Here is a 72,089-nt window from a genome sequence, read left to right as displayed (position 1 = left end):
ACATAGACCACATGATCTAGTGTGGAATCCGGTGTCATAAAACCCTACACCGAAAGAAGGCGGACTACTTGCCAAGGTAGTACAAAAACATAAAACATAGCAACTTCGTGGATCCACTAGCTAGTATTCCTATGGGGACAACATAGTTCAAGAACTAGGAGATATAGTTGGGACCCTCTTTATGCTCCATGCATTGTATTATCCAATCTCAAGGTACTTTAGTGCTCCTACCTTCCCTATGTGGGAAGGGACACTCCTCAATGTAGTTCACTCGGTGCTAAGCTAGAGTCCCTTTTTAAAATGTCTTTAAGGATTTAATTATCAATAATAGCTTAGTTCAGGTCATAGGTTCTACCCCTTATATAATCATCATCATCAATAGCTCAATAAGAATTGTATGAGTATAAGTCATTTCATTACAATTCATATGAGGTTTAGCACATTAGCATTTCATATCATAATAAGGCACATTGATAATTATCACCATCCTTATACCATGTACAGCTTAATCAACCTCACAACATAGTCAAGACATTTCAATTCAACATCATACCACCCTATCAATCCTAATACAAGACTTACTCCAATATAACATCATTGCTTAATCACAATTAACCACAATTTGGAAGTAAAGAATAGAGATCATAAGACTTACCAAGTCTCCTTAATAGTTCATCATTTAGGCCTTACCATAAATCCTTAATTCAATCCAATTTAGATGTTCAACATCATAATTCAATAATCGACATGATAATAATGCTAGAAGAGTCACTACACCGTAATTCAATACTAAATCAAAGCTTAAAACAAGATACTTAGGTCAACTCCCATAACCTAGATCACTTCTCAAGAACTAGTATCAAATACTAAAATTCATATTAATTTGTTCATGATTAGTGTAACAACATCATCTAATAGTTATTTAACCAATAATCAAGTCAATTAAATCAATTACAACCCAATTAACATCAAGATTAGGGTTTAAGGGTTAAGGATCATGCTCTTCAATTTAGACCAAAACATCACAAATCATCATAATCAAGTTAAAGGACATGCTAATATATTTATTTTATCCTAAGGAAACTGTCACGACCGGAGTCTAGCCCCCAGACGAGACCGGCATCGTTGACCTCTCAGAGGTTGCAGACAAGGCTACTTACGTCATTCGTACTTCGTCTAGGTTAATTTTAGCAGAAAATTTGAAACTTTTTGTTTCTTAACATACATACTAATCATTCTGTTAGATTCATAATCGTTCACCATCAACCATCTAACATTAAGATCATCAAATGAAAGAAATAGTGTAATATAAAATTAAATGTATACTTGCCAAAATGGCACCAATACAATGTCTGAACAAAAACGGAAAGAAACGCTAGTGGAACATACTGCACTAGCTCAATCCTATAACTAAGCTAGAATATAATGGGCAAGCATCCTCGATAGCATGAGGGTCTACCAAGTCCGGATGAATGCTCCACGTCCGGATAGTTTCAGCGTCAACCTGTAGCTCTAGCGTCCACCTGTGCCTGCACCTAAAATTGTAGAGTTGTATAGGGTTAGTACACACTTGCACTAAATATGAGTATATGAAAGAACACACCAAGGACATGCATAAGTAAGAATATCTCTTTCCTAACAACTTGATTATGGAAAGTCAAGTCAGTGGACTTGCCAAATTGGGATTTGGAAAGTTAGTGAGATTTCCAAATTTTGATTAGGAAAGTGAGTGAACTTTCTAAATTTTGATTAGGAAAGTCATGACATGAGAGTAACATGCATCATCATACTTATCATATTGCACACAACACATAACATCTTGCACATAGCACATAACATATTACATATAGCACATAACATTTTCCATATCATTCGTTCATATGCCATGAGACCTTGGAATCATGGACTTTACATCAAGACTTCCCAAAAATGAGGGTTCAACATATGGGACCTCAACTAGGGAGCCTTCTTTAGAAAACACAGAGTCTGCTTCATTCATTCATACGTACTTCATTTTATTTCGTTCATAGGCTAGTGTAAACACCAGCTATACATAGGAGGTAGTTTAAGACTTTCATCGGGTTCGCTGTGCAATGATCAAGAATGACCTAGTGTCATTACTTAAGTCTAGCTCACCTCTTGATTATCCTATCCTAACACATTTGGTATCATTCATATCATTGTGTACATCATTTGAGGCTGGCCTCATTCATTCATGGGGAACTTTAACTTTAACCGACATAGATCATGTGAGCATCATGAAATCCAGTGTCTCCCCCACACCTAAAAGAGGAGGAATCACCGGCCAAAGTGACCCAAAACATGCTAGCGCACATGGGAATTGAACCCCGCTAGATCCCTATATTGGCAGTATAGGTGCGAAGACTAGGAGATATAAGGAGACCCATACCCGGCATGCCGAACAGTCTCATCTGATGAGAGTTACGTGAACCTCTCCCTTTCCGAAAGAAGTCATCACTGCTCATAGCTAGTCTATCAGTGCTCAGTCTAAAGTTCCGTTACATTCAACTCGTACGTCATGGAAGATGGCTTCTAGTATGAGGACATCATAGCTCAATAGATGATTTATCATCTCATTATTAGTATTAAGTGTGTTAATCTCAATACTTTCATTAGAGTGTTCATAGAGACTAGTCTCTTCATTAACTTTACACTCTCATAGGTGAGTACGTTTTGGTAACATTTACTTAGGCTCATTTGAGATTGCTCTCATCTTTTATATTAGCCTTATATCATGTTGTCACCACATTCTTTAACATTAGCACATTTGCTCTTCATAATTACTGACCCCATTTTAGGTGAATGTTCATTTTATTATATGACAATGCACTTGGCCATTAAGTGTTTCACACTCTTACTTAACCCTTCTAGGGTTTCATCATTTCATTGTTCATTTCATCATTTCTTTGTTCATTTCATCATTTCATTGTTCATTTCATTATATGCCAATGCACTTGGCCATTTAGGGTGTTTCACACTCTTACTTAACCTTTCTAGGGTTTCATCATTTCATTGTTCATTTCATCCTTTCTTTGTTCATTTCATCATTTCATTGTTCATTTCATCATTTCACTGTTCATTTCATCATATGTCAATGCACTTGGATATTTAGTGTGTTTCACACTCTTACTTAACCCTTCTAGGGTTTCATCATTTCGTTGCGTACATCTTAGGTTCACTTATTTTTAGACGTATGCTAGACATATGGGTCTATACATAAAAGCCATGAGGCTTCGTTCATAGTTCGTTTAAGTGATTCATATCTTCTTATGATTATGTGGTACAAGACTTATGCATCTTGATGTATGCCAAGATCTTGATTTCAATCTAAGTAGGCAGCATTATTCTTGAACATTTAATTCATGTATGACTTATATATCAATATGGAATTTGGGCAAGGAAACCCGGTTTCAAATCCCTTGGACAACACTTACATTGTTTTCTCATTTACTTTATTTGATCCATACGGCTTGGGGACCCAAGTTCGAGCCCGAATGACTTCATTTTATTTTTCCCTTAATTTCTCCCTTCATTTTTCGCTTAATAGAACTAAGAGGATGTGGGATCGAACCCCAACATCATCATTTATTTTTATTTTCATTAATTTTAATTTTTCTCCTTTGGACAAGGGGTTGTGGGTTCGAACCCCCACAGCCCCTCTTTAATTTCTTTTAATTTTCTCCTTGAATCTGCCTTGGAGGTCGTGGGTTCGATTCCCACGCCTCACATCTCTTTTCTTTCATTTTCTTAACTCTCCTTCACTGCCTAGAGGTCGTGGGTTCGATTCCCCCGCCTCACATCTCTTTTCTTTCATTTTCTTAACTCTCCTTCACTGCCTAGAGGTCGTGGGTTCAATTCCCAAGCCTAACATTTCTTTTATTTCATTTTCTTTACTCTCTTTCACTGCCTAGAGGTCGTGGGTTCGATTCCCACGCCTCACATTTCTTTTTCTTTCATTCATAGCTTTTTTATCGTGAGGTTTTGGGTTCGATCCCAACTGACCTCACATATTTTAAACATTATTTTCAAACTCCCCTAAACTTCAACATTAGCCGAAATTAAACCATCAACATGCTGGAAATTTTAATCACATTTGCAGCCTACTTTCGTCAACATCTATACGTAATTTCATAGGGTAATTCGTAGATCATTTAATACGTTCTTAGGTGCATTTTCATGGTTTTATTTAGCTAGAGATTATCACTCAAATCAGCCACATTTCAATTCATATGAACATCACGAATTACATAATCATTTGTACATGAAGTACAACCACAACATCACATTTTTAAAGCCTTAACTCGAGGAACATAGATACTGTTCACATTGCACACACACTACACATTATTTCGAAAAAACATCAACATAAGTCACATAATTCCGAACATACATATAAACACATAATCATCACGAAAACACGTTTCATCCCTAGTTTTCTACCAGCGAACATAACCAACCTATGATTCAATGGGAGCTAGTGACAGGGACATGCAACGGGGAACAACCCTAGTTTTCCGAATAGATTCGTCTGAACCTTAGGGGTCTCTTAGCAAAGGGACCAAGAGAGAAGAGAACCCATACCTTTTTGACGTTAAACCCTCGACTTTCTGCCAAAAAACTTCACCCAAGATCACGTCCAAATCCCCTCAAAGTCAACACCAACTCGACGGACAAACTTCTCTTTGCCTACGTGATTGATTTCGTTTGTTTTATTATATTTTCGTTGTGAGTTCTTCAAGTGTGAAGAACTTTGGTTTACCTACTGTTTTTTGATGTTATTTGGCAGAGAGAATCGTGAGTGAGAGTGATAGAGACGTGAGAGAGAGAGAGAGATGAGCGTGGGAGAGAAGAGTTTTCTTACGATTAGGAGTCTAGTTTAGGACTTAGTCAATTAAGGTTTTTATTTAATTATTAAAAATATGATTTCCTTTTATTTTAAATCAGATAATAAATAATAAAATTAAATTAATTACATTAATTTACCAACTTAAATCAAAAATCATTTAATTCATTGCTTCCACCTAGGTTCGAACTCGGGTGGAGCAAGACTTCACTTCAAGAGCCAATTTTCGCCCCTATCTCCCCAAAATGCCCCTCCACCTTATTAATTAAATTATTAATTATATATTTAGGGTAATTACGAAACTACCCTTAGCCTGAAAAAGACCATTTTACCCCTAGACACACCAAACCTAAGATTTTCCCTTTTTAAGTCCGGTAAAGACTCCTTCAAGTAAATCTTCGTAATTCGAGAGCCCTACATGGTTGGATCCAACCTTTTCTAGCTCCAGTAACTCCCCAAGTTAGGTTGCTTAGTTGTAGCAAGGGTTTGGAGGTCTGGTTCTACGTGCATCAATCCGTGTGAACCCGATCTAATCATAGGAATTCTAGACACATTAAGCATTACTTAGAATATTCATTTTTAGGGTTATTAAAAAAACCATAAACAACTCAGTTCATAAAATCAAATTTGTAATTGAATGAAACCCACCTAAAAACCCAACTTCTAGAAATATTTTGAAGGAGCCCTTTGAGGAAAGAAGTCTCAAAGGTGAATTAGATCTCATACCTTAACGTTTGATGAAGATTTAATGGTGAAAACTCCCCTTTTCACCCACCCCCCCACCCCCCCAAAAAAAAACCTCCCTCTAGCTTGTCTTCAATGGTGTCTTCCAAATAGAGAGAGAAAGAAGAGAGAAGGAAGAGATTTTATTTTGTGAGTTGTGTTTAGACTAATGAGGGTTTGGGTATTTATATGGGGGCTTAAATAACTTAATTAGACTCCCTTAAACTCCTAATTAACCACCTAACCCCTTAACTAATCAAATGAAACTAACTTAAAATGTGCAGGAAATATTGACCCTCACAGACGGAACCCCGTCGACGGGCCATCTATTAACTCGACGACTTGGCCCCCCTCTTTCCTGCACAATCGTCATTTAATTAGAGATTTGTGCAGGAGAGGGCTCCAACAAAATGTATAAGTGTTGGTCGATCAACACACGCTTTGTCGTTTTTGTTTTGTTGGTGCAAACTGCCCAGGAAGTGTTGCCTCCTACGTGCTAGTGTCCTCCTCAAGGTCCCCTGGTTGGTCCTTGGGGAGTCGTACACTGATGTTTCGACCAAGAATCACCTTAAGCACATGTTATACACCCTTTTACCTCATTTCATGAATTTCCGACTCCTAAAATCTAGTCAAAATAGGCTAAGGCACGCTACTACCCCTTAGAACTAGTTTTCAAACGTCATGGATGTTCTTGGACGTTTTGGTTCCTAAACATCCTAACTGACCTGTATTCATTAGTAGGTCTTAAAATAGTTTTTAGACTCCACGGAACCTATGTTAGGCTTTAAGAATCGTCTTTCCTTTTCAAAATGTTACAGTGATGGATAACATAGATTACAATTATCGGCTTTGATCACCCATTCATAAAAAGAAGCGCAACAGAAATTAAATTGTTCCTAATAGTAGGAACATGCAGAACATTGTTTCAAAGTCAAAACTTTGCAGTATGTCATTTTCACATTAGTTTTCGAGAACCTGCAATCCTTGTTGTTTCTCTGTTTCCCCTGAACAAATCTTCATCAAACTCGACAAGAGTGTAGGTTGAAAATGCTTATTTCAAAGAGAAAATATGTCGAGTGACACCTGTTTCGAGAAACCACTCCTTGGGATTTCCAACTAAGTTGCACTCCGAGATCATTGCATAGAGTTCATCTGCATCTTCCATCTCTTCCACGATATTTGCTTGACTTTTTCCTTTGTCTTTGTCTTTGTCCTTTATTGGAGAACGATAGTCAAAAGATTTGTGACAAACCTTAACATAGTTGTAATAGTTTCCCTTGAATTTCTTATTTATCTGTTCTAACTTCTATCCGTTAGACTTCTTTCTCGTCTTGCCTTTGGTAGGAGCTTCATCAATAATATTTACTCCAATTATTGTTTAACTCTTACGAGACATATTTTTGATAGTCTTATTACCTTCCTCAATCTTGAGAAGAATTGCAAGATCCTCAAGCTTCATTTCCTTACGTTTGTGCTTTAGATGATTCTTGAAGTTGTTCCACGAAGGTGGTAGCTTCTCAATCAGTTCAGCCACTTGAAACGCTTTATTAATTACCATGTTCTCAGCAATTAGACCATGAAAAATAAGTTGAAGTTCCTGCACTTGTGATCTAACAATTTGAAATTTAACATTTTATAGCCTAAAAATTATGCGACCACAAACTTTTTCAAGCATGCATCTTTCTTATATTTCTTCTCAAGTGCATCCTATAACTCTTTCGAAGTTGTCATTACATAGTAGACATTATATAAGTCATCCTCAAAAGCACTTAGGATGTAGACTTTACATAGGAAGTCCTGTTGTTTTGATACTTCAATAATCATGAACTTTTCTCTGTCTGACATATCAGCACTAGGAACTGGAGTTTCTTCGTTGGTAAATTTCGGCAGACCAAAAGTGGCAAGCCAGAGAAATACCCATTGTTGCCATCTTTTGAAATTCACACCAGAGATTTTTTCTAGTTTTTCTGTTGGTGGTATAGCAATTCGGGTTATTGCAGCAACAACGACCATCAAACTATTATCTTTCGTTTCAGAATCTGTAACAAATAGAAATTGATACAGGTGGCCAGTAGGCAATAACTTAAATTGAAAACTAAATAGGAGTATAAAACCACGAATGTTTTTGTCTCCGCCAAAAATACACATTAAACGAAAAATAATAATATCCTTAAGATTGTTAGCATTTTATGACTAAATAATCTTACTAATTCCAATAAACTTTGCAGAAACATGAAGTTACGAAAATCAGATGAACTAGTAAAGAACATAAGAACATAAATTAGTTCAGAAACTTAAATCTGTAACACATACAAAAATCTGTAAAACTAGAATAGGAAGAAGATCAAGCCCACTCAATGCACTGTGTCCCCTTAAGGATATTATTCCACTCTAGTATCCGAGGTTTGATTTCGAATATGTCCTCCCAGGATAGAGTGATCTCAATCACCAGTGTGTTAATACCAAAAACGCTGGTGTTAGCGAGCCACACAATGGTAGTAAAGCACATGACGAAACTTTTGTACAGAAGAAGAAGAAGAAATCAAAATTTTTGGTTCCTAAATAATAACATGTATTTATAAGAAAGAGGATTTGGTTCCGAAAGGTTGTAACCCTTTCAGAATCCATATGACCATTCATGAAAGTTTGTAACCTTACAAACGGTCATGACTATTTCTGAAAGTTGCAACCTTTTATAACAGTCATTTCCAATGGTAAAACGGAAAAGAATTTATACTGAAAGGGGGGCGCGGATCCGAGTAGGGTAACAACGTCTTGGTTAATTAACCAATTTACAAAAAAAATTTTGGCCATTTAATTTAATTTAATTTAATTAAATAAATAAATAAGTAAATAATAAAAATAAAACTTTGTCCAAGAAAATACTCTCTGGATCAATCATTTCTAAAAGCTCAAGCTAAGAGAGCGAGCGACGGCGCGAGGGGGTCCCTCTTTCCAACCCTTTTACCAATTAATAGAAGCCTCTCTATATTTAAAATCTTCTATTTTTCTTTCCACCAACGATGAGGGAGAAATGGATTTTCATTAAAGCATGAGAGGACTTTTCAAGTTCCCAACTTTCCAAGTTCTTGTCTTTTTATCTTCCCTCCATTTCTCATTAACTCTTGTTGTATACTCATAACTTATTCATCATGACGTTGTTCAATTATCAATCTGCTACCAACTCTAGTTCGCAATTTTTGTACTTCACACTTAACTATTTATCTATTTTTCTTTTAACCTGTAAAAGGAAAATGAAGAGTTCATATTTAAATAAAAGACAGGGAAAAACAACATCATCACTTAAATTAGAAATCAGAAGACCCTCCAAGACAAAATCAAGTATCATATGACGCTGATACCATTAACCATAAGATGATCATATGCATTAGTAGATTTACTTGTTAGTATATCACACTAGGGTATGAAATTGTTCCTTTATTGCGTTTTTTACAAAATGTGTGGTTTAAAAAACTTTTTATTCCATCTAAATACTTTGTACTAACTTTAGTATAATCCATCACGAACTAGAATGATCCAATTTTTATCTCAAGTTGTGAAAAAGGTCATAGATTTATTGATCCAAACAATTGTGCAAGATATTGGATATTTAATTTACTTTGCAAGAAACATCAGATCATTGGATAATTAATCTAAGAGGTTGTAGAATATTGAAAGTCGGGGTGAAGTGACAAGAGGAGGCTTCCTGGAGAAATGTCAACAAGATGCCATATTACTGCACCTAGCAATTGCAAAAAACACAAGTTCTCTTATGCCATGTTGATTCTCCAGTACAAGTTTATTCGACAAATTTTAGGATTTTTCACTGGTATGCTTAAAAATTTAGGCATATACATAAACTATGTTGTTGTAACATTGTAGTTCTTCTCACTCTTGTTGGTTATAAAACTAAAAATTTGAATTGTTGATTATTTCCTGTTGATTATTTCCTTACAAAATGTTAAATAGGTAGTTATATTTAAGGAAAACAACCATGGAACCACACATGCTTCTCTGAATTTTATTGTGAAATCTTAAATCATCTTCTAAGCTATAGAGAGTTTTTCACATCTTCTCAAGCTAAATACAGAAGAAAACAAAATCTAATTAATATTTACATGTTTTCTAGGCTATGTTCGTCAAAGCTATATTACGCTAATCAAATCAAACTCAAGTTTTGAAAAAGTGAAATCTAAAAGGAATCAAATTAATGAAAGTAGATCATAATAAAATGCACAGAGTATAACTCTCTGGAAACTACACATTTAATCCTTATATATCATGAGTTTATAATCATACACAAAACAATCATATTGGTAAAAGCATGGTTTGAAAAAAAACCATAAAATTATTTGAATTAAGCATGGTACAAATTGCTACATTAGAAACCAAGAAAACTAAAATAGAGCAAAGACAAATAGGAAGCAAAATTCTTTACAGATCGAGCTTACACAACATGTCATGCAAAAATGTCAGGACCTAGTCCGTCATGATTGTCACCCCCACTAACCCTACGGTGGAAGAACCATTACTACTACAAGACTAAACAGCTTAATGAGAAACTAGGCACTTAAAGATATGGAAAGAGGTTTAAATGTCTAAAGAAGTACAGAGTTCCCATAAAATCTGAAAGTTTCAACAAAACGATTACCAAAACTATTGCAGAAAACAACTCCTAGAAACTCAGAGTCATTGTACCAAAACTGTAAATTCAAGAAGTCTAAGAAAAAAGGATAAAATCCCAACCATCTATAATAAATATCTAAAACACTAGTCTGAGTCCGAAGAGAATGGACTAAACAAAGAGAATCCATGACAGCCTGAAACAACTGCTTACCCTTGAATTCGGTCCCGATCAATTATCTCCAGTTGAGGTCGATCAGTAACCGCCTGAAGAGGCCTTATACTCAACAAAGAACAAGCAAGTGCACTATCAGTACCCAACCACAACCATAATGTACAGGTAGAATCACACGACTACTTCAATAAGAGAAATATACGCAAGCAATCACAACACACTAAAAACACATATACACAGAATATATAGATCCATGATCATTTAAAGAGCAACATACAGTTCCCAATATCCACAACAAATAGACACAAAGGTAATAATCACAGAGGTCCTCTCATGAACCCACCCCCTAATTGTTAGTGTGTCGGAATGTGACACTCGATCCAATATACATGTGTTAGAATGTAATACCCAATCCAATATATGTGTCAAAATGTGACACTCGGCTTAATATATATGTCGGAACATGACACCTGATCCAATATATGTGTTGGAACATGACACCAGATTCAGTCACCACAACCACAATCACAATCACACCCATAATAAACAATGCTCATAGTCATACAATCAAATAATGGGTTCATCGCATGTAGTATTTCATATACATATACTCATTTGAATTAGAATCAGTTCAAATTTCCTTACATGAATGAAATGAAGTAATTAACCAGCGTGTATCACACAAACTTGAAATCAAATCATCACCTACCTCAAAACCAAGCTTGAATCCTCCTAAGACACTTGAGCCTTCCCTTTCTAGATTTTTTTAGCTTGTTCTTGGTCTAAAAAGGATCAATAAACAAGACCTAATCTACCCAATAATTATCAATCTACCAATCCTAGGCCAAATCAAAGAGACTAATGTTCTATTACAACTTTCCCACCGGTAACTTCAGGCCATGACCCTCTCCCAACGATAATTATCCAAGATTCTAAGTTCTAAGAATCGAATTACAGATTAGGGAAGTAAAAATCTTACCTTTAGCGCTAGAAGTTTTAGTAAACTATCAAGAAATTGTCCTGGGTAATCCCTTAGATCTTAAGAACAAAGTTTTGCAGAAAATAACGTTTTTTGAAGTTTTTCTCCTATTGAAGTCGCAATAGTCCTGCCACAGCGGGATCAAACCCTCCACGTCGGCCCCATCCTAGCGGAACTAACCCCGCCCCAATAGATTGCACAGATACTTAAAGAATTTGATTTCCAAACTCCCATTTCGCAACAAACCTTCAACCCTTGACATTCAAAAACTACCCTTTTACGCCAAGATCAGTTTCTGAAGGTGTACTCACGTGAATTTTATTCTGTAAACCCTTACAAGCTTATTAACGTCTTAGATATTCACTCTTGTGATTGAATCATAATTAACCCCCCCATATTACTAGATTTCCCAAGACCTCACCTAACTTAGATTTCATCTAAGTTTAGCCTAGGCTAGAATGTCCATGACACTACTCAAAAGTTTTGTGGCCCAAATTCTTTCCCCATTAGCTTTTCCATAACGATCGAAACAAATAATTACGATAAATACCAATTTACCCATCACTCGTCCTCGAGTGATAAACTAGGAAAAGTTTGCTAAGGTAAGAGTAGAGTAGTACCTGAATCGTCAATAGCATAGGATACTTGTCTCGTATGTGCACATAGAACACTGGATGGAATCCAGATAGACTAAGCAGTAAGGCCAACCTATAAGTTACTGGCCCTACATAGTCAAGAATCTCAAATAGCCTGAGTTATTGACGAGTAAGCTTGCCCTTCTTATCAAGTCTCATCACCCCCTTTATGGGTTACACCTTAAGAAGTACTTGCTCACCAGCCTAAAACCAACAAATTGAATACCTACACATCCTCCTATAGAATGCCTCAATGAATTCATCTCAATACTCGAGTGATAAATATTATTTTCTGTAAACTTATTTCACAACAAAAGCCACTCCCAATAACCACCAAAGTGGATCGTACAAACGTCTGCAACATGTTATCAAGGACCTTGACATAATAGTTCTTATCAACATCTAGATCTCACATCATAAATTCACATGGCTTAAGTTATAAAAATTTTATCTTTACACATCAGACACATTGAGGGATATGTCCAAGCATACAAACCCCTTAACAACATTATCGAAATATTAAATTAATTGTGATTGTAGATTACCCTTAAGAACGGTAGAATTTGACCTAGTGATACCCACATTCAACCACACATAATTGATACATGATCTCTATGACTAGATGAATATTAAGATTATCGGACAATCATAAATATGTACAATATATCTTTTATAAATTTTAATAAGAAAGGTGGTACATGTAGAACCGCGGAAATACTTTAACAACTCCAAGACAACCCAAATATATCATCTAAAATAACCAAGTCTTCCCAATAATCCCACTCAACCAAGATAACGACGTTGGATCGATACACTATATCCACCACTGGGATTCACCAACAAAAGTGAAAACACACGTGAAAATAACTAGTGAATCGTACTCACAACCATGTACAAAATATAATAGATTGTCACATAAGAATTTACGGAATAATTATTGAATAACATAAAGGATTTCCTCTGAAGAGACGATATCTGTCAATTCTATTCAGTTAAACCCATATACTCTTCACATCATTACAATGAAGCCTATACTCTCAATACTAACAACAATCATAAATACTCTTACAATTTACCTTACTCTAAGCTAATACTTATAAATAAAAAATTTTCTTAGGTACTTATAGTAAAAGTAATAAACGTTATGACTCAACCCAAGTGTAAATCCTTTCAAATGCTCAATACCTGATACAATTGATCATTTCTCACCTTGCCAATTCATACCTTGACAAAATATCACCAAAAATGTAGGCTTACAATAAAAAAACTGAATTGTAAATTCAACCGTATAACACAATCCCCCAATCTATCAACATTAACTTGTACTTTGAAGATTTTTATGAATTCATCGATTTTTGCTTATCACTGGTCATATCTCTATCGATCTTACAATATATTTCGTTAAGAATTCAGTCGTACTCAGTACTAAACTGGAAAAAAAACAAAGCACTTATCATCACACTTGAGCTAACGTCTTTACACTCCTTTCTCATGTCTTTTCCAATAGTTTTTGACCAATCTGATGGACCTGTTACACTATTACCATAGCCACAACAAAGAGAATGAATTCACATGTCTGTGAACCCAATTACTTGCCCCTCTGAAGATACCTCTTTAGCCTTTGCAATCAAATAAAATATTCTTGCTCTCGCCTCTCTCTAAAGGTTGTACTACATCCAACTATTTTTTCATCATTATGACTCTAGCTATTTTAAATTCTATTTGATTGGTGTCCCACCATATCTTAAAACCTTCCATACAACCACATTACTCACAAAATATTAGAAAACCACAACCTTAGATACTCAAAAAATGTATTTACAATGCAAAATCTGGTTAACCAACCATCTTATTATATAGATGCATCACATCATAATCCATCACGAACTCTTATTACCATTATACTCAATTTGCCCTGGCTATCACTACCAAGTCAACCTTTTCATCGACATGACATCTCAAATCATGTGTACCCATCAAATTGAAAGGACTTACCCAATTTTATACGTACTTTATTACTAAAATCTTCAATTGCCTTCACCCAAGTATACTCAATGGAACTTTCTTTATCCATAAGCTTGTCATTCCGATATCAATCCACTCCTTTATGGCTTAAGATGAAATAACATGTCCTCGTACTACCATCCTTCTTCTTAACAAATAAGACATGAGTACCCCGCGGGGAAGACCTGGGACGAATGAAACCTTTATCAAGAAGCTCCTAGATTTGCGCTGCTCTCTCAATTTAGTCAAAGCTATGTGATACGGAGGAATAGAGATGGGGCGAGTGTTGGGTCCCAAGTCAATGCAGAAATCTATATCTCTATCCAGAGGTATACCAAACAAATCACAGGAAACACTTCCTTTAATTTAGATACTACAAGAATAGACCCAATAGAGGGTGAATCAACATAAACATCCAAAAGTATGAGCAAAATACCCCAATCCACCAGCCCAACCAGTTTTGTAACCCACATGAAAGATAAGAACTTAGCTGTTTAGGCTTGTAAGCCCATTCCAACTCTAATATTTTCCTATCTGGGATCTCTAGATTTATCGACTTAGTATTAGAATTAAGCATAACATAATAGGGGGAAAACCAAGTTATGCCTAAGATTATATCAAGGCCAATCATATCCAAAATAATCAAATCCACCTAAGTGGAAAAAAAATAAACAAGACAAGAAAGGTACGACTAGGATGGGTGATTACGACAGACTCTCAAACTTGGCTATAAACATGGATGGGGACGTCAAGCACATCACAAACTACATCAAATCCCAAGGAAGACTGAACTGACACATATGAATAAGTAGAACCCGGATCGAACAAAATAGTGGCCATCCAGTCACAGACAATAATAGTATCTTTGATTACTGCATCATATGCCTCAACCTCGATCTTGCGCGGAAAGGCCTAAAACTGAGCTATGTAATCTTGATGGTCAACCTCCCTGCCTTGTTGAACTTCTTTCCTCACGTGCATTATCATTTCCCTGACCTCCACGGTCTTACTAATTTTCTTCTCACCCACCTTGTTGACGTTCTGAGCCATTACTTCGGCTGCTTGATGGTACCACTACTCTGATCTGCTGCTGCACAGAGTCAGACATGCGCGGATGGGGACAATCTCTTCTCATACGTACAGGTTCTCAACATTTGTAACAAACTTAATAACTTATGTATGCAGCACTACTATTGGAGTAGTCTTATCATGGTTCTCGTTGATATACAATCAATCTAGGAAATCGTAGTAGAGATTCTAACCTCAATTATCGTAACATAACTTTATCATTTACTAAGAAACCCATACATGTTATGACAACAGTACTAAACATACTTTCCAAAGTAATTGTGTTCATTATCTAGCCTCTCTTACAAAACCTCTTGAATGTTGTCACTTATAAGTTTGAATCTACTAATTTAAACTTAATCCCTATAAAAAACGACGAATTTGCTCTTTTAGACTGAAGCAAAGTGAAGTACCATATTTGGATAAACACACCACAATTTGGCCTTATAGGCTGCAATAAATATGTTATGTTGCTCTATATACGCGAACTCATCTCTTCTCCTATCCCTCAAAGTTCAGGGTATATACTTCTCCACAAAGGAAGCTATGAAATGTTTCCCAAGTCATGAGTAGTGCATTTACTAGTTGGCACTCAACATGAGCCAACAACCTCATTTTCGTATCTCCATTGAATTGGTATATCATAAATTTAACACCAAATCGCTATATTGTATCCATCTTATGAAGAAAATTGTTATAATCAACAAGTAAATCATAAGCATCTTCAAATTCAATACCAATGAATAATGAAGATGTCGACTTTAAGAACTTAATAAGAAATTATATTGGTCACTAGTCTTTACATTCCCACATTGAATTGGGGAAAAATACTTATTTGGAAGGATGCATCCTCTCTTGTAAGTGCTAGTGTTACCACTTTTGTTGTTTTAGTTCTTATCATAGAGTGAAGAAGGAAACATACCACTTTGTATCACCTATATACCAATTGTATTCAAGTAACAACAAGAAAGAATAATAAAATGAGTTTTCCTAAACTCCTATAGCCTCTCGAAGCAAAGTATAGACGTCTCTGTATAGTTCCTCAAGAATCTACTAGACTCGTTTTGGTACACTGAGATCAACGAACATAGGACTTTGATACCAACTTTGTCACGACTCAACGGTCGTGATTGACACCCATAATAATCTCTGGTGAGAGAACCAATACTTCAACCCAACTAAGAAAGTTAACGATAATCTAGACAGTTAAACATATGAAAACAGGTTTAAATATCTAAAGAAATATGGAGTTCCCATAAGCTTTGAAAGTTTCAAAAAAAACTACCAAAACTATTGTGAAAAACAACTCCTAGAACTTGAAAGTCATTGTATCGAAACTCAAAATTCAACAAGTGCAAGAAAAAGGGATAAAACCCCAAACAAACACAAGAAATATCAAAACACTAGCTGGAGTCTCAAGAGAATTGAGTAAACAAAAGAAGACCCATGACAGCTTGAAAGAACTGGCTCACCCTTGAATCTGATCTCGATCAATTATCTCCTAGATGAGGTTGATCACTAACTGCCTTAAAAGGCTCTTTATTCAACAAAGAACGGGCAAGTGCAGTATTAGTACCCAACCACAACCACAGTGTACTAGTAGGATCACACAACTACTTTAATAAGCGAAATGTACGCGAGCAATCACAACACAATAAACACACATACACAAAATTTTAAGATCTATTATCATTTCAAGAGCAACATACAGTTCCCAATATCAACGAAAAATAGACATAAAGTTAATAATTACAATGGTCCTCTCATGGAACCCACCCCCAAATTTCTAGTGTGACAAAACGTGACAGTCAATCCAATATACATGTGTCACGACCCGAAAGTACCCCCTAGAAGTTAGGGAGAATTCTTGGGTCATGACAGGGCGTAGTTGATCCTTGGGGTCTTGTACAAGCCCTTTAACTATTTTCATTACATAAGACATGAAAAGTAGTGTGGAACTAAAACTTTTCACGAATAATTTAATAAAAGAAACATTTTTCATAAAATACAAAGGAAGTCTCATCGTCACAAGTCAATCTTAAAGGCACGCCATAATATCTTAGGGACACGGCCCTTTACATTGAAAGAAAATGCATAATAAGTCTTAATAAAAAAACTGAGAAACATAGACTATGTCCTCAAATATATGAGGACATACCAAATCTTGAGAGAGTAGATTTCCCAAGCTTCGCCTTCTAGAGTTATTCATGCTTCCGAACCTATACTTATAGAGTATAGAAAAATATGGGGTTAGTACGAATAATGTACTAAGTATGGCATATGCAAAAACATGCAAAGAGGGACATTTTATTATAAATACATTTTCATGCCAATTAAGTAAAATATTCAAGAATATAGGAGTAAAAAACATAATAATCATCATTTAACACTTAGAGAAGAATTTCCATAGTTTTAAGCAAAAATGACATTTTACAGTGAGCTCTTCAAAGTTAACAACGAACTCTCTTTAACATTTACGGTGAACTATCCCTATTCCAAAAGAGTAAACTTCCATGGACAAACAAAGAGGAAGTGAACTCATTCCCTTAGGAATTTCCCTAACTAAGGTTATCCTAAGATACACCAAGGTAAGACATGAATCAGGTGCACATATACCTCCTTCAATGCACACCAAAGTGATCCTCAAGACTACCCCTTTTCGGCTTACTCACCTCTGGAGAACAATCCCCCCACTCAATGACAAGACATTAGAAGAACACTCAAGAAACACGCCAACACTTCCCTTTCAGAATGCCTACTTACTGCAATGAGTAGGCGGAGTCTCATTCCACTACCTACCCTAAGTAGTACACTCTTTTAGAAGGCTTAGCACCAAAACTCCCCTTTCAGAAGGTCTACTTAGTGCAATGGATAGATAGCGTCCCATTTCACTACCTACCCTAAGTAGTACGTTTTTAGGAGACTTAATTCATTCAATTCATCTAAGGCTCATCAAGACTCCCCTTTCGGAATGCCTACCTAGTGCAATGGATAAATAGCGTACCATTCCACAATCTACCCTAAGTAGTACATTCTATTACAAGACTTAGAACTTTCATTTCTTTTGTGGGGGTTAGCTTGACTGACATAAACCATGAGAGTTAGACATGTAATCCCGATATTAACCCCTATCGGATGAGGGATCCTCACTTGCCTAGACTAAGGTCATTCTCTTAGCTTTTACATGGCTTTTCATTAGCTACACCTATGCGGACGCATATTTAAGGGATAAGAAGATTGCTACTAAGTAACTCATTCTCTACTAACGAGGAGTACTCATCCCAAGAGATACATTGGGATACAACATCTCAATTTATGAAGTCCAACCACCCTTTCTTCATATCCTCTCGGTGCTAGGCATAACTCCCCACAGATTTTAAACATTATATACTATAGGTTTAGGATAACTAGTGAACACCACATCTCAACTCACAAAGGGCATTTATCCTCTGACCTATATTAGAAAGCTCTTAGGATGTAGTGAGGTTGCTACTAAACACATCATCTCAACTCACGAAGAGTGTCACCCCAAAACTCCCCTTTTTGACTTAACTTCATTCATTCAAGTGTGAGTTTGTGTACATGTGAGCACACCTTGAACATAAGCATCATTTCCATTACATTAAATTTTATACATTCTTAGACCTTCATTCATCACAATACACACTTAAACATGCTCAGCATACACTTACTTCATTACGCATAATTTAGGCAAGGCATACAGTTCAAGCTTCACAATACACATTAAAAGAATCAACTTCATTATCATTTCATTTCACATATTAGGCCTTCAAACACTTACAATACATACCAAGTATATCAAATTCATCAAGTAAACACCGCCATTAGAAAGGTGGACCATACCACTCAAGAACATTTCATAATTAAAGCTAAATAACATAACCAACTTACCCTTTAATCCAAGATTCCATCACCTATAACATTTTACTCAACATTTCATAATAATATAGCCCTTATGGAATTAGCTAAACAATAACATCAACCATATGAAACTAATGCTCAAAGAGTACACAATCATGCTCACTTAACCAATTCCTTCAGCCTAAAATTGTTAACAAGTTTTGACATGTTTTCATTGAAGTTTTAGCATTAAAATCATCAACTAACATTAGAAACATCATTTTTGAATCATTATAAATGTTTTCATGGAAGACTCATATTTAGAGTTAAAGATGGAAGAAGTTAGGGTTGAAAAACACTTTTGAAAATTCATTAAAATGGACTCCTTGAATGGAAGAGAGTTCAAGGATAGATACCATACCTCAAGTAGAAGAAACCCCACTAATTTTGATGAAGAACTCGACCAGCAACAGCCCTCCTAGCTCCTTCTTGACTTCTAGCTTCTATGGAGTTTGAAAGAGAGTTCTAAGAGAGAGGGGTTTGGGGGTTTTAGGAAATGAGGTCTAATATTAGATCTAAGGGTTTGAAATGATTTAATATACCTAAAATACCCTAAAACTATAACCCTAGGTTCATAAAAGACTTGGGGTGAATTAAAAGAACACCCCAAGCAAAAACAGAAAATGACAGCTTTTTCATAGGAAGTATCAACGACTCCCAACCAACTGACCGTGTGTCAAACGACGCCCCAGTGGTGAGGGTTCATTGGTTGGGTATGCAACCCTCTCACCTGAATACGTGCAGGTCCAATCGACGGACCAAGTTGACGAGCCGTCGATTGGTCAACTGGTCGTGGACTGGTCCCGTTGGTGGACATTGCTAGGCAGTTTTGAGCCTAAATCTTGGGCCCTTCTCTAGGGCCCCCCATGGGTCCTAGGTGGGGTTGTACCCGGACTTTGAACCCCTAAACATAGTCTTCTATGTCTAAGGAACATCCCACATCAATTTCAAGCAAAACAAACACGTAAAACTCACTCAAACACACAAGGACACACAAGCACTTTCCGAGACACACTTTTCGAACGTCATAAACATTCTTGGACGTTTGATCTCCATACTTCACACACTTCCTAAGGACACTAATATAACTTATTTTATTACAAAATTAACTCAAGTAATAATCACAAAGCTCTATTTCACATTAGTTCGTTTTAGGGTGTTACATTCTCGCCCACTTGGAATAACATTCGTCCTCGAATGACATTAAACACTTTAAGACCATCAAGGACTCCATTAGCAACACATGACACATTAAAATCATGATCAAACATTCATAATAAAAGCATCAACTAATAAGGAGCACAATTTCACACCTTCATGCACTTTGCAACATAAGAAACTTTTGCATCAACTTCACAATTTCAAAACTCACCCTTATCTTTATTTTATGGAGGAACTACCTTCTCCAACATTAAAAGTTCTCATATATATAACTTCTACACACATTAGAGCCACAATTTATAACAATACAATTTTTCTCAAAAATGAAAAATCTTACAATGAGCATCACTGTAACACTGTGAAACATACTAAAAATTTTTTAAAATCCATTCTTTGATAAATTCATCAAGAAGGCATTATCATATGAAGTATAAAACCATATAAACTCATCTTATAATATAAAAACAACAATCATAAAGAGTTAAAACTTACGGGGACTATCTACTCCAGATTAGTACCCATTCCTAGCTTCCACCCCTTAGAGGTGACTCTTCTTTGGAGCATTGGTATCTAGACCACCTTGAGGAGATTTCTTGACCTCCTTCCCTCTTTCTTTGATGTTAGGGCAGTCCCTCATCTTGTGTCCTTAGTCCTTTCAAAAGTATGGCCACCCCCTTGGGAATTTTGGTTTGGAGCCCTATCCTTGTTCCCCATGGAAGACTCTTGGTGAAAGAACCTCTTCTTAGGTTTTTGGTGACTAGAATCATCTGACCTAGGCCTCTTACCCTCTTTCCTTATCTCTCTAATTTTTGACTCCTCAATTTGTAGGGCATACACTATGAGCCTAGAAATATCCATGTCATTAAGAAGCATTGTCGTATGGAACTCTTTATCCACCAAGCTAGACACTCCCATCACAAATTTGTTCATCCTAGCCCTAGGGTTGGCTACCATGGTTGGGGCATACTTAGAGAGTTGGGTGAATTTAAGAGAGTACTTTTGCACACTCATTCCCCCTTGACGAAGGTTCATGAATTCAACCATCTTCTTCTCCCTCCACTCTAGGGGAAATAACCTATCTAGGAAAGCCTCTTTGAACTCATCGCAATCAACCAGACCTATTTCTAAGGGTCTCTCATCCCTCAATTGCTCAAACCACACTTGTGCCACATCCTTAAGTTGGTTAGCGGCTAACTCCACTTTATTTCTAGAGGTCACTCCTATAGCATCCACCACTTTGAACACCTCATCAATGAAACCTTGTGGATCTTCATCCACCTTAGTGCCATGAAAAGTAAGGGGGGGTTCATCATCATGAAATCACGAATTCTAGAAGCGGGAGTACTAGCATTTGGTTGAGGTCCAACTCCTTGATTAGCATGCGAAACAAAGTGATTATTGACGACATGAGCTTGAGCCGTCATGAGGTGAGTCAAACTCATTAGGGCAGCCCTCAACTACGCATTAGTCATATCCCCTTCAACTAAAGGAGCTTGAGGCATAGGGGGCATTTGGCGCACTTGAGGCTCTTGAGGTTCCGGTGGCACTTGAGGTTCTTGAATGGGAACCTCCTCATTCTCTTCCTCTAGGCCAACAATAGGAACTTGGTCAACATGGGGAGGGATCCTCTCATTAGCTGCACCTCCCTCCTCCCTTCTAGAGGTTGATCTCCTCGTATTCATGTCCAATAAACACAAAAAGAACAGGTTGAGAGAAGACACCTTATAGAACTCAACTCTAAGGCACGACATTAGAATAGAGAAGAAAGTGAAACTTCTATCATCTTATAGCCTCTTGTCCATGGATGTGTCACAACTCATACCAATGACCAAGACTCTACTAGACGTGGCTTATGAGACTTTTAGACCTTAAACAATTTCCCATAACCTTATGCTCTGATACCAAGTCTGTCACGACCCGAAAGTACCCCCTAGAAATTAGGGAGAACCCTTGGGTCATGACAGGCGTACTGGACCCTTTCGGGTCTTGTACAAGCCCTTTAACTATCGTTCATTATATAAGACATAAAAAGTAGTGCAGAATTAAAACTTTACATGAATAATTTTAATAAAAGAAACATTTTTCATAAAATACTAAGGAAGTCTCATCGTCACAAGCCAATCTTAAAGACACAACATGATATCTTAAGGACACGGCCCTTTACATTGATAGAAAATACATAATAAGTCTTAATAACAAAACTAAGAAACATAGACTATCACTAAAAAAAAGCTCAACTTATGGGGGTCATTTTGTCAATTTGTGGCATTTTAGGGACCCCACAAACTAAATTGTGGCGATTTTTAAAAACGTTACTATTACTCTTGCCACGAGCATATCTGTAGTGATTTTAGTAAACCTCCACGACGCCCACCACAAAATCACAAATAAATTGTGGAGGTTTTTTTGTATCAATTTGTGTTAGTTTAAAACCTTCACAATATGATCCCAACATTTTAAATTTATATTTTTGTGGATTTAAAACTTTTTGTGATATAAGATCAATATTTACATAATTTGATGTCTTACAAAATTAATATTATTTAAATAATAAAACTGAAATTGGTTTACATTAACCTTAAAAATAATAAAAATAAATAATTTTATTAAATTGCACACTTAATGTGAATCAAATTTCATTAAAAAATTATATTTATAAGTTTCACAATTTCAAACTCACGTGAAATAAAAGTAATACAAACTTGTGTATAAAATCTTAAAAATTACACTTTAAATCATATGAAATTCATAACAAATAAATACTAAAAAATTCTATAGCATTTGTTTGGTGATTTAGGTTGTTCTCACTCAATCTCTTATGCAAGGTGAAGTAAGCTCAACCACCGCATCAAGCTGAAACAATCAAAAAATTATATGTAATTAGATAGACATATATCGATACATATATATTTTTGTAAGTCTTGAAAAAAAATCAAAATTTAATTCATTCTAAAAGCAAATTCATATGCAACTTTGGTTTGAAAAAAATTATAAAATTATGGATGAGAGAAGTTTATTTTGATGTCTCTCATACAAACTTTTGTGAATAACAACGATTTCATGATTATTTCTACGAAAACAAAAGCTAGGTGTATGGAATAGGAAAATACATATTTTAAGTTACACTTATATCGATCACAATCTTATATGCAAAGTTATCCGTTAATTTGCAATTAGTCAAATCCAATCAATAATAAAACTATTACCTGATATTTAACTAAATAAAAATGAAATTGAGGCTTCCCTGAAATGAACTATAGGTCGACTATATATAACTTTATCATGAAGTGAGAATTTAAACAAATCCTAATGTAAAGATACTAAGTCATTAGGTTTAACAACATGTAAAATACAAACTATCTACAAATTAAAAATACTATAAAATTCTAATGTGGATCATCCAACTCACCTTACGAAGATCAGTATTGATATGCAAAAAATTATGCACCGTCTATTTCATTAGGCATAACCTACAAGAAAATAAATTAATTAGCAAAAAAATAAAATCCACACTCACTTAAAAAATTACGTGAAAATGAAATAAAAAAAAGAATTAGATATAAAGGGAAAGAGGAGAGGGTGGTAAAAAAAAAAACAAGTTACAGGGGAAATGATATGGGTGTGGTAGTGTAACGTGGGAAGGGGTGGGAAGTGGGGTAGTTATTTGGTTTGTTTTAAAATTTGAAGGGAATTAGTGGGGAATTTTGGTTTTAAGTCTATTTTTAATGTTTTGGAGGGAAAAATAATTACTACTATTTATTTTTGATGCACATGACAACCCTTTTATTTTTAATGTTTATTGACAAATATCTAATTAGTTAATTTAATTTTTGTATTAAACAATCTTAATGAAAGTTAGAATTTAAGCAAAAATAAAATTAATGAATATGACAATATAAGATATCTTATTACAAATTATAGTAATACTATATAAGATAAAACATCGAAGCAAAATTGGTTAAACAAAGTAAAAAAAAATATTCAAGCTATCTTAATAAATTAAAAAAAGAAAGGATCAAAGATTACAATAAAATTGAAATGAAGAAGAAGAATGTGTGTGTGTGTATGTATATATATATATATATACACACACACACACACAATTTTGAAAAATAACAAAATAAAAGTTTGGGGGTCGATAATCCCCACAAATTATTCTAACTTAAGATATTTCACTAACCTCTTTAATAAAACTACCACAAAAAACTTATATGGTGGGGAAAAAAGGTACAAAAATATATTAATACCGGAGTTTTTAAGAACTCCCTCAAATTAACCACCGTAAATTAAGTATTTCTTTGTAGTGTATGTCCTCAAATATATGAGGACATACCAAATCTTGAGAGAGTAGATTTACCAAGCTTCGCCTTCTAGACTTCTTCTTGCTTCCAAACCTATACTTATAGAGTATAGAAAAGTATGGGGTTAGTACAAATAATGTACTAAGTATGGCATATGCAAAAACATGCAAAAAGGGACATTTTAGTATAAATAAATTTTCATCCCAATTAAGTAAAACATTAAAGAATATAGGAGTGAAGCAACATAATAATAATCATTTAACACTTAGTGAAGAATTTCCATAATTTTAAGAAAAAAGGACAGTTTACAATGAGCTCTTCAAAATTAACAGTGAAATCTCTTTAACATTTACAGTGAACTATCCCTATTCCAAAAGAGTGAACTTCCAAGGCCAAACAAAGAGATCCTTAGGATTTTCCCTAACTAAGTTTATCCTAAGACCCACCAAGGTAAGACATGAAGGAGGTGCACATATACCTTTTTCAATGCACACCAAAGTGATCCTCACGACAACCCCTTTTCGGCTTACTCGCCTCGGGAGAACAAACCCCCCACTCAATGACAAGACATTAGAAGAACACTCAAGCAACAGACCCCTCTCGGAATGCCTACTTAGTGCAATGAGTAGACGGCGTCTCATTCCACCACCTACCCTAAGTAGTACACTCTTTTAGAAGGCTTAGAACCATGACTCCCCTTTTGGAAGGTCTACTTAGTGCAATGGATAGATAGCGTCCCATTTCACTACCTACCCTAAGTAGTACGTTCTTTTATGAAACTTAGTTCATTCAATTCATATAAGGCTCACCAAGACTCCCCTTTCAGAATGCCTACCTAGTACTATGGATAAATAGCGTCCCATTCCAATATCTACCCTAAGTAGTAAATTCTTTTAGAAGAGTTAGAACTTTCATTTATTTTGTGGGGGTTAGCTTAAACAACATAGACCATGAGAGCTAGACATGTAATCCCAACATTAACCCCTATCGGATGAGGGATCCTCACTTGCCTAGAGTAAGGTTCATTCTCTTAGATGTTACATGGCTTTCCCATTAGCTACACCTATGCGGGTGCATAGTTAAGGGATAAGGAGATTGCTACTAAGTAACTCATTCCCTACTAACAAGGAGTAGTCATATCAAGAGGTACATTGGAATACAACATTTCAACTCACGAAGTGTAACCACCCCTTCTTCATATCCTATCAGTGCTAGGCATAACTCCCCACGGATTCTAAACATTATTTACTATAGGTTAAGGATAACTAGTGAACACCACATCTCAACTCACGACGGGAATTTATCCTTCGACCTATCTTATAAAGCTCTTAGGATGTAGTAAGGTTTCTACTAAACACTTCATCTCAACTCATGAAGAGTGTTTACCCCAAAACTCCCATTTTTTACTTAACTTAGCTTAATTTATTCATTCAAGTGTGAGTGTGTGTACATGTGAGCACACCTTGCACATAAGCATCATTTCAATTACGTTCAATTCTATACATGCTTAGACCTTCATTCATCACAATACACACTTAAACATGCTCAACATACACACTTACTTCATTGAGGCATAATCTAGTCAACTTATATAATTCAAGTTTCACAATACACATTACAAGAACCAACTTCATTATCATTTCATTTCACACATTAGGCCTTCAAAGTGACACTTACAATACATACCAAGTATAATCAAATTCATCAAGTAAACACCTTCACCAAGAAGGTGGACTGTACCACTCAAGAACATTTCATAATTAAAGCTAAATAACATAACCAACTTACCCTTTAATCCAAGCTTCCATCACCTATAACATTTTACTCAAAATTTCATCATAATATAGACCATAGGGAAGTAGCTAAACTATAACATCAACCATAAGAAACTAAAGCTCAAACACTACACAATCATGCTCACTTAACCCATTCCTTCAGCCAAAAATTGTTAAAATGATTTGACATGTTTCCATTGAAGTTTTAGCATTAAAATCATCAAATAACATTAGAAACATCATTTTTTGAATCATTAGAAGCATTTTCATGCAAGACTCATATTTAGAGTTAAAGATGGAAGAAGTTAGGGTTTACAACCCCTTTTGAAAATTCATTAAATAGACTCCTTGAATGGAAGAGAGTTCAAGGATGGATACCATACCTCAAGTAGAATAAAACCCACTAATTTTGTTGAAGAACTCGACCATCAACGTCCCTCTTAGCTCCTTCTTGACTTCTAGATTCTATGGAGTTTGAGAGATAGTTCTAAGAGAGAAGGGTTTTGGGGTTTTAGGAAATGAGGTCTAAAATTAGATTTAAGGGTTTGAAATACTTTAATATACCTAATAGACTCTAATACTAACCCTAGATTCATAAAATACTTGGGGTGAATTTACAGAACACCCCAAGCCTAAACAGAAAATGACAGCTTTTTCACATGCAGCATTAACGACTTCCAACCAACGAACCGTGTGTCAAACGACGTCCCGTTGGTGAGGGTTCGTTTTTTGGGTGTACATCCCTCAAAACCTGCAGACCTGCAGGTCCAATCGACGGTCCAAGTCGACGAGCCGTCGATTGGTCAACTGGCCGTCGACAGGTCCCGTTGGTGGACACTGCCAGGCAGTTTAGAGCCTAAATCTTGGGCCCTTCTCTAGGACCCCTCGTGGGTCCTAGGTGGGGTCGTACCCGTACGTTAAGCCCCTAAACATAGTCGTCTATGTATTAGGAACACCCTACATTAATTTCAAGCAAAACAAACACGTAAAACTCACTCAAACACACAAGGATACACAAGCACTTTCGTGGACGTTCTTGGACATTTGACCTCAAAACTTAACCAAACTTCACACACTGCCTAAGGACACTAATATAACTCATTTTATTACAAAATTAACTCAAGAAACAATCACAAAGCTCTAGTTCACCTTACTTCGTTTTAGGGTGGTACAACATGTGTCGGAACGTGACACCCGATCCAATGGATGTGTTGAAATGTGACATGCGGTCTAATTTATGTGTTGGAACGTGACACCCGATCCAATATATGTGTCAGTATGTAACACCCGATTCAGTCAGCAGAACCACAATGACAATCAAACCCATAATGAACAATGTTCATAGTCATACAATCAAGTAATGGGTTCATGGTATGTAATTCTTCATAAACATATAGTCATTTGCATTAGATTCAATTCACATTTCCTTATTCACATACATGCATGCATACAATGAAACAATTAACCGGCGTATATCACACAAACAGGGAATAAAACTATCACCTACCTCAAAACCAAGCTTGGATCCTCCTAAGACACTTGAGCCTTCACTCTCCGAATTGTTTCAACTTGTTCTTGGTCTAAAACAAGTAATTAAACACAAGAATCAATAAACAAGACGTAATTTACCTGGATAATAATGAATTTATCAATTATAGGCCAAACCCAAGATCCTAAGGTTCAATTAGGGCTTTTCCACCATTAACTTCAAGTCAAAACCCTCCCCCAATGATAATTATCCAAGATTCTAAGTTCTAAAAATTAAATTACAAATTAGGGGAGTAATAATCTTACTTTTAGCATTAGAAGTCGTGGAAAACTCTCAAGGCACTGCCTTGGGTCGTCCCTTAGCTCTCAAGAATGAATTTTGCAGAAGATAATGGTTTTTTTGGAGTTTTTCTTTGATTTAGGTCGCAATTGTCCTTCCACAGCGGGACCCAACCAGCCCTGGCGGCTTGCACAGAGACAGAAAGTCAAAATTTGAGTTTCAAGCTCCCATTTCGCAACACAACTTCAACCCTTGACGTTCAAAAACTATTCTTTCACACCAAGCTAAGATCAGTTTCGGGAGTTTTACTCACTCAAATTTGATTTCATAAAGTCGTACATGCTGCTTAACGACTTGGCTATTTATTCATGCGATTAAATTCATAATTAACCCCACCTCTCCCCCCGTTCGTTCCTAGATTTTCCTAGACCTCACCTTGTCCAAGTCTGGCCTAGGCTAGAAATTTCCAAGTCACTAGTCCAAATTTTTCAGACCCAAATTCTTTCCCTATTTGACTTTTCCATAAAATGTGAACATGTCGTTACAACAAAGTACAACTCTATCACAACAAACTACACTGCAATAGTGCAGTTCTCATATATGGAGATTTCATAGCTCATACACAAAACATTGACCATCATCCAATCACATTCAAAAAAAAATTGAATGCGGCAGGTGGCAAAGGGTTAGGAAATTGATGGCAGATGAAGAAGACGGAGATGCAAACGATGAAGAAGATGAAGCTTCAGAGGAATTGATGGTGCTTCATATCAATTTTGTGAATCTAAATGGCCGCTTGCTTAAGATGAAGACGTTGAAAGAGGGATGAGCCTTTTGGAATTTGGGGAGTTTGGAAATGAAATGGGTTTAGCTATAGCCTGTAGAGAATGTTGGGGGTATTTTATAATAAAAAGTATTCTTTAATGAAATGGTCTATTAGATTTTTTTAAATAATTAGCATCAATGGGTCAAGTTTTACCACTAAAGGTCAATTGCCGCTAATAATTGATTGTACAACATAATTAGCTGCATTTCTATATCATTGCCATTAAAGAATTGTCGCTAAAAGTGTTTTTTGTGATAGTGGTGGTTTATACACTCGTGAGAAATGAGGTTTTCCAAGGTAAGCTCTGAAGTAACTATTGTTATTACTGTTTCTATTAGTCTCTACTTTAGTAAACCTGGTTCACTAGGTCGGTGACAAACTTAGAAATCATAAGATGTGAATCCAACTAACCTCTTATAATTGTGGATTCACTACATTTATATGTATGTTTTATTGTAGAGTTAATAAACCTATCTATTACATACGAACTATGCATGATTTAGATGTTTGGTTATAATTTATATGGCCAGCCTGTTCTGCATTTATTAGTGGTAGAGCGTTGATTAAGAATTGCAGCAATTCAAATGTAATTCATTAGGCAAGCTCACATGGATTCGTTTTTTTTCATGATACTTATCTCTTTGTTTATTTATATAAAAACTGCACCTGTACTCCATGTTATATTATTAGTACAAAATAATTATCCAAAAATTTGTTTTTAAACTCAATCATCTAGAGTTGTTAATCATTACACACTACAATGAAAACAACTTTCAGCAACAATAAATATACACATTAATAAAGAATGCTAAAGTCTTTATCAACATTAGTTAAGTGTCATTAGATCCAATATAGCTAGAGGCTTTGGAGACATATACAAAGAGTGTTAATTATTGCTAAAAATACATATTTAGCGGCAATTAAGCTATTGTTGTTAATTAATAACCGTTTAAGATCCTTTTTGATATAGTAACAGTACCAATAATTTGTTTTCATAACAAGTTAACAACTGTTGAAAACCATAGAACAGACACAAATATGTTTTAGTAAAATACCTAATTACATGAGGTGTATTATTTCCTGCATGGATGTGTATGTACCGGTACTAAGACTATGATCCCCATTAGAATTATATATCCTATTATTACTATCTCATATCCAAGTTTGTTGTGAGTGCCTAAAATCTTCAAGTAGCACAAACTTGGTACCAAAATTGAAGTTGTGACACTAAGAAATGCTCCAACTAGTGACATGAGATACCCAAAAAAGGGTATAGTTAGAGCCACAGTTACACTGCTTATCATTAATATAGTCCTGTTGAGGTAGCTACATGATTTTTTGTCACAATATGACTGCAAAAGCTCCTCAAGTCTGTTAATAATTGGTGTCATCATTAATGCATACTTGGCTATTGGATTGATCAAAGCAGTGTATATAGCCAATTTTGAGCTAAATTTTTCCGGTTGAAGGTTCAATGTGATTTGTGATTCCAGATCAGAGCCGAACATTAAGTATACCATAATTTCTATTGATGCATAGGTTACGGTAGAGAACGCAAAACACACAATCATTACCTGCAAGATTATTACATCAAAGTCAAATACTATTTGTCATAGTAATAATGAAATTTTGTGATTAGTTTATTTACCTTTGAAAATTGGTTTTGGTTTTTCATTGAAGTGTATAGAGTTGGAAAAAACAGGATGGGCACAATAACAGAAAGCATATAAGCTAAAAGATGTAGGAATCCTCCCCAATTCACAACTACTCCACTTTTATGAAATCCAATGCCATCATACATTGCTTCCCAGAAAATTGCACCAATAATCATGAGAGTAGCTAATACTGCAGAGGCTGATACATACGCAAGAATGCACATGTTCTTTAACAATACGGTTGACAATATGACGAGAGCAACAATAACCACTAAACTTTGTTTTCCACCAAATTGGATTCCCCAAAACTCAAAGTTCACTTCTGGTAACAGATTATGCAAGTTGTCCCCTGAAAGAATTAGAAAACCAGTTGCTACCATGTAAAGTTCAAGATTCATAAAAACTGAAACCAATATTCTTCCTCTTTTTCCAAATGCACGATCTCCAATGTCAGGATAACTTGTAATAGTTGGATCAAAATCCATACATTTCTTTATTAATATAGATGTGTAGAAAGTTACACATGCAATTAGAAGAAGAAGTATCATGCTTAACCACCCTCCTGATGATAACGCGTATGGAGTCGACAAAATCCCAACTCCTGAGGAAACAAAGAGTTCATCAACTACAATTCACATTTGATTCTCTACCAAAAATACTAAATAAATGTTTCTACTAAGCAAATGTACCCCATAAAGGTAGGTTGTTCAATGAATCCTGTGAACTTTAAATTGAAGCTCATTAATTATAGTGCAGGGGGCTTATGTTGTTAGTTTGATTCTCATATTCCAAATCAAGTTAAACACATTCAAACAATAAATTTCAAGGGAATGCCACTTACATATATCTAAAAATGCTTCAATCTTAAAAATTTATTTTATCTTCAATGATATGATCTTATAACAAAGGAAATGATACGTTTTATTCCCTCTGTTTAATTTAATTGTGGCATTTTCTTTTTTTTTAAAAAAAAAACCAATGACACTTCTTCTTTATAATTCTTTTAATTTCTATTTTTCACGTGCCATGTTTAAGATAACAAGATTAAGGATATATTAATATATTTGATATATCTTAAGTTTAAGACAACAAAATTCAGGGAAAAAAAAACCTTCAAACTCTTTTTAAAATAAAAATATATCAAATAAATTGAAATGATAGGGATAATATTTAAAATTACAAATCGAAGAAATCCTTTGAAAAGTATCTAAACTCTTGTTTTCTTCTGTTATGAATAAAAAATTGCCATCTATAATTTTTAAAAATGAAACAGAAGTAGTAAAAAAGGAAAAAAGCAAAGAATTAGGGAGAACCTGATAGAGCATTGAGTCCATGAAAAGTTGTTTTGAGAAAGGATGTTTTGCCATTGCTAATTAGTCTATCTGATCCAATTCCCTTCTCAGCTTTATCATAGTCATCAGCCAACATGGGTAAGGAAAGAGAGTTGTCATTTTCTGTTCTGTTTTCCATTTTCAACAAAGAAGAAAAAAAAGGATATGGTACCTGCGAGTGGCGATTCACCACATATATCTAATAAAATAAAATAAAATATATTGTGTTTTAACAAATGCTTTAAAACTTGTACAATTTCATTTACTTTGCAACAACCATTAGTAGTCTCAGTTTTGACACATTGTACATGTGAAAATTGAAAATAATTTAGTGGACTTCGACATGTCTTCTCTTGTCAAAGTTTATTCTTTTTATAATTGGCATTATTTATTTTTCTACCTTTTTTTTATGATTCATAATGTTTTCTGAATTTTCAATATATAAACCTCATAATTATTTTATCGAATCAGGTATGTTTCACCTTTATCCCGAAGAGATTTAACATAAAGAGAAACTACACAATATAGCAAAAATATACTATACTTTATAATACTCAACAATAGTTTAAAATTATACATGTTTACGACTATACTATTAATTTTATAGCAAAAGGTAAATTTGTATACACTTAGTATATTATACGACATACATCAAGCTAATGCCCAATTATATTCAATTTCTCTCTCTCTCTCTCTCTCTCACACACACACACACACTCTCACACACACATTACCTTTTTCTCTTTACTTATTTCAAAATCAAATCAAACTCTAGTTATTTCCTTCCCAACATTACGATTTTGAATGATATCATACTCTTATTTCATTTTCTTCCTAAATTTTGACTTTGGAAATGAATATCCATCAACATTAGAATTACATAGAATCGGGAAACTTCTATTTAATAGTTTCAAATTATTAATTTTTTAAGTTAATATTTTCTTCTTCTTGTATTTGTATCATTGAATTCCCTTCAACTTATTCAATTTCAAGTAGGGTTAATCAAAAGGAACTTTTAAAATTGATATTTAAATGGTAGAACAGAGGAGGGTTATAAGATACAAACAAAGATTTCACAATAACTCATACCGACACAATTACTTAGTCAAGATCAAGGGTCAAAGTGTTCAAGAGAAAAAAATGTTTGAACTTTCAGAATCTTCAAAAATATCCAATAGGGGAATCTGGAAGAAGAGGCATTGTATCATACCATTCAACAATGTATTTGAATTCATACTTCTTTTGGAATACATCTATTGTATACATGTTCATTGTTTTAACACGTGTTTTCAAAACTTGGATAGTTTCATTTACTTTGCCTTATATGCATGGCAACAACCACTAGTAGTTTCAGTTTTGACACATTGTACATGTTAAAATTTGAAAATAATTGAGTGGACTTTAACGTGACTTCCCTTGTCAAAATTTATTCCTCTAATCCTCTTATAGTTCGCATTGTTCGTTTTTCTACTTTTTTTCCATGAATCATAATGTTTTCTAACTTTTTAATGTATACACCTCTTAATCATTACATCGGATCAGGTATGCTTCGCCTTTAACCCAGAGCGATTTAACATGAGGAGAAGCTACACAATATAGCAGACATAAACTATAATTTATAGTACTCAGCTATATTTTAAAATTTGTAATGTTTACGACTATAATACTATTTTATAGCAAAAGGTTAGTTTATATAAACTTGACATATTATACTACATATATCAAGCTAATGCCCAATTATATGCACTCTCTCTCTCTCTCTCTCTCTCTCTCTATCTCTCTCCCTCTCTCTCTCTCTCTTTCTCTCTCTCTCTCTCTCTCTCTATCTCTCTCTCTCTCTCTCTCTCAAAGACAAACATTACCCAAAAATCAAATCAAACTCTAGTTATGTTCACTTCCCAAAATTATGATTTGAATAAAATCAAACTCTAATTTCATTTTCTTCCTAAATAGTGACTTTTAAGGTGAATAATTACATAGAATCAGGTAACTTCTTTTTAGTTGTTTCAAATTATTTATTTGAGTTAATTTTTTTTCTTATTTTTGTATTTGTACCATTGGATTTCATTCAACTTATTCAATTTCAATTAGGAGTAATCAAAAGAAACTTCTAAAATTGATATTCTAATGGTAGAACAAAGGAGGGTTATAAGATACAATATAATACTCATTCTTTGGATGTTCCTCTTTTTTTGGCAATTGAGATACAAACAAAGATTTCACAATAAATCATACCGACACAACTACATAGTCAAGATCAAGGGTCAAAGTGTGTCAAGAGAAAAGAAAGTGTTGAACTTTCAAAATCTTCAAAAATATTTGATAGAGGAATCTGGAAGAAGATGCATTGTATCATAGCTTTCAACAATGTATTTGTATTCATACACTTTTTGGAACACATCTATTGTATACATGTTGATTGTTTTAACACATGCTTTAAAAACATGGTTAATTTCATTTACTTTGCCTTATATGCATGGCAACAACCACTAGTAGTTTCGATTTTGACACATTGTACATGTGAAAATTTAAAATAATTGAGTGGACTTCGACGTGACTTCCCTTGTCAAAATTTATTCCTCTAATCCTCTTATAGTTTGCATTATTTGTTTTTCTAACTTTTTTTCCGTGATTCATAGTGTTTTCTTACTTTTCAATATATACACCGCTTAATTATTTCATCGGACCAGGTATGTTTCTCCTTTTACCCAGAGCGATTTAACATAAGGAGACACTACTCAATATAGCAAACATATACTGTACTTTACAATATTCAACTATATTTCAAAACTTTAAATGTTTATGACTATACTATAAATTTTACGGCAAATGGTGAATTTATATAAATTTAGCATATTATATGGAATATATCAAGCTAATGTCCAATTATATTCAATATCTCTCTCTCTCTCTCTCTCTCTCTCTCTCTCTCTCTCCTCCCCCCCCCTCCCCTCCCTTACCTTTTTCTCTTTACTTATTTCAAATCAAATCAAACTCCAGTAATGTTTCCTTCCCAAAATTATGATTTAAATCAAATCAAACTGTAATTTCATTTTCTTCCGAAATTGTGACTTTGAAGGTGAATATCCATCAGGGTTAGAATTACATAGAATCAGGTAAATTCTATTTAGTTGTTTCAAATTATTAATATTTTGAGTTAATTCTTTTTCTGTATTTTTATCATTGAATTCATTCAACTTATTCAATTTCAATTACGGTTAATCACGAAGAACCTCTAAAATTGATATTCTAATGGTGGAGCAGGGGAGGATTATAAAAGGTAATATAATATAATGCTCATTCTTTTGGATGTTCCTCTTTTTTGTCAATTGAGATGAATAAAAAAAGATTTCACAATAATTCATACTGACGCAACAACTAGGCAAGATCAAGGGACAAAGTATGTCAAGATAAAACAAAGTGTTGAACTTTCAAAATTCAAAAATATCTAATAGAGGAATCTGGTAGAAAAGTCATTGTATCATACCTTTCAATGTATTTGAATTCATACTTCTTTTGGGACACATGGAATAGCAGGGTTCGTCGTTATGAAGATCCAATGAGGAAAAATTTTGGGTCGAAAAACTCTTTCGTACTATTTGAATTTTTTCCAACCTCGTCTACATTTGGACAAAATTAGAGTATTTTTGGTGTGGGAAAATTTGTAACAATTGGGTGAACATTTTATAATTTTATTGCATGAGTAGTTAGATAACTCGTTAAAGAATCTGTACGATTTTACAGAATTTAATTCGGGCGTCTATAAATCTAGGAATTTATCTTAGCGTGAGAAGTATTTTATGAGTGTCGTGGGTTAGAGGTGTGTTGTAAAATGGGGATTTTGTAACTCTTGAGATAACTCTCTGTCTCAGGAATCCCACCATGGCGGGCATTTTTACCGATGTGGCGGGGTGATGGCCGTTGGCGGGCAGGACGCAAATTAAAGTCATCAATAAATCCCAAAATGACCTCATTATGCACTTTTTGAGCTAAATAATGAATCTCAGGCAACTCCTACTCTTTTTTCACCATTCTTGAGGCTAAAGGTAAGCTTTTCACTCCCCGAATCTGTTTTTCGATCGTAGAAAGTAATATAATGGGTTAATAATGATGGGGAAGGGTTTTGATGTAGATTCTATGGTGGAAACAACCCTAAATTAGATGATCGGTATCATGGATTTGATATAGGATTCATATAATTGTAAGTAATATGGGTAATTAGTGATTGCTTACTGATTCCTGTATTATGTTGATTATTTGTAGACCAAGAACAAGTGGAACGAATCTGGAAAAGGAAGGATCAAGTTTATTAGGGTTTCAATCTTGTTTCGAGGTAGGTAATGGTTGTTATTGTATGGTTTTGTGATGTATTATTGTTATTGCTTTATTGTGATACATGTATGTACGCGAATGTTGCATTGTTGAATCCACACTAGTTGAAAATGATATAGATGAATGATTATATGCCATGAATCACTCTTGATTGTATGACTTGAAAGTATACTTGTGTTTGTGATTGTGGCGTGTTAATGGATTGGATTGCCACATTTTGACATAACTATCTTGGATCGGATTGCCACGTTACGACATATATTACTAGGATCAAATTGCTACTTTCTAACATAAAAATGGGATCAAATTTCCATGTTCCAGCAAAATTATGGGATTGGATACCACGTTACGGTGCACTAACAGATTGGATTTGTGTTCTATGAGAGGACCAACTACTTGTGATAAATGTGAAATTGTTGAAGCATGTGATACTCAATATTGTATATTTTTGATATATTGGATGATTATGTTTTTGTAATTAACTTGTTTATGATGCACTTAGTGGGATAGTCGCGTGATCCTACCAGTACACAGTGGTTTTGTACTGATACTTCACTTGCTCTTATTTTTGTGAGTACAGAGCATCTTCCAGTGACTATTGACAGACCTCGCTTAGAACACCTGTGATCATTGCGTTCGAATTCAAGGGTGAGCCAACGTCTTCTGGGCTGCTTTGGATTCTCTTTGGGTCTATGTCTACATTTCAAACTTAGACTAGTTCTTAGATGTTTAATGTTAGTTTGGGTTACGACCCTTCTTGTTTGACTTGATTATTGTTAGTGGTTTGGTACATTAACTTTCAGGTTCTAGGTTTTTAATCCCGCATTTTTTTAGTTAGACCTATAGAATCCTTGTTGAAGTTTATGGAAACCTCTTACTTAGTTTATTTAACTTGTTTTCATAACTTAAATGCCTTAGTTATTACTTTAGTTGAATGGACTTTACTTGTAGTAGTGGTTGTCCTATCAGAGGGTTAGTGTGGGTGTTAATCACGATGGTTTGGGTCATGAAAAAATTGGTATCATAGCCTAGGTTCATTTATCTCGATGTACCGAAATGAATATAATAGAGTCTCGAGGAAGTGTACGGGGATGCCTTCACTTTTCTTCAAGACGCTATATGACTTTAGGAAATCTCTGTTTTGTCTCCTTTTGTGCTAAAACTTGGGTCCAATTGGTATTTGGATGATACAAATTGGTATCTAACCTCCTTCACTCTTTTGTCTGCAAATGATTAATACAATATTTGACAATGTTCATCCTATCACTCCCGTCAATGCTCAAACTGAGGAACTTGTGGGGAGAGGTCGCAGTCGAGGTAGGGGTAGAAGAAGATATAGTTGTAGAGGTCGTGGAAGAGTAGCACCTATTGAAAAAAAGGTATTGGTTGAGAATGCTCATGTGAATGAGAACCCTTCTGCGCATAATGAGGAGTTAGAAGAGGATATTGATGTTGGATGTGTTGAGGAAGTTGGACGCGAGAAAGAGGTGCCGGCAGAGACTACAGTTCTTGAAGGGTTTGGTTGGTCGTGGAATGCTCCCCGCTGTCCAAGCAACTCAGCCTCCCGCCAATACTCCTAAAGCTAGAACTACTCCTAAGGTGAGTAGGACAGGAGGCAATCATGCTTTCTTCCATCCTTTGTTAGGTACTGTTATGACTGGAGCAAGGTGGTACGATTGTGGATGCTTATGAGGCCAAGTTCAATGCTTTGTCTAGCTATGCTACTCAATTGGTGACTATAGAGGATGAGAGAATCCGCTTATTTATTAGGGTTTTTGGATTCTGAATTTCAAGTATTATCTGTCCATATTACTTCTGTATGGAGGATCTTCAATGAGGTGACAGATTATGTTAAAAAAGAGTAGGGGGTGAGACGATACGGTTAGTCTAAGGCGTTGGCCAAGAAATCCAAGAATTATGAAAATTTTTAGCGCTCCTATTTAGAGGATCCGGTAGACCAATGCTGGCAGCCAATCCAATTCATTACGCTATGCCCTCCTTTACAGGTAATTAATCAGGGACTTCATCTTATAATTTTTAGGATAACTAGGGAGTCGCACCTTCGACGAGCAGCAAAACATATTTTGATCCTACTTGCTACAATTGTGGAGAACCTGGGCATATGAGGAGAGATTGTCCCCATCCATGTGTATTGGATTACGTGCAGAATCCATCTAGAGAAGTGGTACCCGGGGGGAATAGTAATAATGGTAAAGGATGTCCACAAGGTGGATGAGGAGGAAATCAGCGAGGCCGTGGAGGTAGAGAAAATGGTGGTGGAGGCAAAGGTAATGTATAACCATGTAGGGAGGTAGCTCATCAAGATGATAGGGCTCAGTGTTATGCTTTCCCGGGAAAGAATGAGGTAGAGGCATCAGACGCGGTAATCATAGGTATTGAATTTATGTATCCGTGAGATTGTCCTCAGAATTTGATATGATTTGTGATGTTCTTGATTCCCCTATTCATGTTTCTACACCAATTGGAGAGTCAGTCATAGTTATTCGTGTCTATCGTGCATGTCTTATTTGGTTTATTGATTTTTAGACTTTAGCTAATTTGGTGATTTTGGATATGAGTGAATTCGACATAATCTTAGGCATGACTTGGTTGTCACTTTATTTTGTTGTGTTAAATTGTAATACTAAGTATGTGATTTTAGGAATTCAGGGAAGGGAATAATTAGAGTGGGTTTTGTCACATCCGAGAAGTACCCCTATACGTAACTGGCATCGTCGTCCTCGGAGAGGACTAAGAAGCCTCTTAGCATTCATCATTACATTTCATAGGTTAAAAGTGCGGAAGATTAAACTTTTCATCTACATATACTTCATGAGGTTTACTTAGACCTCTTTCTTACACATAATATATTTGTAACGAGTTTACTTAGACTCCTCGTATAAGAAAATTACATGGTCTTCTACTTTTATGTCACATATATGTAAAAATACACAATATATTATTAGTAGGGGTGTCTCATATTAAACCACCTAAACAGAATTGAACAATACGGGCATAGCCCTTAAATCAATGCATAAATGCCACTTAGGGCTTACAACAATATCTTGAAACAACAAGAGTGAAATGATTGTCTCTAGACTATAGCACCGTAACATAGGTAGAGTGAGAGAAAGTCATCATCCTCGGAACTTGAGGACATACCCACACTTGGAGAAATGATCCTAGACTTCCTTGCAAATTGGTCACGAACCCTTCAACAACCGGAACATAAAATGTTGGGAAAAGGGAGATATAGGGGTTATCACATCACTTGTACTGAGTATGGAAACCTATGCACACACAATATAGAAATCATGCTAAAAGGGACATTTTTTTAAAAACCATGCCAAGTTACTTTGAAAATCCTGATGCACAATCAATAACACATATAGGAAAACAACCACATATTCATTAAGACAATAGCATATTTAACACAAGACCTCCATAATCAAGTATAACTAAGTCAACATGTTTAATAGCACATTAGAAGCATAACCAAAGCAACTCCAACATCATGATACAACACAAAACATGTTCAATAATTCATAATGTAATAATATATACAAGATCCTTACTCATAACTCACCATTAAGTCTACAAGTGCAATGACCAACTAAAGCCCCATAGCCTTACTCAACCAAGTAAACCCAACAAAGGACCATACGATATGCCTAGAATCACATAACATAGTCTCAAGGGTAGTCATCATCATATTTAGCAATATAGACCAATAGCATGTTCATACATGAAACCGACATCATATAGTATCATCAACATGTAAAGTCAAAACATACATTTCATTCACTTTATAAGAGCATAAAAACATAAGAACATCCTTCTAAGACTTCCCTCAAGGCTAACTCGTGCAATGTTTAGGTAAAGTCTTATGCCCCTACCTAGACTAAGTCAAACCCCTATGTTCCCAGTTAGAGTTCACTTTGTTACTTCATGTTACTTTCTGTAACATCTTTCCTTAACCGACATAGACCACATGAGCTAATCAGGAATCCGGTGTCATGAAACCCTACACCGAAAGAAAGTGGATTACTTGCCAAGGTAGTACCAAAACATAAACAGAGAATCTAGGTGGATCCACTAGCTAGTATTCTTATGGGGGAAACATAGTTCAAGAAGTAGGAGATGTGCTTGGGACCCTCTTTATGCTACATGCATTATAGTCTCCAATCTCATGAGTACAATAGTGAACCTGACTTCCCTATGTGGGAAGGGACACTCCTCACTACTAGTTCACTCGGTGCTAAGCTAGAGTCTCTTTTGAATGTCTTTCTTTAACAATCATAACATATTTTTTATCATAGGAGAATTGCTCCTTGTACAGTCATAGTCATTACCTCAATAGTAATTGCATGAGAACACCTTTCATTACAATCTTCATAGGTGAGATTAGCACATTAACATCATACATGAGTAAGGCACATAGGTACTTCATAACAAACCTTATATCATTACATCTTAAGAATAATCTCACAATTTCATTATCAAGATATTTCAATTGCACTATCATACCACACCTACTTAATCCAATTACAAGACATATTTCAATTGAACTTTATCACCAAGTATAAGCCATCGTAATTGAAGTAAAGGTTTAGGATATCAAGACTTACACAATCTCATTCAAGATTCATCATCATGGTATTACCATCAACCAAGTCAATTCAATCCAATAATAGGTCATCAACCAATAGTATAATACACAATAATGAAGTCAATCGCATCACTACAACTCAATTCGACACTAGTTCATAACCTAGGGTTAGGGAGTTGGGTTAATTTCATGATCTATTCGACAAAATAGGTTAAATCATCAAGAACTAGAATAATAGAATCATCATACATCATAATAGAATCATAAATCAAAAGAAAACGTATACAATACCATTTAGAAGATCTAATTCATATTAGAAAGAAACCTATATAAAATCATCTTTTTGAAAACCAATTTTGGAAGAACCCTTTAGGGAAAGGAATAACAAAGGTGAAGAGTTCCCATAACTTGTTATTTGTTGAAGATTGATGGAGAAAAGCACTCTTCTTGCTTTCTTAATGACCTTGACCTAGCCCTTCAATGGAGTTCTTCTTTGGGAGAGAGAAAGTAGAGCGAAGGAAGAGCAATTGTGTTTGGGGAAATTGTGGGTGTTAAGTTGGGTTTAGGCTTAGGGTAGTTTATATAATTATTTAAGTAACTTATTTAAACACCCCCTAATATCTAATTAACCCCCTAACTAACCAACTTAATTAAATGAACCAACTAAAACTTCCTGACTTACGAGATCCCGACCTACGGGCTGTAGGTCAGTTTATGGGCAGGACCCCCACCGTCCTGTGCAACCGTAGATTTGGTCAGAGAGTTCTCATTTTTACATTTTGGAAAATTTTCCAAGTGACCATTGATGGAGGAAATCGACGCCCCGTCGATTGGACCACCCTCGTCGTCTGCCATCGTTGGTAGACATTGTCTTTGACAGCTTTTTGGTCAAAATGGAAGGGGCCTCCTCAAGGACCCCTAGGGTGGTCCTTGGGGAGTCGTACCTGGATGTTTGAACCCAAAACCTACTCTAATATGTTTAATACACCTTTTCACCAAATTTCATAAATTTCTGACTCTTAAAACCCCGCGAAATAGGCCAAGGCACACTAGAACCTATTGCACTAGTCTCCGAACATCATGGACGTCCCTTGATGTTTTGCCTCTAAAACATCCTAAATGACTTTATACACTATTTTTGACCTTAAAAAAGTTTTACAACCCTTAAACACTCATATGAGGCTCTAAATTAGGTTTTGGACTTTCGGAGTGTTACATTAACCCCCCTTGGGAACATTCGCCCACAAATGACACTAAAAATCTTTTTGAAGGGAATGGATACTCAATACTAACATCCCAACCAACACACACGCAAAATCAATATGATTTACAACTCAATAATCTTAACCACAAGGCATTTACACAAATTAACTCAAAAACATCAATTGCAACACATAAGAGCTAAAAACTATAGCATGAGGAATTACTTTCTCAACAACAACATAAGCTCAACACAACATATAGAATCACTTATGCCAAAATCTCTTTCATTACATATCAACATGATCAATCTCATTTCATATAGGCAACCACATACCAAATACACAAACAAGTGCAAAATTGAGCAAAAACATTTTCATATGAAACTTCATTTTAGCAAAAACCTTTACCATAAATATGCACATCCTTGCAAAACAAGTAAAATTTAATTTATTCATTATTTTCATTATCAATAGGAAAAACTAACCTTAATCAACAAAGAGATGAGGGTAACGGGGCTTCATGTCAGCCTCGGCCTCCCATGTTGCTCCCTCAACTAGGTGGTTTTTCCATAACACCTTTACGGAAGTCACCTCTTTGTTTCTTAACTTTTTCACTTGCCTATCAAGGATTTTAACCGGAACCTCCTCATATGAGAGATTCTCATCCACACCTAGTCCTTCAATAGGAAGAATGGACTCGGGATCACCGATGCACTTCTTAAGCATGGAGACATATACACCGGATAAACTGAAGCTAGTTCACTAGGTAGTCTCAACTCGTATGCAACTTTGCCAACCTTTGCAAAATTTCATAGAGACACACATAACGAGGACTCAACTTCCCTTTCTTGCCAAATCTCATCACCCCTTTCATAGGTGAAATTTTCAAACACACTTTATCACCTTCTTCAAACTCTAACTCTCTTCTCCTATTATCGACATAAGACTTTTGTCAGATATAGGCTATTTTTAATCGGTTATTTATGATATGAACCTTCTCCAAAGTCTTGTAAACCAATTCGGGACCAAAGAGTGAAGATTCGCCTACTTCAAATGATTAAATCAGAGATTTACATTCCTACCATACAAGGCCTCAAAAGGAGCCATAGATTTAGTTGAATGACAACTACTGTTATTAGAGAACTCAACCAAATGCAAGTATTCATCCCAACTCCCCTTAAAATCAATTATACAAGCCGTAGGCATATCCTCAAGGTATTTAATAGTACACTCGGCTTGACCATCCATTTGTGGATGAAAAGCGGTGCTTAACTTTACTTGAGTACCCAACCCTTTTTGGAACGACCTTCAAAACCTAGATGTGAATTTTTCACCCCTATCAAATATGATGGATAACGGAATACCATGAGGACATACAATCTCATCTATGAAGATCTTTGCATAATCTTCCGCCGAGTGAGTGGACTTGACGAGAATAAAATGATCTGACTTTGTCAATATATCCACTACCACCCATATAGAGTCATTTTGCCTTCTAGTCCGAGGCAAACCCACTACGAAGTCCATATTAATGTCTTCCCACTTCCAAGTGGGAATTTGTATTTCTTGGAGTAAACCACTCGACTTTAGGTGCTCGGCCTTCACTTGCTGACAAATTGGACATTTTGCAACAAATTCCGCTATGTCCCTTTTTGAACCATCCCACAAAAACACCTCTCTAAGGTCATGATACATTTTAGTAGATACCGGATGAATGGAATAACGGGAACCATGCGCTTTCTCAAGAATCTGGTTTCTCAAGTCATCAACATTGGGCACACACAACCTACCTTTATACCTCAAGACACCATCGCCCCCTAAGGACAATGACTCAATAAGCTTACCAAGAAACGATTTCTTCAAATCCATCAATGATTGATCAAGGTGTTGATTAGACTTCACCTCAACCATCAAAGAATTTGGAGTTATGATGGACCATAAAACCACCATTTAGAGAATCTTCCAATCTAACACCCAATATAGCCAACCTATGAACATCTTTCACTAGGTCTTTCTTGGATTCTTCTACATGAGACACACTACCCATGGTCATACAACTCAGAGCATCTCCAACCACATTGTCTTTGCCCGGGTGGTAGAGAACACCCATGTCGTAATTTTTCAACAATTCCAACCATCTTCTTTGTGAGAGATTTAACTCCTTTTGAGTAAACACATATTGAAGACTCTTGTGGTCGGTATACACATCATTATGAACACCATACAAGTAATGCCTCAATATTTTCAAGGCAAATACCATAGTCGCTAACTCAAGATCATGAGTTGAATAATTCTTCTCATGCACCTTAAGTTGTATAGAAGCAGAAAATATCACTTTCCCCTGTTGCATAAGGAGACACCCTAAGCCCACTTGAGATGCATCAAAATATACAATGAAACCCTTTGTACCCTCCAGTAAAGTCAACACCGGAGCGGAGGTAAGCCTATCCTTCAAGATTTGGAAGCTTCTTTCACATGCCTCCGACCACTCAAATTCACACTCTTTTGGGTTAAGGTAGTCAAGGGAGAAGCAATGGACGTCAAACCATTCAGAAACCGCCTATAGTATCAAGCTAGACCCAAAAAGCTTCTAATGTCAGTTGGAGTCAATGGTCTAGGCCAATTTTTGTCCGCCTCATTTTTCCTTGGATCAACCTCAACTCCCTCAGTAGAGATGATATGACCAAGAAACGCCATCGACCTGAACCAAAACTCACATTTTCTATACTTGGGAAATAGTTGGTTCTCCTTAAGCACTTGCAACACCACTGTTAAATAGTCCATGTGTTCACCCTCATTTTTCGAATATACAAAGATGTCATCAATGAAGACAATGACAAATGAATCTAGGTAACTTCGAAACACCCTATTCATGAGGTCCATAAACGCCGTCGGGGCATTAGTGAGACCAAAGGACATTACTAGAAACTCATAGTGACCATATCTAGTTCGAAATGCCCTTTTTGGTATATCCTCATGTCTCACCCTAAGTTGGTGACACCCTGATCTCAAGTCAATCTTAGAAAAGTAGCTTGCTCCTTGGAGTTGATCAAACAAGTTGTCAATCCGAGGGAGAGGATACTTGTTCTTATAGTGACTTTATTGAGTTGGTGATAATCAATGCACATTCTAAGGGACACATCCTTATTCTTCACAATCAATACCGGAGCACCCCATGGAGAAATGCTAGGTCTAATGAAGGATTTGTATAGTAAGTCCTTGGTTGAGCCTTCAACTCTTTCAGTTCGGCCGGAGCCGTCCGATAAGGAGGAATTAAAATGGGATTGGTATCCGGTAGCAAGTCAATATCAAAGTCAATTTCTCGTTCGGAAGGGATTTCGGGAAGGTAATTAGGGAAGACTTTCAGAAATTCCCTCACTACGGGGACTAACTCAATGGGAGGATTTTCAGAGTCTAAATCTTTGACTCTTACAATATGGTATAAGAAATCTTTTGAGATCATCTTATAAGCCTTTAGACAATAAATGATATGACCTCTAGGAATAGAATTTCCCCCCTTCCACTCTAAGACGGGTTCGTTTGGAAAATTGAACTTGACAATTCTTGTTCTACAATCAATGGAAGCAAAACAATCATGCAACCAATCTATCCCCAAAATGGCATCAAAATCAACCATATCAAGTTCTACTAATTCAACATGAGTAACTCTATTGGTCAACTTTATGAGACAATTTCTATACACCCGTTTTGCAACCACCGACTCACCTACCGGGGTAGTCACCACGAAAGGTTCATTTAGGACATCGGGAAAAATATCAAACTTTCTGGATATCAAGGGAGTAACAAAGGATAATGTAGCACCCATATTAATAAAAGCATAAACATCAATAGAAAAAACTTGCAACATACCGTTCACCACATCGGGAGAACTCTCTTGTTCACCCTTGAGCGAAGTGCATAAAGTGAATCTTTCTTGGAGCATCAACATTAGAATCACTCGCTTGTGCTTGACCACTACTGTTGTGTTTACCCTTTATGTTAGGGCAGTCTCTAACCTTGTGTCCACTCTTGCCACATCCAAAGCAATTGTATGTCCCAACAAGGAACTCACCATAATGTTTCTTACCACTTTCCACAAGTTGACTTCTTAGTTGTTGAACTAGTACCTCTTCTCTTTTGAGATTTAGGGTTAGACACACTATCATCACGAGCCTTGGGAAATTTGGAAGGAACTTAATTGGAGAACCTCTTCTTGAACCTAGGCTTGTCTTGAATTTCCAACCTCCCCTTTGAAGAACCACCACCACAAGACTTAACCCTCTTGGCCTCTCTATTCTTCTTCCTTAGCCTACTCTCTTCCACTTGTAGAGCATGAACCATGTGACGATAGATATTCATATTATCATGAAATATAGCCGAACGGCATTCTTCCACCAAGTCATCGGATACCCCCACAAAAAAATGACTCATCTCATCCCTTGGGTTTGAAACCAAGTATGGAGCATACTTGGAAAACTTAGTAAACTTCAAAGAATAGTCAATTACAATCATACCTTTTTGTCGAAGGTTGATGAATTATTCTACCTTAGCTTCCCTCATCTCTCTAGGAAAGAACCTATCAAGCAAAAACCTCTTGAAGATCTCCCAAGTCACCAGACCACCTCTTAGAACCCTATTATCTCTCTATTGTGTGTACCAAGTTTGATCCACATACTTGAGTTGATAGGCTACCAACTCGGCCTTCTCAATCGGAGTCACACCCATAGCAAATAGGATCTTATACCGAGGAAGTCTTGAGGGTCTTCATCCGCATTTTACCTGAAGAACATGGGTGTATTCATTTTAGTAAAGTCTCTCAAACTAGATGCCATAGTGCTAGCATGATGAGGCAGACAGGGTCCAACCTCCCTATTCACTTGGGTTGTCATGTCTTGGACTTGAGAAGTGAAGACATTAACTTGTGAAGTTATGGATTGGGCAAAATTGATAAAGGACTCCCTTATCTCTCCATCATTTATAGGTGGAGAAACAACTGGAACTTGATCACCCATAGAAACTTCTTCAAGTAGAGGGACTTGATTGTCTTGCGGAGGAGCTTGGTTGTCATGATCCCCCGCATTGGCAATCCCTTCCTCAACCCTTTGTGTCGCTGCCTTTTGAGTATTCATACCTATAACCACAATAAAAGGTTTAGGTGAAATCACATAATATTGAACTCTATAGGCACGACATAAGAGTACAAAAAGATGAAGATTTCCTAAGCATCACATAGCCTCTTATTCATAAATGTGGTGTGCTTCAAAATTATAAATAAGAATCTACATAGACCTGGTTTAATAAGACATCGACCCTAAAAGATATTCAGACTCATGCTCTGATACCAAGTTTATTACATTTGGGAAGTACCTCCTAGATGGAACCAGTGTCGTCGTCCTCGGAGAGGACTAAGACTAGGCTCTTAGCATTCATCATTACATTTCATAGGTAAAAAAAAAGTGCAGAAAATTAAACATTTTCATCTACATCTACTACATGAGGTTTACTTAGACCTCTTGCTTATACATAATATATTCTTAGTGAGTTTACATAGACTCCCCGTATAAGAAGATTACATAGTTTTCTACTTTTATGTCACATATATGCAAAATACACAATATAGTCTTAGTAGGGATGTCTCATATTAAGCCATCTAAATGGAATAAAACAATATGGGCATAACACTTACATCGATGTATTAATGCCACTTAGGGCTTACAACAATATCTTGAAACAATAAGAGCGAAATGATTGTCTCTAGACTATAGCAATGTAACAAAGGTAGAGTGAGAGAAAGGCATCATCCTCGGAACATGAGGACATGCCCACACATGGAGAAATTATCCAAGCATTCCTTACAAATTGGTCACGAACCCTTCAACGACTGGAACCTAAAATGTTGGGGAAAGGGGAGAAATAGGGGTTATATGTACACACAATATAGAAATCATGCATAAAGGGACATTTGTTCAAAACCATGCCAAGTTACTTTGAAAATCCATATGCACAATCAAGAACATATATAGGACAATAACCACATATTCATGAAGATAATAGCATATTCAACACAAGACCTACATCATCAAGTATAACTAAGTCAACATGTTTAATAGCACATAAGAATCATAACCAAAGCAACTCCAACATCATGATACAACAGAAAGCATGATCAAGAATTTATAACATAACAACGTATACAAAACCCTCACTCATAACCCACCATCAAGTCTACAATTTTAATGAACAAGTAAAGCCCCATAGCCTTACTCTACCAAGTAAACCCGACAAAAAAAAAAAAGCAATGCCTAACATCACATAACATAGTCTCATGGGTAGTCATCATCATATTTAGCAATATAGACCAATAGCATGTTCATATATGAAACCAACATCATACAGTATCATCAACATGTAAAGTCAAAACATACATTTCATTAACTTTATAAGAGAATAAGAGCGTCCTTCTAAGACTTCCCTCAAGGATAACTAGTGCAATGTATAGGTAGAGTCCCATACCCCTACCTAGACTAAGTCAAACCCCATAAGTCATCCTAGTTAGAGTTCACTTTGTTACTTCATTTTACTTTTTGGAACATCTTGCCTTAACCCACATAGACCACATGAGCTAATGTAGAATCCGGTGTCATGAAACCCTACACAAAAATAAGGTGGACTACTTGCCAAGGTAATACCAAAACATGAATATAGCCTCTAGGTGGATACACTAGCTAGTATTCCTATGGGGGCAACATAGTTCAAGAGCTAGGAGATGTGCTTGCGAACCTCTTTATGCTACATGCATTATAGCTCCGATATCATGAGTGCAATAGTGAACCTACCTTACCTATGTGGGAAGAAACACTCTTCACTACTACTTCACTCCGGTGCTAAGCTAGAGTCCCTATTGAAATGTCTTTCTTTAACAATCACAACTTAGTTTAGGTCATAGGAGAATAGCTCCTTGTATTTTCATAGTCATTAGTTAAATAGTATTTGCATGAGAACACCTTTCATTACAACCCTCATATATGAGATTAGCACATTAACATCATTACTTAGTAAGGAACATAGTTACTTCAGAACCAACCTTATATCATTACATCTTAAGAATAATCTCACAATTTCATAATCAAAACATTTCAATCGTACCATCATACCACACCTACTTAATCCAATTACAAGAAATATTTCAATTGAACTTTATCACCAACCATAAGCCATCGTAATTGATGTAAAGGTTTAGGATATCAAGACTTACACAATCTCCTTCAAGAGTCATCATCATGGTCTTACCATAAACCAAGTCAATTCAATCCAATAATAGGTTTAATAACATCAACCAATAGTATAATACACAATAATGAAGTCAATTGCCTTACTAAAACTCAATTCGTCACTAGTTCATAACTAGTGTTAGGGACTTGGGTCAATTTCATGATCTATTCCACAAACTAGGTTAACTCATCAAGAACTAGCATAATTGAATAATTATACATCATAATACAAGAATAATAATCAAAAGAAATCATATACAATACCATTTAGAAGATCAAATTCGTATTAGAAAGAAACCCATATGAAATTATATTTTTGAAAACCAATTTTGGAAGAACCCTTTGGGGAAAGGAATCCCAAAGGTGAAGAGTTCTCATACCTTGTTATTTGTTGAAGATTGATGGAGAAAAGTACTCTTCTTTCTGCCTTAATGACCTTGACCTATCCCTTCAATGGAGTTCTTCTTTGGGAGAGAGAAAGTAGAGAGAAGGAAGAGTAATTATGTTTGGGGAAATTGGGGGTGTTAAGTTGGGTTTAGGCTTAGGGTAGTTTATATATTCATTTAACTAACTTAGTTAAATCCCCCTAATCCCTAATTAACCCCTAACTAACTAACTTATTTAAATGAACCAATTAAAACTTCACATAAAAGTGCAAGCCTGACCTACGAGACCGCGACTTACGGGCCGTAGGTCAGTCGACGGCCAGGACCCCCACCGTCCTGTGCAATCATAGATTTGGTCAGAGATTTTTCAATTTTGCATTATGGAAAAGTGTATAAGTGAATATCAATGGAGGAAATCGATGCCCCGTCGATTGGACTATGCATCATCTTCTGTCATCGTTGGTAGACATTGTCCATGACAGCTTTTTGGTCAAAATGGAAGGGTCCTCCTCAAGGACCCTTGGGTGGTCCTTGGAGAGTCGTACCCAGAATTTTTGACCCTAAACCTACTCTAATATGTGTTAGACACCTTTCCACCTAATTTCATAATTTTTTCGACTCTTAAAACCCCGTGAAATAGGCTAAGGCACACTAGCACCTTTTGCACTAGTCTCCGAATCATGACATCCCTTAACGTTTTCCCTCTAAAACTTCATAAATGACTTTTATGCACTATTATTGAATTTAACCCAGTGTTACAACCCTTAGACACTCATGTGAGGCTCTAGATTAGGTTTTGGGCTTTCGTAGTGTTACGTGTTTGGTGTACAAGTCTAAGCAAGATAAGATTATATTCTCCATTCGGGCTGGTAAATTAGTAGAGTAGGTTTGTTTGGCTTATATGGCCTATTTTAGGGATGTTGAGATTGATTCTCCATCCATTGAGTCTTTTCTTGTGGTGTTTGAATTTAGTGAAGTATTTCCTAATGACTTGCCTGGTACGCCTCCAAATAGAGATATACATTTCTGCATTGATTTAGAGACTGATACTCTTCCCATTATCATCCCTCCATATTGCATGACTCCGACATAATTCAGAGAGCCTAAGGCTAAAATTCAAGAGCTCCTTGATAAGGGATTTATTCACCTAGTGCTTCCCCATGGGGTTCTCCAATTTTGTTTGTTAAAAAGAGGGATGGTAGCATGTGAATGCATAAAGATTATCGACAATTTAATAAGGTCACTATTCGAAACAAATATACTTTTCCTCGAATAAATGATATTTTTGACCAATTGCTAGGGGAAGCAGTTTTCTCTAAAAATGATCTAAGTTCCAGTTACCATCAATTGAAAATAAGGTCCCATGATGTGCCCAAGACGCCGTTTAGAACTCGTTATGGGCACTATGAATTTTTAGTTATGTCTTTTGATTTGACCAATGCACCTGCAACTTTCATGTGTTTAATGAATGGGGTGTTCAAATCATTTCTTCATTCGTTTGTGATAGTACTTATTGATGATATTTTGGTCTATTCCAAAAGTGAGAAAAAGTGAGAAAAAGCATGTTGACCATTTTCGTATTATTCTGGGTATTCTTGGGAGACAAAAATTGTATGTTAAATTTTCTAAGTGTGATTTTTTGTTAAAATCGGTTGCATTTTTAGGTCATGTAGTCTCAAAAGAAGGGGTAATGGTAGACCATCAAAAGATTGACGCGGTTAAGAATTGGGTTTGGCCTAGCTATATGACAAAAGATAGGAGTCTTGTGGAACTCGATAGCTATTATCGTCGGTTTGTTAAGAATTTTGCTTCCGTTTCTACTCACTTGACTAATTTGACCAAAAAGGAGATACCATTTGAATGGACTGAAAAAAGTGAGGAAAGCTTCCAAAAGCTCAAGACTCTCTTGACCACCGCACCCATCCTAGCATTATCGTTCGAAGGTAAAGATTTTATTGTTTATTGTGATGCTTCACATTCTAGTTTGGGTGTTGTGTTGATGCATGATAAGAATGTTATAGCTTATGCATCGCATCAATTGAAGATGCATGAGAGGAATTATCCAACGCATGATTTGGAGTTGGCAGCGGTAGTGTTTGCTCTTACAGTGTGGCGACATTAGCTCTATGAAGCTACGTGTGAAGTTCTTATAGATCATCATAGTTTGAAACATGTGTTCACTCAAAAGGATCTAAATTTGAGACAACGAAAGTGGATGGAGTTACTTAATGATTATGATTTGACCATTCAATAACATCCGGGCAAGGCCAATCTGATGGCAGACGCTTTGAGTCAAAAAGCGGTGAGTATGGTTGGTTTAGTCGCTTGAGTGTATCCAAGCGATCTTTTGCTAAAGAAATTTAGACATTGGAGTCTAAATTCATGCAATTGGGCATCTCAGAAAGAGGTGGGGTGTTAACTAGTATTGAAGTGAGGACCACATTCATTAATGATATCAAGACTGAACTATTTCGAAGATGGAAATTTAGAGGAGCTTATAACGAAGATTGTGATGGGTAAGGCACAAGAGACTACTCTTGAAGTGAATTGTGTACTCAGCTTTAAGGGTAGAATATGTGTTCGTTGAGTAGATAGCTTGATTGAGAAATTATTGGCAGAGGCTCATGGTTTGCGATATACTATTCATTCGGGTGTGTCCAAGATGTGGTGGTCAAGTATGAAGAAATACGTAGTGAAGTTTGTGGCGAAGTGTCAAAATTGTCAACAAGTGAAGTAGAAAATTAAAGGTCAGCAAGTTTGCTTCAAAGAATGTCATTTCCGGAATGGAAGTGGAAAAGAATAGTCATGGACTTTGTGGTTGGTCTTTCCAAGACCTTAGGGAAGTTTGATCCTATTTGGGTAGTGGATGATAGATTGAATAAGTCAGCTTATTTTATCCCAGTAAGAATAGAGCAATTGGCTAAAGTGTATGTGAAAGAGATAGCGAGGTTGCATGTAGTGCCTATTTCAATCATCTCAGATCGTGGTACCCAATTCACTTCCATGTGTTGGAGGATATTGCACGATGAATTGAGAACACAACTCACTTTCAGTACAACCTTTCATCGCATACAAACGGTCAATCAGAGAGGACGACTACTCAAGTGTTAGAAAATATGTTCAGAGTATGTGTGATTGATTTTGGAGGACATTGGGATAAATTCTTATCGTTGTGCGAGTTCTCTTATAATAATATTTATCACTACAGTATAGATACCATTTGAGGCACTCTATGGGAGGGGATGTATATCACCAATAGTCTGGTTAGAGGCTGGAGATGTGAAACCTTTTAGGATTGATTTAGTGAAGGAGACTCAAGATAAGGTGAGGAGTATTTAAGCTAAACCTTTAGCAGCCCATAGTAGACAAAATAAGTATGTGGATCATAAGGTAAGAGACATGACATTTCAATGCGGTGAAAATGTTCTTCTTAAGGTATCACCCATGAAAGAGGTGTTGAGATTTTGTAAGAGGGGTAAGCTAATTCCTAGGTACATTGGTCCCTACAAAATACTTGAGTATGTGGGACCAATAGCACATAAGTTGGCTTTACCTCCTAACCTATCGAGTGTTTATCCAGTATTTCATGTGTCAATGATTAATAGGTATCATGGTAACAGGGATTATATCATCAAGTGGGACTCAATTGGGTTAGATAAGGACCTTAAATATGAAGACGAATCGATTTCTATTCTTGATCGGGATGTGCGCAAGTTGAGGACCAAGGAGATTAAGTCCATGAAAGTTCAATGGAAGCATCGTCCAATTAAGAAATCTACATGGAAAATCGAGAAGATTATGTGAGACAAGTATCCTTAGTTGTTCATCAAATCAAGTAATACTACATTTCTTCCTTAGCCTATTATTCTAAGTTTGCCACTCGGGGATGAGTGATGTGTAAATTGGTATCTAAAACACCGAGTTCCATCAGTATAGAAAAGTCAAGTAGGTAAAACTTTGGGTCGAAACTTTTTTTTTTTGCAGTATTTGAATTTTTCCCAACATAGTCTTGATTTGATAAAATTGGAGTATTGAGGTGTGGGAAAATTTGGTAACTATTGGGTGAACTATTTATGATTTTAATTGCATGAGTATTTAGATAACTCGATAAAGAATCCGCACGACTTTACGTAATTGAATTCAAGCATGTAGAACTCTGGAATTGATCTTAGCATGGAAGGAATTTTTTTAGTGTCGTGGGTTAGAGGTGTGTTGTGAAATGGGGATTTTGGAATTCTTGAGATAGCTCACTGTCTCAGCAATCCCTTCGTGGCGAGCGTTTCTATCGCTCTGGTGTCGCTGGTATGGCGGGGTGATGGTTGTAGTGGCAGGCATGACGCAAATTAAAGTCGTTAATAAACCCCTAAACGACCCTCAATATGCTCTTTTAGACTTTTTGAGCTAAGTAACTAACTCAAGGCGACTCCTAGTCATTTTTCATCATTCTTGAGGCTAAAATAAGTTTTTCACTCTCCGAATCTATTTTTTCGATCAGTAGAACGTAATGAAATGGGTTAATAATGATGGACAAGGGTTTTGATATAGATTCTTTGATGGAAACAATTTTAAATTAGATGATTAGGATCATGGGTTTGATCTAAGGTTCATAGAATTGTTAATAATCCGGTTAATTATTGATTGATTACTGATTTCCATATCATATTAATTGTTTGTAGACCATGAACAAGAGGAACGAATCTGAAAAGACAAAGATCAAGTTTCTTAGGGTTTCAAGCTTGTTTTGAGGTAAGTGATGGTTGTGATTCTACGATTATGTTTTGTATTCTTGTTTTTGCTTTATTATGATGCATGTATGTATGCGAATGTTACATTGTGAATCCTCACTTGTTGAAAATGAGATAGATGAATGATTACATGTCATTAATTGATTGTGTGACTTGAAAGTATACTTGTGTTTGTGATTGTAGTGTGTTAATGGATCGTATTGGCACGTTCTGACATAACTAACTTAGATCGAATTGCCACGTTCTGACATAACTAATTGGGATAGGATTGCCACGTTCCGACATAAAAATGAAATTGGATTGCCACGTTCCGATCTGAAAATGAGATCAGATTTCCTTGTTTGGGTATTACTGTGGAATCGGGTATCCTGTTCCAGTGCACTAACAGTTTGGGTTTGGATTCTGATGTAACGTGGTTTCACGGTACTTTCAATGCTTTTTCCTTAAGTTTATTGTGTGTCTAAGGCCTTTTTGTAGTAGTTTTAATGTATTTTTCTCTTTGTTTGCAGGAAAACTATCCAGAATGAAAACGTGGAAGAACTGTGCTGAAATTGCAGAAGTGATGACCTACGGAGCCATCGACAGACCGTCGTGCACTCAACGAACCGTCATCCTGGTCCGTCGATGGTAACAGTGAGTTGGAGAAGAAAGCAGCTGAAAAAGATTCTAAGTGTGGAACGACGGGAGGCCTCGACGGTCCGTCGGTCCGGTCGTCGACTCAGATGCGTTTTTGGGCAGATTTTCCTTAAATAGATTTCATTTTTATGTTAGGACTTCTTTATTATAAATACTTGTAAAACCCTCGTTTTTGGGGTTAGACTTTTTGGTATTTTTCAGTTTTATTATCCTAGTTGTTGAACTTGAGATTTTGGGAAATATTCTGTTTTCCAGAATCGTTTGTTGCAAGACTTTGATTTATTCAAGTAATTTTTTCGATTTTCTTCAATCTCATCAAAGTAAGTACATGAATTCTTGTCTAATCAATATGAATTGTGTGATTGTTAACATGGGTAACTAAATCCATAACTAGGGTTGTGGGAACCATTGTAAATAACAAGGTAAAAACTAGCTAAAATAACAATTCTAGAATAGTGTCTTGCATGTATTGATAATTCTTTTGTTTAGAAGTCTTTTTAACGAGTGCACTTATTACAACTCGTCTTATTGCTACTTGCCGGATCAAGGTAGATAATAAGAAAAGAATTATCAACGTAGATTTAGTATACACTATCTAATAGGCTAATGTCGATTGGTGCGAAGTAACAACTAAGCCATACATCGATTATGATACTTAATATTTGGTAAAGGTAAGGTTTAGTAAAGCATACACACGTAGCCGGACCAAGGTGCGGAGTGAAATTCCCTAATTGCCGAACCAAGGAATTAGGGATACATAACTTACCACTTTGCATGCAAGATACTAGGAAAGGATTGTTATAGCTAGAATTACCGCGTTATGAACCTGTAGGGAACACTTATGACCTAGTTACTCTAATCACTTGATAAATATCAAATATTCATACTTGCTACTTGTTTACTTAGAAATATTTAATTCCTTTTGTTATTTAAAACCCCCCTTTTATTACCTGTTTTTGGAAAGGACTTGATTAAATAGAAGTAATTGTACGTTATGGTTAAGTCTAAATCATTTTCCTCGTGGGATTAACCCCAACCTCATAGTTGGGTTCTTTACTTGATACGACCGCTTATACTTCTTTTCGAGAAGTAAATTTGAGCGTATCAGATTCCATGAGAGGACCAACTACTTGTGATAAATGTGAAATTGTTGAAGCATGTGATATTCAATATTGTATATTTCCTAGATATCACATGATTATTTTGTTGTAATAAACTTGTTTATGTTTCACTCAGTGGGATAATCGTGTGATCATACTAGTACTCAGTGGGTATGTGCTGATACTGCACTTGCTCTTGTTTTTATTGAGTGTAGGACATCTTTCGGTGGCTATTGACATTCCTCGCTCAGAAAATCTGTGATCATTACGTTTGAATTCAACGGTGATTCTGCATCATCCGGGCTGCTTTGGATTCCTTTTGGGTCTATGTCCACATTTCGGAATTAGACTAGTTCTTAGATGTTTTATGTTAGTTGGGGTTATAACCCTTTTTGTTTATACTTGATTCTCGTTAGTGGTTTTGGTACATTGACTTTCAGGTTCTAAGTTGTTTACTTCCGCATTTATTTAGTTAGTCCTTTAATGTTGAAGTTTATAGAAACATCTTACTTAGTTTATTTAACTTGCTTTCGTAACTTAAATGCCTTAGTTATTACTTTATTTGCTTGGTTTTAGTTGTAGTAGTGGTTCTCCCACCAGAAGGTTAGTGTGGGTCTCAATCACGACATTCTGGGTCATGAAAACACATCTATTGTATGTGTGTTTATTGGTTTAACAAATGCATTAAAAACTTCAATAGTTTCATTTACTTTGTCTTATATGCATGGCCAAAACTGTTAGTAGTTTTTGTTTTGACACATTGTACATGTGAAAATTAAAACTAATTGAGTGGACTTCGACGTGACTTACCTTGTCAAAATTTATTCCTCATACAACTGAGATTATTTGTTTTCTATCTTTTTTTCTCTGTTCATAATGTTTTCTAACTTTACAATATATACACCTCTTAACTATTTTACCGGACCAGGTATGCTTCGCTTTTAACCCGGAGTGATTTAACATATGGAGAAACTACACAATATATCAAACATATAACATACTTTGTAATGCTCATGTATAGTTTAAAATTTTTAATTTTTATGACTATACTATTAATTTTATAGCAAAAGGTGAATTTATATACACTTTAGCATATTATACAACATATATCAAGATAATGCCCAATTCTCTCTCTCTCTCTCTCTCTCTCTCTCTCTCTCTCTCTCTCTATTTCAAAATCAAATCAAATTGTAGATATGTTTCCTTCCCCAAATTACAATTTTGAATCAAATCAAACTCTAATTTCATTTTCTTCCTAAATTGTGACTTTGAAGGTGAATGTCCATCAACATTAGAATTCCATAGAATCGAGTAACTTCTATTTAATTGTTTCAAATTATAAATTTTCTGAGTTAATTTTTTTTTTTTTTGTGTTTTTGTATCATTGAATTCCATTCAACTTAATCAATTTAAATTAGGGTTAGTTAAAAGGAACTTCTAAAATTGATATTTTAATGGTGGAACAGAGGATGGTTATAAGAGATAATACAACATAATGCTCATTCTTTGGATTTTTCTCTTTTTTGGAAATTAAGATGCAAATAAAGATTCACAATAGTTCAAATCGACGCAAAAAACTAGTCAAGATCAAGAATCAACGTATATCAAGAGAAAAGAAAGTGTTGAACTTTCACAATCTTCAAAAATATCCAATAGAGGAATCTGGAAGAAGAGACATTGTATAATACCTTTCAATAATGTACTTGTATTCATACTTTTTTTTGGGACACATCTATTGTATACATGTTCAATGATTTAACACATGCTTTAAAAATTTGCATAGTTTCATTACTTTGCCTTATTTGCATGGCAACAACCACTAGCAGTTTCATTTTTGATACATTTTACATGTGAAAATTGAAAATAATTGAGTGGACTTCAACGTGATTTCCCTTGTCAAAATTTATTCTTCTTGTAATTGGAATTACTTGTTTTTCTACCTTTTTACCATGATTGGTATTGTTTTTTGACTTTTCAATATATATACCTCATAATTATTTTATCGGACCTGATATGCTTCGCCTTTAACCCGAAGCGATTTAACATAAGGAGAAACTACACAATGTAGCAAACATATACTATACCTTGTAATACCAGTTATAGTTTAAAATTTTTAATGTTTACAACTATACTATTAATTTTATAGCAAAAGGTGGATTTATATACACTTGGCATATTATATGACATATAACAAGCTAATAACCAATTATATTCATTCTTACTCTCTGTCTCTCTCCCCTTACCTTTTCTTTTTATTTATTTCAAAATCAAATCAAATTCTAGTTTTGTTTCCTTCCCAGTTAGATTGAATCAAATCAAACTCAAATTTCATTTTCTTTCTAAATTGTGACTTTGAAGGTGAATGTCCAATAACGGTAGAATTACATATAATCGGGTAACTTCTATTTAAAGTAACTTTTTGAGTTATTTTTTTGTTCTTTTGTATTTGTATCATTGAATTCCATTCAACCTTTTCAATTTCAATTAGGGTTAATCAAAAAGAAATTCTAAAATTGTTATTTTAATGGTGGAGAATAGGAGGGTTATAAGAGGTAATACAATATAATGTTCATTCTTTGGATGTTTCCCTCTTTTGACAATTGATATGCAAATAAAGATTTCAAAATAATCTATATCGACGCAACAACTTAGTCAAGATCAAGGGTCAAAGTGTGTTAAGAGAAAAGAAAGTGATGAACTTTTGAAATCTTAAAAAATATCCAATGGAGAAATTTGGAAGAAGAGGCATGGTGTCATACTTTTCAACATTGTATTTGTATTCATACTTCTTTTGGGACACATCTATTGTATACATGCTCATTATTTTAACACATACTTTAAAAAACTTGGATAGTTTCATTTACTTTGCCTTATGTACATGTCAACAACCATTAGTAGTTTCAGTTCTGACACATTGTATATGTGAAAATTGAAAATAATAGAGTGTTCTTCGACGTTACTTCCCTTGTCAAAATTTATTCCTCTTGTAATTGACATTATTTGTTTTTCTACCTTTTCTTTTTCACGAATCATATTTCTTTCTAACTTTTGAATATATACACCTCCTAATTATTTTATCGGACTATGTATATTTTCGCCTTTAACCAGGAGCAGTTTAACATAATTAAAGGTCCAAAATCAAATTTCAAATTAGAGGTCTAAAATATAAGAAAAATTATCTTAATACATAATTTATTTTATCACGTTCTTTAAAATTTCATACTTGAAAATATTATAAAAATCTCTACGCTCTCTTATTTTTCTGATACATCACTTTACGTGATGAATCTGTCGGATACATTACTTTATGTGAATTTTCAAACACATCACTTTGCACGATGTATCGATCGTATACATCACTTTATGTGATGTATCAAGACGTACGTGATATATCGGGACGTTGAGTGATGTATCCGAAATTAAGATACGATATATCAATATTGAGGAATGTATATGAAAGCGGGATGTGCGCGATGTATTGGGATGTTTCGAATGTACCATGATTCCACAAAATTTAAGTAATATTTATAATTTAGAAAAGAAAAGGTGATGTAATTATCTCTTAGTACTAAGAGATTTGTGTAAAATTTCCTAAAATATAAAAAAAATTCATATGCATTTAATATCTAAAATTTTAAAGATGCATTACTTGATATGTTTTTTTATAAATGATTTCTTCGAATTCATTTTTTAAATATTATTAGTTTTATATAAAATTTTATCAATTTAACATTGAAAATATCGTTTTATTAACGCGATCGGATTGACCCACATGGGTGGTTCGATCTAATTTCCTTTATCTCCCATTCACATATATTGGGTCAATTCTTAGTACTATTAAGTAAATTTCATATATTACGACTAGACCGTGTAATTAATACATACTTCGAAAGATTTGTTATTATATATCTGTTAGAAATATACAACATTTGGATCAATGAGACTTGAGAGTAGATTATGGTATGTAGATTGCTAGATCATTTTTTACATTCATGTTTCTCATCATCTCTTCTCTTATTTTTGAGTTCATCATTATGTATTTGTCTTATATAGACAAACATAAAGGACATTAATGAGCACAATTAATGTGATAATATCTAATTATCTTACTCATATCATAAATCTCTTAATCTCAATGTAATATACTTTTCTAGAATTATCCCGCCAGACCGAATGAAACATGATCTCTTCGCAAGATACTAAGATAGCAAACACCAAATTGAATATTAAGATGAAATTTACTTATAATTTTCAGGGTTTCACACAATAGCGAATAGAGATTACACTTGTATCACCATATGGATCACTATATGCATACATGATACGTATGAGACATGTATCACGGTATTAACTCTTTTTTCTTGGAACGTAGTCTTTTATTAATTAAATATTGTACAGATGAGATTTCAGATAATTCATGTCTAAGTTTGAGTTCACAAATCTACTCATCATTTTTTTCATTAGAACTTACATCCGGCATTAGAAATAGACTAACTCATTTTAGTCGCATAAGATTAAACAAAACTAACAAATGATATTCTCATTATAAACTTTTAACTCTCTATTATATATCACAAATCCTGATAATAATTAGTTTATAACTGTCTCATCTTTACCTATCACTCAGACAATAGAGGTGATTGTTTATGCAAATAGATCAATCTTTTTATCTGTTTGACATATTTTTATCCTCAAAATTTTATATACACTACAAAAATGATATATGCATATAAATAATCAAGAATGAAAATTTAGGCATAAACCAATATTAACTTCAATAATGTGAATTTACATAAACATGCTTGAAAAATAAAGTATAAATACAACAACATATACGTAAATTCAATGATTTCACAGGTATCTCAGAACTATCACATGTTATTGGTTTCGTTAAGGGATATGCTATCATTTGATACATATAAATGTATTTCACTTTCACATTTTTTTTAAAATATAATGTCTCTTACAAAATTATACTTAATGTCAATATGCTTCGTCTTTCCATGGTACTTCAGATCCTTTCTATAGGTTATCTTGGATTGCGAACAATGATTCGATTTATGATGAAGAAAAATTCATGGCTCAGTTCTCCACCTTAACGATACAAAATAGGATTGATCAAATTTAATTGAGTTTGACTCATAGTGATTATTTATCAAAAGACTGACCCTGATACGTTATAAAATGATAGAAAAATCAGGAGTAATTTACTTATCATACTTAGTTGTCATTCATAAAAAGCATCTACTGAATTATTAGTTCAATCCATCCCGTTTAGCTGAAAAGAAGGTATTTATTGCTCATTAGCATACAATCACTTATTCACAAACTTCGTATGAGGAGAATAGTTTTTATTTCCCATCTCATGGAAAATCATTTTCGTTTCGCTTAGCCTTATCCCCCCTCTAGGGCTATTTTAGTGATATGTTCTATAGGAACTGGACGATCCTATTTGATCAAATACCTAGCGATAAAATCAAGCACGTTCTGATGCCAATAAACACTTAGTGTGCAGGATCATTAAATATTATTTTACTAGTTAGAAAGTGCAATAACATGTATACAATCACGAACTAAATCATATAAAGTTGCAGTCTAAAATCATACCTATTGTGATTGTTTCTTCCAACACTTTTTTGGAGAAGAAACCTTCAAAAATTTTCACAAGTACTTCAATAGAATTGGAGAAGGAAGAAGGAGAAGAAGTGTATGTTCATTTAAATTGTAAAGACCGGAATGATTCGAAACTTTCGTGAATAGCCACTATAATAAACTTAATTATGCTCCATAACTATAGTTTGCATATTTACAGGTTGTAGCTATAGTTTAAGCTGTCTCGTTTGTATAATTCACGGACTTGCATAATTCGCAGATTTGTATAATTCGCGGGTACATTTGAATTATTTAGTTATTTCTGTATAGACTTAAAATAACGAGTTTATACAATTACAAACATTAGAAGTGTTAACAATTATACAAATAATATTATACAAATTCTAAATTGTACAAAAGTTATATAAATTATATTATACAAATTATGAATTGTGCGAACGTGTGAATCAAACAATACTAAAAAGTTGAGCCGCGTTATTATAGCTAAAAGTAGGTCACGAATTATAATAAAGAGAACTATAGCTATTTTAAGTAATAAACTAGTATATATTTACTTATACGCGTAAGTTTTCTAAAAAGATACGTTGATTTTTCTCGTGAAAATCCTTTAATTCTAAAGTTTTTTCATTATATTTATTAATATATAATACTTAATTATGTATATTTATTTTCTTCTCACTTGGATCCATCCACATGGGTGACCCGATCCAATTTCCTTTGACTTCTATTTGAATGGAGTTAAAGGAAAATAAAATAATGTAATTTATATTTGTCAAAAAGTTAGTTTTTTAAATTAAAGTAATTATTTTTTATGTATATAGAAATAAATGAGCATAGGAATTATTCTTGTTTGGTGTTAGTTTGGATGTAGCAAAATCATCTATTAAATCGATATACATTCAATTTAATATGTATCTTTTATAAAAATTAAGAAATTTTATGGAACAAATCTTTTGTATTTTCTTGTTTATTACGTGTATTTAATAAAAATTTGAAAACACAAAATTGAGTACCGACGATATATAGTCTAGAGGTGCATATCGGTCGGTTCAGTTCGATTTTAAACATTATCAGTTTTGCTTATTGGTTATCGGTTTGTAGACTAGCTAAATCGTTAAAGAACTATTAAATTATCGGTTAATCGGTTATCGGTTAATCGATTATCGATCCTCATCGGTTCGATTATCAGGTTAATCGTTAACATAGCACACAATTTTTTTAAATAAAAAACACATGAAGAACTGATCGACCATTACAAACAAGCAAAAAGTGCTCGATCAATTTCTATCAAAAAGTCCTGCAAAGGTGCAACCCCTGCCTTCTCTCTCTTTCTTTTACTTGCTAGTTGCTAACACATGTTGACAAAATACTAAAGCATGTTTACTAAAGCACAAAGCCACACACTAAAACACAAACAAAACACTGAAATAGTACATTTATACATGAGACAAGTCCTTGAAAGATTACAAAATGAACTCTCACACTCACAATTGACACTTGACAGTTTCTTAATTTCTTAGAGTTCACAGTAAGGCTTATCAATATGCATTTATGCTCACCCAACTCTTAATAATTAATACCAAATCCCCAATAGCCATAACAGTCAACAGTCAACATAATAACACTTCAATGAACTTCTCAAATCTCAACACAAATATGAAATATCATAAGAAAATAATGGAATAAAATAGCAACACTACAAGGCACAAGTTGCAAGCCTGCAGGCTACAACATTTCAGAAGCCAGAACTCATAAATCAAAATGCAGCACAACTTCAAATTGTCTAACATAATCAATCTGCCACAACCCACACAGGCGCAAACAAAGTTTACAAAATTCAAAATAGCAGTCACACAATCTGAAAATTGAGTCTAAACATAGTTCTAATAGTTCATGTTCAAGTAAACAAAATAATAACTAGGCATCGATCCTTTAGAGTTGCCGATTTTGGTTCCTGTTTTCCAAACAATTCTTAACATGCCTTCTTAAGGAGGCAGTCTCAGTATTGCGTGAATGGTAATAAGCACAGCCACAATGAATACATTTTACTGTCCACGATCCATCTTCATTTTCTTCAAATTTTTCGTACTGATTCCAAACAGGTGATCGAGCATTAGAACCATGAAGTCGAGACATGATGGAATCTGATTAACAAAGAAACAGAGAAAGTATTAGATCAATCATAAATTAGATACAAAGACAAGATAACACATGTATGTACCTTCCTTCCTCCAATTTTACATGTCATCAATGCAAAGTTCTTTTGCAAGTTTAGCAAAATCTAAAGAGAAATACGATAACAAGTCAAGAGTCAAGGCTTAAACAATAAAAGTATTAAATAAACAATTCAAAATTATACATCAATGAGGTTATTTCTTACCTTCTTCAAGTTGATCAAGAAAATCTAAATCTTCCTCAATACTTATGGGTTGTGACTCACTCCGAAGTCAATCTTGAAGGCACACTAGAGTTGTACCAATGTAGGAGTTAATGAACTCCTAAATGAATCAAGTATGTGCCCTCCAGTACTAAAAGCACATTCAGATGCCACACTTGAAACGGGAATAGCCAACACATCTCGAGCCACCCCAGAAAGAAATGGAAATCTAGGTGAGTTAACTTTCAACCAAAGCAATACATCAAAATCTGATTTTTCAATTTCAGTTTCTTCATCAAGAGATTTAACTAATTCTGACTTTGAACTTGCTCCTCCCTGTTCAGATTTATGTTTATGTAATTCCTCAAAAAAATTTCCAAATTCTCCTACAGAACTTGAAATAGAAGTATCCACCTCACTTGAAGAAAATTGGCCACTTTTATCATTTGAAATGGGCTTTGTATACTCATTAAACAAAGCTTCCATGTACGTTCGTACACCATTTTCTATAGCAGCCCTTTTTTCTCCAAACATCTTCTTAAGTGCAAAGCCAAGAGTGCTAAATTTGTGACGAGGATCCAAAACACATGGTATGAAGATCATCTTATTCATTTTTTCAGCATCACCCCAATATTTGTCAAATTTCTCCTTCATATTTTCTGCCATTTTAGCCAAAACTTGATCTTCATTTGATATCAATTGATTCAAGTAAACACCAACTTGACAAATTTCAAGAAAATGAAGATTTGATGTAACATATCGTGATTCAAAGTAAGATTAAAAAACATTTCAAGAAATTTGTAATTCTCTTTACGCCCTCCAATCAGTACTCAAAAGTGTACCTGTAGAATTTTTATCAACAATTAAGATATAGTGCCAAGCCAATATCACGATCGGCGTACTCTACAATCGCCCCTTCATATTCAATAACCCTGCTCAACATCTTGTAGGTGGAATTCCACCTAGTAGGAATATCCAAGCAGACTTTTTAGCAAGATTTTCATCTTCACAACATTCTTGAAACTTTTTCCACCTAGCAGGAGATTGTTTGATGTATCTCACTACTTGCCTAACTCGTTCAATAGACACATTTGCTTCTTTTGTACCATCTTGAACAATAAGATTTACAATATGAGCCATACACCTTATATGAAGTGACTACCACCCATTAGGTTGGTCCCCCATTTAGTTAATTGCATAGACACCTCAGTTATTACCACACCATTTGAACCAGCATTATCAACTGTAACAGTGAAAATTCGATGCAATCCCCACTCATGTAAGCACTTACTAATAGACTTTCCAAGATCTTCACCTCTATGACTAGTAATTGGACAAAAGTTGATAATTCTTTTATGCAAAGTCCAATTTTCATCAATCCAATGAGCAGTAATGACCATATAATTGAATTTTTGTATGGAAGTCCAAGTATCAGTGGTTAAAGACACCCTTTGTTGTGTTTCATTAAAAACAGCCATCAACTTACGTTTTTCTTCATCAAAAAGATCAAAACAGTCACGAGTCACACTGGTACGGGAAGGAATGTGGAAACAAGGTTGTTTTACTTATATAAAATTTTTATAACCTTCTTTTTGAAAAAATCTGAAAGAAAGCTCATCAATAATTATCATACGACATAAGGCCTTTCTACACTCTTCCTAATCAAATTTCCATGGAACAACAACTACATTACCATTGTTACCCCCTATCATTGGTTGCAGTGCTAATCTTGATTGTTTAATATCAATATTATAAGGCATCTTTGTGCATTTGTTTATATGAGTAAGCATTGACGTCGTACCATGTTCTTTTGTGTCAGCAAAATACTCTTTCTTACAATAGTTACAAATAGTTTTTTCAATTCCATCAGAATCAGTTTTATGAGTATAATCATCCCACGCACGAGATTTTTTTTCCTTACTTTAGACTCAATAGTTTGACTTTGATCTATTGCATTTGAATTAGAAACCCCACTTTCACCAATAACCTTATCAATTATGATATTTTCACCCGTGCTACTTTCACCAAAAACTGCAAAAAGATATAAACACCAAGTAGTTTCATTACAGAAAGAACTATAGAGTACAAACAATAGGCTAAGTAGTATCAAATTTTTACACACTTGACAATAGACACATCACAGTTCAAACTTCACACAAAGCAGCGACTAGAAGACAACAAAGTACAAACAAATGAGCCAAAGTGTCAAACCGTGAATTACTTACTTGTGAGGCGTGAGCAGTGAGCGACTGAGAATCTAAGACTGGAGAGACGACTGTCGAGTAGTTTGTGCAGATTATAGAAGTTGTGGGAACTGAAAGGAGTAAGACTCAAAGTCTCGAGCAGACGAGCTTCTAACTTCTGAAATTTGAGCTTGTTCACCTATTAATTAGACAACCAATAATGCAGTGAACATTACCACCAATGCATAACATTAGAAGAAGGTGCTACTGTGCTACAACCTACATTCTACAAAATACAAATGAACTACACCATGACACCATCACTAAAATCATACATTAGACTAGGCCTGTGCAAAAATCGGGTCAAACCATTAACTAGTATGACATAGAGAAGAGAGTAGAGACACTATCAGAACTCAGAAGATACAACAAAAGTACGATGTACCCTCAAGCCTATACGCATCAATATGCCCTTCTTCAGAGTCACTCATGAAGTTCGACTAACAAACCAACATTATGTTCTTCGTTTGAACTTTGAATCATGAAAATGGATTGGAGTTAAATGCAACGAATAAAAAATCGTTAGTCGTTACCTTGTGTCCTCGGACCTCGCCTGAGTGACCGCCTGACCAGAGACTGGAATATTTGTCACTTGAGTTTGAAAATTTTTGATTTGGAGGTCGCCTGAGTCTCAGAGTAGTGGCGACTAGCTTTAAACCTAAGTCCCAAAATTTTAAAATCCTAGTCCCTAATGTGAGAAGTGAGTATTGTAAAATTAGAAAATTTAGGAATAAAAATAATAGGTCTTATTGGGGTATCGGGTAGCCCGAGTTTTTCGCTTCCCAACCCGATCCCCGAACCGATTACGCATTAAACTATATTCCTGAATCGAGCCCCGAACCAATTACCCAATAACCCGAACTGTTAGCCCAATAAACCAAAAATTGGTTCGGGTTAATGGTTTGATCCGATTTTCGCACAGGCCTAATATATAACTTAATTGTTTTTAGCAAGAGCCGGCCCTGCCTTTAACTTAGCATAGACGAGAGTCGATATTTGGAAGCTTCAAATGTCACACTAGATAGTCGAATATGCTGTCCTTTCATTTGTTATATTTTCGTTTATATATACAAATCCATCAAACCAAAAATTTGATAACAAAGTCAATTTGGGGCTAGAAAACCATTCAATTATATTATTAATACGTAAAAGAAATATGTGAAATGATAAAAATGTCAGATGATTGACAATTTGATCCAAAAACTCTTGTATTGTTACTTAGAGCATGTTTGATATTGCTATTAGAAGGTCAAAAATATTTATTTTTAAGAAAAAAGTTATTTCTTTTTTGAAAAAGAAGGTGTTGGATAAATCAATAAAATTACTTTTAAATGGAAGCAGAAACAGTTTTCCTGTTATTCGAAAGAAGTTAAAAAAATGTTTTTCTTAATAAAAACCAGAGTAAAAGCATAAACTTATTTATTTCAAGACCAAAATATCTCTTTCATATTTATATATTTACCAATATATCTCTAATTAATTAATTCGCAAATCCCATAATTTTGGTTAAATTTCATTTAAAATTTTTATTTCCATATAATAGTTTTTTTAATCACTTCATGTTTATTATTATTATTTAATCTTTGATATTCTTAATTATATTTAAAATATATTTTATCAATATTTGATTTATTATTTCTATTTATCTTTGCATAATATTGGTTGAAAATATTAAGTATGTTCATTTAAATTTAATAAAGACAAAAATTTGATTTAATTTTTTATGATAATTATTGACATACTTCTCTCTATAAATTAATCAAAATATTAAAAGTGCATTGATAGTTGCCATTTTTTTTGTGATTTTCCTCTTAAAAAATACTTTTGAAGAAACATTAGTCAAACACAATCAACATATAAAAATATTTTAAAAATGAATTAGTCGAACACAAATTATTTTTTTCAAAATACTTTTCTAAAAAACTATTTTAAAAAACGCTTCTAATTAAAATAAGCAATTTTTAGAAACAATATCAAACCGTAACTTAATTAGGTCAAAATGTCTCTTTCCTACAAGAAGATATCACATTCATTTTCTAATAAATGTATTATTTTTAAAGAAATTTTTTTATTTCTTTTAAAATTTCTTAAGTATACCCCCTCCATCTTTTTTAGTTTTCATGTTGCGTGTTTTGAGAGTCAATTTGATTAATTTTTAAATTTAAATTAGATTATGCTAATTCGATATTTAAACTTAGATATTCAAAAACTTTATGGAAAATACTATAAATTGCATATTTTTGAATATTAATATAATGAAAAAAATACATCATAAACTATAAGTCAAAATTCTTATTGTTTGACTATAAAAAAGAAATTATAACAACTAAAAATAGACGAAAGGAGTAAAAAGGTGAAAATTAATCTTATATATATATATATATATATTCAATTTCCTCTACTTTTTAACTGATAATATAGGTTATATATGTTAGGTCATAAGTAATCTCATCAATCAAATTTCATTTTGATAACAATTGTACAATATCATTTTCTGATAACATATAAATATTTTTTGTTTCTTAATCTTTTTCAAATTAAAGTCGGATAACCATTTATTAATATAAGTTTTGACTTTGAACTTAAAATAAAAAGCAACTTACAAAAATGATTACATTTATAAGGTTATTGAAGTTCAATAGCTATAAATATGTTATTTACTAGAAATGACTACACTTTATGTCAATTTTTAGCTGCATGTTGTATTAAAAAAGATTTATTTTATTGTTATTATTATTATTTATACAATGCACTAAATAAGGTATGATATGTTACCATAACTTTAAAATACCAACCATTTATTATGTTCCTAAATAACTGAAAGTTTCATTATTAAGTTACCAACTAAATTACATATTGTATGCAAATATGATTGATTCATATAATACAAAAGGTTGTATTTATATTCCTAATACAATATATTCACTAAATACTAATCATAAAGGTATTCATAATATTTTGAATATAAAAGTTTATTCATGTCTTTTCTCGTTGTATTTTTGCATATGTTTTTATTTTTTATTTATTTATACACTAATACAGTTGTAATTACAATAACTAAATAAGGAAAATGTATTACTTGTACAATTAGCATATGAATACTTTGAATTCAAATTGGTGTTTCTATTTAGAAAACTTAAAGTATTAATATATCAAGGATACAAGTATTTATAAAAATTTAATGTATTAATACATCAAACAAGGTAAAGTAGTACAATTTTAGAATATGAATACAACAATTTGAAAAATGGATACACTATTGTTAACCAAAAAAATGAATACACCAATATACTATAATATGAATACGCTGTTGTTACATAAGAAAATGAAAAAAACAATAGAATGTGTACGTATCAAATTGTGTAAGTATTCAACTATATAAAAAATTAAAAAAATCAACAAAAACGTCGATCTATTTTTTTGTAAAATTTTCTATAATACTTGAGGCTTGACATTAACTTAGATATTTATTTATAAAAATATAGTATTGATGTATCCAACTATATTTGTATTGCCTAATCAAATTGGATAAATTATTTATGTATCCAAATATATTTGTATTCACAAATCACCATTTTATTAATATTACAATACAATTATCTGTGTATATAAGTATTATTAAATATAAACATTTGACATTTGATTGAACCACATATATAAGTATAATGAATTGAACCACAAAAATCACTCCTACAATCATACAAAAGGATCTTGAATTGGAAGGAATTGGAGGGAAAATGAAAAAAAAACTGTAATATAAGGATATTGATGAAAGAGAAGGTATGAATACATAATTAATTATGAGTTTAATAATAATTTTCCTATTTATTCTTTATTTATATTAAATATAAAAAAATTGATTATTGATATACAATTAAATTTGCTATTTATTTTATAGTTGTAGTCATATAACATAAAAAAAATTAATCTATAAATAACTATATTATTTAAATATATATTAAAGTTTGTCATATTATATAGTTTTTCCTAAAATAGAAGTGGTCAAAAATATCTATAATGTCAGCTATTGTGTGATTTGCTTCAACATAATAATTTCCCATTTTGAGACATTTTAATTTTTGTATCGAATTTACTTTAAAATCAAAGAATTATGTTAGAAAATGTTCATCTTACGTACTTCAATTCAGAAAAAATAAGAAATAAATTGTTTTTTATTCAAAAAAAATATATTTATTAGGAAAGAAATATTTTTGATGATGCCACAAAAGAAAAACAGCTACGCACTTCATAACTCTTTCAAATATATACATAGATGACAGCTGTGGATTGTAAGATGGACCACTTGTAGTTTTCAATTTATTTAATAAATATTTTACGTACAGTTTGATGACAACTATTTGTAGTTTTCAATTTTGACACATTTTACGTTATCAGAAATGAAAGTTGTGTGGATTTCTGATACTCCTAATGTATGGTCCACAATATTTATGAATTTTCTTGTCAATATTAATGTAACTTTTGTTTGGTTTTCAACCTTTCTTTTTCGATCCATTTTGAAAAATGTGATTCCTATTGTTTAATGACTTTTCAAAAGTCTTTATAGGGAGGCTAAATGATTATTGATATAGACACATTAACTATTCTATCGGATATGTATTATCTTTAATTAACCTGAAATTGGATGCAAGCTATTGGAGTCGCACTACTTTAATCTTGGATTTGATTTTTTTTTTATTTTAGTTCAAATTATTTATTTTTTTAGTTTATATAGATAAACCCATCAAATGAAAATTTAATAATAATGAAAACTTGAAGCTGGCAAAGCTTTGACCATCATATTGTTAAATTTGACAAGATTCAAAAATGGATTAATGAGAAGATATGGTAGTTAGGAGGATAATTTTTCATTGGTATAAAAGTCAAAGATAGCAACTATTGTAGGTGAAATTTAGGTGAACCATAAATTGATTTCACAAGGTAAATGTTGACATTTTGACATATTGTGATGTCATGGATGACATCAATAGGAAGAATTCACTCCTATAAATAGGTAGCTCCTAATTCATTTGTAACACACCTCTCACTTGTCTTCTCATCTCCTAAGGCATTTGTTCTTCTTTCTCTCTTGTAGTATTTCACTTGTACTCTTTTGGAGTGAAATAAATATTGGTTGTTTGTGTCCGAGGAGTAGGCAAAAGAAAACAAAAGTTTGCCGAACCTCGTTAATTCCTGGTGTTCTTTTTGTTGTTGTCTCATTTACTATTTATTAGCTACTTTTAGATATAGTTGTGATTCCATCACTCTCTATATATTCGGCTTCCGCAACAATTGGTATCAGAGCCAAGGTATTATCTGAGTATGCTCTGTGGTTGCAGCATAGTCTGAACTTCCACATCAGAAAAAGATTTACTTTGGTCTTTGCATTGTTAGCTGGTAAATAGTATTTGTAGTAAAATGGGAGACAAGAAAATTGATGAGTCCACATCAAGTGTCAATAATACGTCATCATTGGCATCTTCGCTTATGACAAGAATTGTGTCAAATGCGAAATTTGCAGTTGAAATTTTTGACGGGTCAGGACATTTCGGAATGTGGCAAGGCGAGGTCCTTGATGTTCTTTTTCAACAAGGGCTAGATATTGCCATTGAAGAAAAGAAACCAGACGGTGTAGGAGAAGAAGATTGGAAGATTATCAACCGTGTTGCTTGCGGTACCATTCGATCTTACCTTGCAAGAGAACAAAAGTATCCATACACGAAGGAAACATCTGCAAATAAATTATGGAATTCATTGGAGGAGAAATTC

The 72,089-nt window shown here is 34.4% G+C and overlaps 1 protein-coding gene, 1 long non-coding RNA gene and 1 pseudogene across 2 annotated transcripts; 1 reads left to right on the top strand and 2 right to left on the bottom strand.

Moving 5' to 3' along the window:
- Window positions 1-29,853: 29,853 nt before the first annotated feature.
- On the bottom strand, window positions 29,854-31,984 carry LOC107014152 (annotated as a pseudogene).
- A 20,430-nt stretch (window positions 31,985-52,414) lies between these two features.
- On the top strand, window positions 52,415-53,413 carry LOC107013198. The gene is made up of 2 exons (XM_015213171.1): window positions 52,415-52,557; window positions 53,215-53,413. The coding sequence occupies exons 1-2, from the start codon at window positions 52,415-52,417 to the stop codon at window positions 53,411-53,413; spliced, it is 342 nt and encodes a 113-aa protein (XP_015068657.1).
- Window positions 53,414-63,348: 9,935 nt separating this feature from the next.
- Window positions 63,349-67,290, bottom strand: LOC107013008. Its single transcript, XR_001456116.2, has 4 exons — window positions 66,857-67,290; window positions 64,084-66,462; window positions 63,925-63,984; window positions 63,349-63,847 (listed from the first exon to the last, which is right to left on the bottom strand). It is a non-coding gene; the product is annotated as an uncharacterized LOC107013008 (long non-coding RNA).
- Window positions 67,291-72,089: the final 4,799 nt, after the last annotated feature.

Source organism: Solanum pennellii, chromosome 3, assembly GCF_001406875.1.
Source record: "Solanum pennellii chromosome 3, SPENNV200".
Taxonomy (NCBI): Eukaryota; Viridiplantae; Streptophyta; class Magnoliopsida; order Solanales; family Solanaceae; genus Solanum; species Solanum pennellii.
Note: the sequence above shows the minus strand (reverse complement) of the source record. Positions and strands in the feature narration are given on the sequence as shown.

Excerpts from the sequence above, each read along its gene's own strand:
- LOC107013198 (XM_015213171.1), top strand. The coding sequence starts at position 52,415 with ATGGACTTTGTGGTTGGTCTTTCCAAGACCTTAGGGAAGTTTGATCCT. Across the intron at positions 52,558-53,214 it reads TATGTGAAAGAGATAGCGAG|GTATCATGGTAACAGGGATT; the intron begins GTTGCATGTAGT and ends AATGATTAATAG.